Source organism: Arachis ipaensis, chromosome B10, assembly GCF_059453495.1.
Source record: "Arachis ipaensis isolate K30076 ecotype BB chromosome B10, ASM5945349v1, whole genome shotgun sequence".
NCBI lineage: Eukaryota > Viridiplantae > Streptophyta > Magnoliopsida > Fabales > Fabaceae > Arachis > Arachis ipaensis.
In genome coordinates this window covers 123841153-123913241 of record NC_142435.1, presented here as the reverse complement: position 1 = coordinate 123913241, position 72089 = coordinate 123841153, and the positions used below count along the sequence as shown (strand labels likewise).

Genomic DNA, 72089 nt, shown 5'->3' with positions numbered 1-72089 from the left:
TCTAGACTCATCCTTAGCCTTGATTTTGTATCTTTTTTTAGTTGCCCACAGTATCCCCCAACCCGACAGGCCAAGGACTAATTCGTCGCGGATCGGAGCTCCATTTAAGGGTCTGCCGCTGGCCAATGAGTTGCTGCATGCACAAGGCGGGATTCGAACCCCCGACACTTGCTTAAGCGGACGAGTGAGCTGACCACTCGACCAACCCAAGTTGATTCCTTGATTTTGTATCTACTCTTCCTCTAACTCACTTTCTCTGCCTCTTAAGTTCGTCATTATGTCGCTTAGTCTCGCTCTAAAATATTATATTATGTTATTATGTTGGAAGATGTTTTTATATTTTTTTTAAATGTTATTTTTTATAAGGGTAAAAAACGTAAATAAGCCAAGGGAGCTCAGAAATTACGCAAATACGCCAAACTGAAAATTGCTTCATGAATGAGCCAAAGCACTTCTCTATGTAATTCGAACAAGCTTAGTTCGATTTGTACGTGTATATAATTCGAACCGAATCAGTTCGAATTGTTTAGCAAAATTAAGAGTAATTCGAACCAGCTTGGTTCGAACTAAGAACACACATAATTCGAACAAGATGAGTTCGAATTATATAGGATGAGGCTTCTCAAAGTAATTCGAACCAGGTTAGTTCGAATTACATACACAGCACGCGTTTCTAAGTAATTCGAATTTGACTGTTAAAAAATTAATAATTTATTAAAAAAAATTTATTAAAAAAATTAATAATTTAAAAATTAAAAAATATATATATATTTTATTTCATACATAAAAAAAAAGCTAACAAAATATTTAATTACGAGACTTCTTTAAAATATTTGTGATCTATCAATTCGAATTCCATACAATACTCTTTTGTCCATTTTTAATAGCTCATGAATATTTTTTAATAAAATTTTTTAATAAATTTATTTAAATTATACTACAAAAAATATTTTATCCTATGCAAAATAATTTAAAAAGAATGGCTTAAAAAATGTTAGGAGTACTATAAAAATTTGTAATGTTCCAATAACTTAGGTAAATACATGCATGTACTCAAATTTTAAATAAAATACTCTACATAGTCAATAATAATTTAAAAATGAAAGAAAATATTTTATTCCATACAAAATAATTAAAAAATATATTTTATGAGAATAAAATATATTTCATAACATCTTTTAAGCCATTTTTTTAAAAAGAATGGCTTAAAAATGGCTTAAAAGATGTTATAAAATACATGCATGTACTCAAATTTTAAATAAAATACTCTACATAGTCAATAATAATTTAGAAATGAAAAAAATATTTTATTCCATACAAAATAATTAAAAAATATATTTTGTGAGAATAAAATATATTTCATAACATCTTTTAAGCCATTTTTTTAAAAGATGTTATGAAAATGGCTTAAAAGATATATTTTATTCTAATACAAAATATTTCATAACATCTTTTAAGCTATTTTTTTTAAAAAATGGCTTAAAAGATGTTATGAGAATAAAATATATTTCATAACATTTTTAAGCTATTTTTAAAAAATATATATTTCATTCTAATACAAAATAATTTTATGCCATTTTTTAAGCCATTTTTTTAAGCCATTTTTTAAAAATGGGCTTAAAAGATGTTATGAAAATGGCTTAAAAGATATATTTTATTCTAATACAAAATATTTTATAACATCTTTTAAGCCATTTTTAAGCCATTCTTTTTAAAAAAATGGCTTAAAAGATGTTATGAAATATATTTTATTCTCATAAAATATATTTTTTAATTATTCTGTATAGAATAAAATATTTTCTTTCATTTTTAAATTATTATTGACTATGTAGAGTATTTTATTTAAAATTTGAGTACATGCATGTATTTACCTAAGTTATTAGAACATTACAAATTTTTATAGTACTCCTAACATTTTTTAAGCCATTCTTTTTAAATTATTTTGCATAGGATAAAATATTTTTTGTAGTATAATTTAAATAAATTTATTAAAAAAATTTATCAAAAAATATTCATGAGCTATTAAAAATGGACAAAAGAGTATTGTATGGAATTCGAATTGATAGATCACAAATATTTTAAAGAAGTCTTGTAATTAAATATTTTGTTAGTTTTTTTTTAATGTATGAAATAAAAAATATATATTTTTTAATTTTTAAATTATTAATTTTTTTAATAAATTTTTTAATAAAATTTTTTTAATAAATTATTAATTTTTTAACAGTCAAATTCGAATTACTTGGAAACGCGTGCTGTGTATGTAATTCGAACTAACCTGGTTCGAATTACTTTGAGAAGCCTCATCCTATATAATTCGAACTCATCTTGTTCGAATTATGTGTGTTCTTAGTTCGAACCAAGCTGGTTCGAATTACTCTTAATTTTGCTAAACAATTCGAACTGATTCGGTTCGAATTATATACAAGTACAAATCGAACTAAGCTGGTTCGAATTGCATAGAGAAGTGCTTTGGCTCATTCATGAAGCAATTTTCAGTTTGGCGCATTTGCGTAATTTCTGAGCTCTCTTGGCTTATTTACGTTTTTTACCCTTTTTATAATGAATATATTATGAGTTGTGTTGAATTATATTGAATTGATTATTTTATTATAGTTTTTTTGTTTTTTTTTTTAATTTTTAAAGAATATCCATAAATAATCGTGGGTATCTGCAATTAAATAGGGGGACTTGCGACGAAGATGGAGAGCGAATGGGGGATATTTTTTTTTTAAACGGGAGTGAAGGACGGAAAAAGGGGTTTGCCGCCGTGCCCACACGAGTATCTATTACTATATCTAACTAACAACGAAAATTCAATTTGAGTCGATTTGAGATAGGACATGTGAACTTTATCTGCATCGGGTTTTAAGACAATGAACCTAATTCGGATTTAGGATCCTAACAATAGACCTAGGTTAGATCTTACTCACTTGACTTAATATTTTGAGTCATTACTTTAATAAATACTATACTATTAAATATGATTATGTTTAGTATATATAAAAGTTAGATATACTTACAATAGATTTTATAATCAAACTAAAAAAATTCTAATTTTTTTTTAATTTTAAATATTATTTACTCTCTTATTGAAAAAGTGAATAATAATAATAATAATAATAATAATAATAATAATAATAATAATAATAATAATAATAATAATAATAATAATAATAATAATAATAATAATAATAATAATCACTTACATAATTAAAATAGATCATCCTAATATATACATGATACTATATATATATCAAGGATTATTATATGTGATAAATTATTTTTTTTATTTTTTTAAGATAATTTATATGTAAATTAACTAATCTTTATAATATACGATCTATTGCATAATTTTTCTCCTCTTAATATGGATAAATTGATGAATTTAATATATAAAATATAATTTATATTATTTAACATACGAAATAAGTAACTTAAGCCATTATCTAAGACAATAAATATAATAGTACAAATACCTACATATTTATTAGTATTAAAAAATATACAAATAATATAAACATGATTTTTTTTTTGTAGAAAAACAATAATAAAGGTTATTAATTAAGTTAATTACATAATAAAAAATTATGAATAATTTTTTAAATAATAATAAAAAATAAGATCACTATTTTTACATATACAAAATTTATAAAAAAATTTAGATAATATATTAATTCTCAATAAATTATACATTAGCTCTCTTAAAAAAATTAAATGATATATTAGATATTATTATTTGTGTATATATATATATCGATTATTAAGTTATAATTAATTTCTAACTCAATTTTTGGTAATTAAAATTTAAATGATTGAAATTATTAAATGCTGAATATTTTGTAACTAATTAATTTTATTTTTGTTATTAAAATTTTAAAAAAGGTGAGCTGTTAATCAATTCTAAATTTAAATTTGTGTAAGAAAATATTTTGAATTTTTTTCACTAATCAGAATTAATTTCGAAATAAAAAATTATTTTATACAACATATTATAAAATAATGTAGTCATTCATTTTTTCTTTAATGAAAATTATTGTCAAATAAAATGATATAAAAATAGAGAAAAAAATATATTCCAATCTAAGAATAATAATTCATTTTTCAATAGAATAAATTATATATTGAATAACAAAAGTTATTATAGTTTCTTTTTACACAAATTAATATACTCAACTACGATGTTTTGGTAATATTACTAAAAGATATTAATCAATCTAATAGCTTTCGTAATGACATAGGTTTATAAGTTTAGAAGCTTAAAAATCATGTCATAAAATATAAAATTTTAACCAGTAATAACGTTGATCATATTGTTTGACTTCCTGAATGAATATGATACCAATAGATAAAACTGTCACAGTCAAATTTTAACAAATGCAATCTCCATAAGTATTGCAATCATCAATGAGAATTGTTCTACTCTTAAGACAAATACTATTTTCTTTCACTGTATTTTCCAACTCGGCAGGTCGAGAACTAATCCTCCACGAATTGAAGCTCCATTTATTAAGAATCTGCTGCTAACCAATGAGTTGTTACATACACAAGGCGGGATTCGAAACTCTAATACTTACTTAAGTAGACGAATGAGATGACCACTCAATCAATCCAAATCAGTTAAAACAAATACTAATTATTTTAAATATTTTTAACATTAAAAATAATTAAACTTTAATTTTAATTATAACTTTATAAAATATTTATAATAATGATTATTATATATATTTTTTATTTAATTTTTTTTAATAAAAAAATTTATATATTTTTATTAATTATCCCGTACAGTATACGAGAATATACACTAGTTCTTTCAAAAACCAAAAAGTGAGCTTCTGTTCATAAATATTTTTACTGTGATTAATGTTACTTCCACACAAAAATAGAAGTAATGGATCCGTGGCCCTATAAATCATATTGTGTTTGGATTAGATTAAACAGTGTAATTAGATATTTTTTAAAAATTATCCATTATTCAGTTTTTAGAAGAGAAAAATTAAAAAACAAGTAATTTCCTATAAAAAGTAAGTAACTTCCTATAAAAGTGAATATTTAAATTAATTAAATAATATTATTTAAATAAAAAAACTAACTAAAAACTAAAATTTTAAAGGACAAATAGTATTTTTCTAGATTAAATCTGCTTAACAAAACAAATTTTAAACACCTTTTTATATTACTATAGTATATTTGACCCGAGGTTACATCTGGAAATTTTTTAAAACAAACAAAAGGTTCATATAATTATTGAAGAAAAGAAAACACAATTATTTACTCTATGTATTTTTTTATCTTTTAATTTCTTTATTATTGATGATTATAAGTTTAATTTTGATATATTACAGTATAAATATTTTCTATATCACATTTATTTTTTTAAATAATTATTTATACAAATAACATAAAAAACAATTATTTTTATTGATATTATGGTACATAATTAGATGTACAAATAAAATTATTTTATAAATATTAATCAAAATTAAATTCTATTGATATATGCAATTGCATTTTCATAAAAAAAGAAAATTAAAAGTGAACGAATATTAAGAGAAGACACCACATTCTTTTTTCCTTCTTCTTGTTTTAAGATAACCTAGTTAATTCACTCTTTATTTATTAAATATATATTGAAGTAATAAAAATTAAAATTAAAATTAAATAAAATGATAAGTGATTTATAACTTAATTAAGAGATTTTTTAGATTATATATAATGAAACATATTTTAGAAAAGAACGTCATGCACAAATTCTTTTCATATTTCTAAAAAAATGATAACGCCACTCATTTTTTATAATGTCATTCCATACATGATTTTTTGTATCGTATATTTCTAGAATTAGTCAAAAAAAAAAAAAAAAGAGCGATATTACTAAATAGAACTGGCAATATCCATTTCTATATTTTTATTCAACTATATTAGGTATATAAAAAAAATTTATCATCAAATTAACTATTCATATTGAATATGCATTGAGATATAAAATGCACACTAAAAATAAGTTAAATAATATATATATTTATACACAAATATATTATGTCTAATTTGATAACTAAATTTTTGTGGGACATATAATTTTTTTTATTTTTATTATATATACTAATATATCAATAGACACTAACATGTCTATTTATTTATTTTTATTTATTAAATATATGTAAAAGTACTAAAAATAAAATTAATTGAGATGATAATTTATTTATAACTTAATTAAGATGTCTCCAAAATATTGAAAATAGATAAAAAAAAATATATTTTTTATGAATTATATGCTACTATATGTATGCATGCGCTACACAAAAAGAATACATGAAAATATATGAATTCTTTTTTTCGAAAAAATTAAACAAAGATACATATAGCAATTATCAGTATAAATATTTTATAAAGTCACAATTTAATCTAAAATTTATCTATTTTCAATATTAAAAACATTAAAAAGTAAAAACAATTAATTTAAATAAAAAAATTGACCAAAATTGTTGTAATATTAATGTTAAAAGTAAAATAAGAAACTATATGATTGTTTGGTATTGTTCAATAATTTAAATATATCGAAATTCAATAAGTAATAAATTAATTAATATTTTATAATTTTGATTGAGTATAAAAAATCATTTAAAAAAAATGACAAAGCTATTAATTATTTATTTAATGTATAATATCTCCTTAGTCCTTATTAAAATAAAAGTAGTAATGTTAAATAAGAATTATTTGAGAATAAATGTTCTAGACTGGGTCTTAGATCTCAAATACTATAAAAAAATAAAGGTGAATTTTGTAGGCCAAATTGAGCATGAATGTTGTTACGGACTCGTACGATCCAGCCCAAGATAAATCCGGCGGGTCGGGAACACCGCCCCGACCCGAAGCCCGATCCGCCCTCCATGATAGGGAACCCGACGGGTCGGCCCCCCGCGCCTGGCCCAAAACGCATGCAACCATGCCTAATGAACCGTTCGGGGCAGCATCTTTGGGACAACATCCAGTCCCGACCCGAACTTCAGAACAACCTGCTCCTCCCCACGTGGACAGGGACAACTCACACGCCCTGGCCAGTGGGCTAGGTCATTTATGGGCCTGCCCAGAACAGTATATAAGGGGAGAAGTCAGCTCTTCCTCCAAGGTAGACATCACCTTACCTAATTTGACTACCCTTTCGTACGGACACTGACTTGATCGTCGGAGTGTTCTTGCAGGTGGCCATCCCCCTCTCCCGTCTGTACATCCATCGGTTTCACCAGCCTCCAGCTCCGGTCCAGGAACCCGTTCCAAGCTACTTCAGGGTCTCCCTCTCTCAACCCTTCACCCTCATCCGACCCGTCGAGCACCCGAGATCATCAGGTGACGAACATTGGCGCCGTCTGTGGGAACCCTGGAGCAGACATGGAGTGACTCCCCATTTCGGAGGAACTCCGCGAAGGAGGCGGAGTCCGCCTGAGCAGGGCAAGCTCGACAGCCTGTGCCGGCGAACAGCCACGATCCTCCGTTCAGCCGAACCAACAAATCTACACCAAGACCCCCGAAAGACGTCCCTTCGGAGGAACGGGGGCCGACAGCGCCAAGATCATGCAAGAACTCAGGCATAGAGTACAAAACCTTGAGCGAGAGCTGGCAGCGAGGGGCCGATCCCACGGAGACGTCAGCCACTCCCGCGGCGACGCCAGCCGATCCTACACCCGCACTCGCTCCCCCTCTCGAAGACACGAGAGCCGAGAAAGAAGCCTAACAGAGCACGACGAGGCGCGTACACAGGCGATCTCCCGACCTACCCAAAGCAGGTCCGAGAGCCACTGGGAGTCCCAGAGAGGGAAAGCCAAGAAACAGCAGAATCCCATTATCATGGGAGCCGCTCCTTTCCACCGCTCGATCCTCAAGATCCGGCTCCCGAAAAACTTCGACAAGCCGACGGACATGAGGTACGACGGGACTAAGGATCCCTAGGAGCACCTCACAGCCTTTGAAGCAAGAATGAACTTGGAGGGGATAGGCGACGCGATCAGATGCCGAGCATTCCCTGTGACGCTAGCCGGCCCAGCGATTCGATGATTCAACGCCCTCCCACAAGGATCCATCACAGCTTTTACGGACATCTCTAAAAGCTTTTTGGCTCGGTTCACGACACGCATAGCCAAGGCAAAGCACCCAATCAACTTGCTAGGGGTTACCCAAAAATCCGGGGAGCCGACCAGGAAGTTCCTAGACAGATTCAATGATGAGTGTCTGGAGATTGACGGCCTTGCCTGGAGATTGACGGCTTTACGGACTCAGTCGCTAGTCTCTGCCTAACAAACGGCCTGCTAAACGAGGACTTTAGAAAGCACCTCACTACCAAGCCTGTCTGGTCCATGCAAGAAATTCAAAGCGTGGCCAAGGAATACATCAATGATGAGGAAGTGAGTCAGGTTGTAGCAGCCAACAAACGGCAGCTCCCAAACCCCCCAGCTCGGCAGGCCCCCCAGGTCGACAGATACAAAGAAGCTCCCAGAGACAGCACCCTAGGCAAGTAGTCCAAGCAACCCCCACGGGTAGGAAGGTTCACGAACTACACGCCACTCACGGCGCCCATAGTAGAGGTTTACCAACAAATTGCAGACAAAGGAATCCTATCCAGACCCAGACCATTGAAAGAAAGAACAGGAGGCAACAAAAGCCTCTACTGCGATTATCACAACGGTTTTGGCCACAAAACCCAAGACTGCTTCGATATCAAAGATGCTTTAGAGCAGACCATCAAAGATGGAAAGCTGAGCGAATTCTCCCGGCTCATCAGAGAGCCAAGGAGATGGGAACGCGAACGCTCCGAGGAAGATCATAGCCGGACTGTCAAGCCAAGGCAAGAACCCATAGGGGACGCCAACAACCCCCAACTTTCGTGGTCAATGTCGTGGTCGAGCGTGATAGCCCTCCTAAATCTAAGTCAGCGACAAAATAGGATTCCCAGATCCTATCCATCTCGACGGAAGGACCCATCATTAGCAGAGGACCTCCCACGATATCCTTTGGCCCAGAAGACAAATGGTTTCACGATCTCTCCGAGAACCCCCCCCCCCCATGGTGGTTACAGCAATGGTCGGAACAGGGTTAGTCAGACGAATCCTCATCGATACCGGGGCCGACTCCAACATCCTATTCAGAAACGTATTCGACGCCATGGGGCTCAAAGAGTCTGACCTCAAAAATCACCAACACGAGGTCATGGGACTCAGTGATAACTACATAAAACTCGACGGGACGATCTCCCTCCCAATCTGCCTTGGAACCGGCGACGCCAAGAAGTCGGTTATGACAGATTTCGTAGTCCTCAGAGACTCCACAGCATACAACATCATCCTGGGAAGAAAGACCATCAACGAACTCTCAACCGTAATATGCACTAAATTCTTGACAATGAAGTTCATAACGGACAAGGGAACAGTTGGCTTCATAAGGGGAGACCTAGAAGCGGCGGTCGCTTGCGACAATGCCAGTCTCTCCTTAAGAAAAGAATCTAAGAAAGCAGCTGGTGTGTTCTTGGCAGACCTGGATGTCAGAATGGAGGACAAGTCGAGACCAGAACCAGTGGGGGATATGGAAAAGTTTCAGATAGGGAAGTCGGCAGACCAGTTTACCTTTGTAAACAAGAACCTGCCCCAAGAATTCAAGGGCCCCCTCATGGAGGTCGTAAGGGCAAACGGCGACCTCTTCGCATGGACGCCATCAGACATGCCGGGATTAGATCCCGAGGTCATGTCCCACCGACTAGTCGTAAAACCTGACGCTAAACCAGTAGCCCAGCGGTGAAGAAAGATGTCTCAAGAAAGGGCCAACGAAGTCGCCAAGCAAACAGCCGGGTTATTGGAAGCATGATTCATCAAAGAGCTCGAATATTCGACATGGCTGTCCAACGTCATCCTAGTCAAGAAAGCCAGCGGAAGGTGGAGAATGTGCGTCGATTATTCCGACCTGAACAAAGCATGCCCAAAAGACTCTTTTCCCCTCCCCAACATCGACACCTTGGTAGACTCGACGGCAGGATATCGTTTTCTCAGTTTCATGGATGCGTACTCTGGCTATAACCAGATCCCAATGCACCGAACTGACGAGGACAAAATGACATTCATAACGCCAGGAGGTACATATTGCTACAAAGTAATGCCCTTTGGGCTGAAAAATGCAGGAGCCACTTATCAAAGACTAATGAGCAAGGTCTTCCACGACCTCATCGGCAAGACAATAGAAGTGTACGTCGATGACATCGTGGTGAAAACAGCAGAGCCGAACAGGCTAATAGACGACCTCCATGTTGTCTTCAAAGCATTAAGAAAATTCAAAATGAGGCTCAACCCACTTAAATGCGCATTCGCCATGGAAGCAGGAAAATTCTTAGGATTCATGATAACACAAAGAGGGGTAGAGGCCAACCCAGACAAATGCGAAGCCATCCTCAAAATGACAAGTCCTGGGTGCATCAAAGATGTGCAACGACTTACCGGGAAGCTCACGGCTCTATCCCGGTTTCTAGGCGCCTCGGCAGAAAGAGCCATCCCATTCTTCAACCTAATGAAGAAAGGGATCACCTTCGAGTGGACCCCGGCGTGCGAAGAAGCGTTCAGCCACTTCAAAAAGATACTCTCAGAACCTCCCATACTCAGCAAGCCTAGAGAAGGGGAGCCCCTGTACTTATACCTAGCTGTGACCACACAAGCCATGGCGGCAGTCCTTGTCTGAGAAGAGGACAAAACTCAACGCCCAATATACTTCATCAGCAAAGTACTCCAAGGGACTGAGTTGAAGTACACTAAGTTGGAAAAGTTGGCTTACGCCTTACTGACCTCATCCAGAAGACTAAAACAATACTTCCAAGGGCACGTGATCATCCTAAGAACCGACCAAGCTATTCGGTAAGTCCTTCAGAAACCCGACCTCGCGGAAAGAATGATGGCGTGGGCAATAGACCTGTCCCAATACGACTTGCAATACGAACCTAGGCAGGCAATTAAAGCCCAAGCCATGGCGGATTTCCTAGTAGAAGTCACAGGGGAGGCTCCCGACATACCGAACACACGGTGGAAACTCCACGTTGATGGAGCGTCCAACCAAACGTTCGGAGGAGTTGGAATCATTCTCGAAAACTCGATAGGAGTAGCTTATGAACAATCGATCAAGTTTGATTTTCCAGTCTCCAACAACCAGGCAGAGTACGAGGCCCTAATAGGAGGGTTAATGTTAGCCAAAGAGGTCGGAGCATCAAGGGTGGAAGTTAATAGCGACTCACAGATTGTCACCTCTCATATAAACGGCAGCTACCAAGCCAGGGACACACTACTGCAAAAATACTTGGAAAAGGTAAAAGAGCTATGCAAAAGCTTTGAGGAAGTCATAGTTCAGCATGTCCCTAGAGAAAGAAACACCCGAGCCGACCTCCTCTCCAAACTAGCAAGCACCAAACCCGGAGTAGGGAACAGATCCTTAATCCAGGGACTGGAAACCGAACCAGCAATCATCTTATGCGCAACCCAAACTCCCCCTCATAGATAGACCCTATCTTCCGATACCTAGATAACGGAGAAACACCCCTAGACGAGAAGGAAGCACAAGCTACCAAGAAGGAAGCCCCCAAATACGCCATCATACAGGGGCAGTTATACAAGCGAGGGCTCCACCAGCCCCTACTCAAATGCCTACGCCCCGACCAGATAGACTACATCCTAAGCGAAGTCCATGAGGGGTGTTGTGGTCATCAAATTGGGGGAAGGTCACTAGCAAGAAAGATCATCCGAGCGGGATATTACTGGCCCACAATAACGTCGGACGCCCAGGAGTTCGTCAGGAAATTCAAGAAATGCCAAGAAAACGCCAACTTCCACAAAGCCCCACCTGAAGAACTCAGTACGATGATGGCGCCCCGATCTTTCACCCAATGGGGAGTCGACCTCCTTGGGTCATTCCCACTTGGGTCAGGACAAGTAAAATACTTGATAGTAGCCATAGACTACTACACCAACTGGGTAAAAGCCGAACCACTAGCCAGCATATCTTCAGCAAATTGCCAAAAATTCATCTGGAGGCAAGTGGTCACTAGGTTCGGTATTCCGGAAACCGTCATATCGGATAATAAGACACATTTCACCGATAAGAAATTCAAAGAATTCCTAGCGGGACTAGGAATCAAACAAAAATTTTTCTCAATTGAGCACTCCCAAACCAACAGACAGGTAAAGGCAGCCAACAAAGTTATCTCAAAGGGGCTGAAGAAACGACTTGAGGGAAAAAAGGGCTTATGGGCAGATGAGCTAGCCTTAGTCCTATGGTCCTACAGAACCTTCCCACAGTCTTCTACCGGCGAAACCCCCTTCCGACTCACATACGGGGTCGACGCAGTCATCCCAGTCGAAGTCGGGGAGCCGAGTCCAAGGCTACTCCTCGGAGGGGGAAGTGAGGCAGTCGAAAAAGATCTAGTTGATGAAACAAGACAAATGCCACACCTAACAGAGACAGCAATCAAGCAAAGGATAGCCCTAAGGTACAACGACAAAGTACTGAAAAGAAGCCTCGGAGAAGGCGACTTGGTCTTACGACGCAACGACATAGGGCTGCCAACCCCAGGAAAAGGTAAACTGGCCGCCAACTGGGAAGGCCCTTACAGGGTAAAAGAAGTCCTCGGCAAGGGTGCCTACAGGTTGGAGAGGTTAGACAGAAGCGAGATACCAAGAACATGGAATATGGCAAACCTAAAATGATTCTACTCATAAGATTCCACTCACAAGAAGGAGCAACCACACGATCTGACGACCTCGCCCCCTCCCCCACTTTAATTTCCTTTGCATTCCTCTCTCACTCTCATTTCCTTTTATGTATTACATCACTTCTCTACTTTAAAGTTCTATAATGCGTATATAATAAGTTTATCTTTTTGCAAGACCCATGACAAAACGACAAAGCGACGAAAAATAAACGGTCGACCTAGCGGAAACCCGGGACTGATCGCCCCAGGAACCAAATGGACCCAAAGCAAAAACGGCTCAGCAACAAGCAACAAAAACGGCAAATACCACAAAAACGGTAAACCAAAAGGCCGCGACGGCCCGAGTACGCGAAAGCAAATAATAATAAAAGCAAGGCCACGGCGGCCCGAGAAAGCAAATAATAAACAGAAAACTGCTTAATATAGATAATATGCCAAAGTATTTGTTACAACTAAAAGGCACCTTAAACAGGCCCAGAGATAAAGACAAATTACAAAAGATAAGGCAAGAAGCATAAAATCTCAAGACTTGAGGATATCAACAATCTTCCCATCCTCAACAGTCTTGAGAGCTCCAACTTGGGAAAGATCGAGATCGAGAGCCAGTACGACCACCTGAAGCTTAATCCCCTCTTTGGTCAGCTTCACGGCCTCCCGAGCCCCCTTTGCAAGCTCCTTATTCTTCTTCTTTAGAACAACCATCTCCTGACAAGCAGCCTCTGCCGAGCTCTCCACCAACTTCAATTTTTTCTCTAATTCCTTGGCCTTCTTCTCAGCAGCAGCAGTCTCACCACGGAAAGTGTTCAAATCTTTCATCAAGGCGAGGTCCCGATCCACCAGCCTGTTGATTTCCTTAGCATCCTCCTCAGCCTTCTTCTCCTGCTCAGACAGCTTCGTCTTCAAAGACTCCTCCCGAGATCTCGAATCTGTCAGGTCCTTCTGGGAGTTCCGAAGCTTCCCTTCCAAAACATGATAATTTTCCAAGACAGGCTCCACCTTTTTGGCAATGGCAGCAGCTCGGAGAAGACTGCGATAGATCCATCTCGCCTGCCCAGAAAGATCGGCATCCCGAAAACTCTTCGATACCAGGAAGCAGCTGGGATTCAATGAAACCCCCAGTGTTGAAATTCTTTTCCATCAGAAAGGGCCTTCCCCGAATCCCGTTTCCCTTTCTTCGGGTTGTCAACGACTTTCAAGTCGTCGTCGAACCCTAGATCCTCCTCAAAGGAAACCTCCGCCTCCACACTTGGGTTCCCCGAGGCATTCTCATGTGGGGCTTCAACCTTATCCAGCTGATCTTGGTCGGCACCATCAACCCGACCACTACCCTCCCCGGCACCCTCCTGGTCCTGACTCGCCGAGGGAGTTGCCGAGGAGTCCTCGTCACCTTCATCATTCCCTTGGATAAGGTTCATCAAGTCAGCCAAAGTTTTCTTCCCACCAGCCATAGAAACTGCAAACAAAGAGGCAAAATGTGAGCAATAGAAGAACAAAACACTAAAAATACAAAAAGTAAGGAACTCACCAACATACGACCGACCGGCCTCCCGGTCCCCCATAACCATGCGAGGATTAAGATTTTTCTCGGCAAAAATGGCCAACAAAATGTCAGCAATATTGCGATCTTCCAGACTCAACCAGTCATAGGATATCTTTATTAGGTAATCGGATCCCGCCCCGAAACTCCAGTAAGTCGGGATCCGCCTTTCTCCTTCGGCAGTAAGCCAGAAGGGTTGATGACCCTCGATTGGCCTGACTTTAAAGAAAGTAGACTTGAAGCCATGAAATGAGTCCTCAAAAAGACCAAAGATTCTACGACCTTGCTGGGCCCTGAAGGACATATACCCCCTTCTTCGCCTTCCCCTGACGAGAAGGATTCGTAAGAAGGAAAAGATAGAGAAAAACGTTCACAGACGTCAGAAGCTCCAGATACTCACAAACCATCTCGAAGCACTGGATGGCAGCCCAGCTGTTCGGGTGCAGTTGCGACGGAGCAACATCGCAACGATTCAACAAGCCCATGACAAAGGGGGAAAAGGGCAAGCGAACCCCCAAGGTCGTGAACATGGGTTCATAAACCCACAACCAATCAACGACTCGCGGAGCTGCCATGTTCTTCTGGTAAACACGCTCCCGATCAGCAGGAACGTAAACTTGGTAGAACGCTTCCTCGGGACCACCCCCACATAGAAGCCCAGCCTGGCGCAAATCCTGGAGGCTCTCTTTTGTGACCTTAGAAGGGGTGTCCTTCACGTCGGAGGAAACCCAGGCGTAATGATCGATGAAATCGGCTAGCGGCCGCTGAGCGTGGTTAGGGAGAATGAGGCGTTCGGCCATACCTGCAGCGGGGGCACCACTTAGTCAGAACGGAAGGTCGGGAACCCGTAAAGCAGTAAAACAAGATTGCAACCAAAACCACCTCCTAAGATACCCATATGCTAACCTAGAACTTAAGCCAAACTCAGAAAAACCCAGTGGCGCCCCCTCTAAAGGAAGAAGCAGCGAAAGGCAGAAAGAAACACAGGCATGCACAAAAAATGCACAAAGGCACCAAGGGAAACCAGGGAAAAAGAAGAGAGAAGAAAAGCTATAACAACGTACCTGGGGAGTGCAAAATCTGGGAAAGATGAAGGAGAAATCCAAAAGAGCAAAGCAGCAGCAAGAGCGGAGATGAAGATGGAAGCAGCGGCCGTTCGAAAAAATAGAAGAAGAAGAAAAGAAAAGTGGAGAAATGAGGAAGTTGGGAAAATAAAAAAGGAGACAAAGAAGGTAACCGTCAAGGAGAAGCGCCAAAGGGCAAGAGTACATTCGTCATTTTGCGCGAATTTCAAAATCAAAATGATGGGCATTTAATGCCCAGCATAGAAGCCAAGGAGGCAGCGCAAGGGAAAAGCGAGATGACCACGCGTGGAAAACACAAACGGCACCAACGAGCTCCCGAAGAGAGGAACACGTCCCGATTCGGCGAGTAAGTCAAACGCGCCCAGTCACGGGCTTCACACCCCGAAACTGGCGCGTTTGGGGGCACTGTTACGGACTCGTACGATCCAGCACAAGACAAACACGGCGGGTCGGGAACACCGCCCCGACCCGAAGCCCGATCCGCCCTCCATGGTAGGGAACCCAGCGTGTCGGCCCCCGCGCCCGGCCCAAAACGCATGCAACCACGCCTAACGAACCGATCGGAGCGGCATCCTCGGGGCAACACCCGAAGCCCCGACCCGAACTCACCTGCTCCTCCCCACGTGGACAGGGACAGCTCACGCGCCCTGGCCAGTGGGCTAGGTCATTTATGGGCCCGCCCAGCACAGTATATAAGGGGAGAAGTCAGCTCTCCCCCCAAGGTAGACATCACCTTACCTAATTTGGCTACCCTTTCGTACGGACACTGGCTTGATCGTCGGAGTGTTCTTGCAGGTGGCCATCCCCCCTCTCCCGTCCGTGCATCCACCGGTTTCACCAGCCTCCAGCTCCGGTCCAGGAACCCGTTCCAAGCTACTTCAGGGTCTCCCTCTCTCAACCATTTACCCTCATCCGACTCGTCGAGCACCCGAGATCATCAGGTGACGAACAAATGTCTTCTAGGCTGCATCATCTATTCATCTTGCTGCTATTTGTGAAGAAGGTTATGGGCATTTCTAGCAAAACATGCTTAAACAGAACCAAAATGAAAGGAAAAATCTATCCAACTCAGGTAGGGAACAGCATATGTAAAGGTTGTGTTTGGATTATGTTCTTAAAAAAGAAATATAAAGTCAAAGATATCAAGACAGATGGATAAAGACGGATTTGTGAAGTATAAAAAACTACTACAAGAATTTTCTGTTTTCAGCATAAGTAATTATTTCTGCTTCTATCTTCCTAACCAAAGTTTCTATCTCTGCTATATTTGTATTTATGATTAGCAGAGTTAATTAGTAAATCTTTAGTAATCTAGATAACCCAAGACATATCATCCTTTTCTCCAAAGCCATCCACCCAAGTCTGATGTATGTGCATCCAGGTAAACTGATCCTCTGCATCAATCTGCCGAAATATAGGTAGGTAAAAATGAAATTGTAGAATACTAATGAGGTAATTCCAAAAAAGGAAATTAAGAACAAACGTTGACATTGATACCTTCGAATTCACCAAAACCTTTGTTGAACAACACCTCAACTCGTTCCCTGCTTTTGGACAACAGAGGACAAAATAAACTCTCAACAGTTCAAACAATGATGATTATGTATGCAACAAAGAGAAAATGAACAAACGAGAATCATTTTTGTACTAATCAAGCAGCGCAAGTTCCCTAAAGTACAATATGAATATGATTAATGAAAAGTTTAAAAAAGAAAATATAATGACAAACAAAAAGAATTGAAAATTGCCTTGCAACGAAAATGAGGCAAGTTATAAGCAAATGAAAATCAGGATTCATGCAAATCATAAATATTTAATATCAGAAAATGTCACAAGTTTCTGTAGAATAAGGCAATAAGCTGTGCACACTCTCCTATAAGTTGGTCATAACCTTGTGGCTAAATAAGGATGTCTTTACCAACACATGGTTGGTTGGAGTGGAGTGGCATACACTCCTTTCACTTAACTAGTGATTTCAGGTTTGATTTGATGGCATGGAAAATCGGTTCTGGGTGAGCCATGCCAGCTATGGAATCTCAAATGCTCAAATAGGATTGCCTCTAATATGAAGATACTTATGGTTTCACCCAAAAAATAAGGATATCACTCATGTATCACTTAGTTATGGTCATAAATACTGATAAAATTTTGTTGTGCCACCTTCAAATGCTGATTGATTGATAATTAGTATCTAATGATATATAGGAAATATAGTTATATTAACCAGCAGTATAGGAATAAGAACTTTCCAGAAACTTAAGATACAATCGAAAGAAACACAATTACTTCTACAGTTTTTATGAATTACGAAAGAATACATCATGCTTTGACTCTCATTGATTCTGATTTGTTTTAGTTGGGAAACAGGTGCCATTTATCTTTTAACTGTCAAATAGTCTTTCTGGTATCTTACTATATCTAACTTAAGAATACCAAAGAAGATGCAAGCTAGAATAATATAAAGATCATCGGTAACAGAATTTAAGACTAATAAACTAATATATGATATAAATATCACCTGATAACTCCCACTTGTCAAATTTGACTAGCCATGAGCCTGAACTAACCATTGAAGTAGATATACGATCAACCCAAACCCGGAATTCTACTCCCTGCTTGTCACCAAACAAATTTACTATAGTATCTGTTAGCTGGTGTATAGGTTGGTCAACTCCAGAGGGATGGACAAAATTTCCAGTGGAATGCTGCAAAAACCCAAATTTAAGGGAGAGAAAAATATTGGCAACCCTTCAATTATCAAAACTGAAAACTCCTCTAGCTTCAAATTGTAAACACCTCTCATTCAAATTTTTTTAAAAATAAAAAATCAGGAGAGTTTTAATGGCTGCACCCGGGTTTGTAATAGGAAATAGTGTAAAAAGGCAAACATAAACTGAAGCAAAGGAGCAACCAAATAGGGAATCAACTAACCAACAAGAAACTAAGCAAAAAAGTGTGATCACCTCCGCTGTATTTATCTTAAAAGTTAAAACAATTTCTTTCCCTTACTATTATCTAACTACCAATTATTATCAACTAGTATCACATCACTTTTCTTGGCCCTGTGGGAACCTACTATACTGAAGCTGCTTTGGAAGTAGGAATGGACAACTTGGAGAAGCGGATGGATGATGTTGGAAATAGAGTTGGCCACCCAGAGAATATGATCATTGTAACTAGTTGTATAGAATATTAGCACTAATAGGAAAGGTCACTCTGATTTAATTATAACTATTGACTATATCTCCTCCGTATATATCTTCCACTACCAATATCAATAACAAGTCAGTTTTCTATTCTCACTTGTTGACAGGGGAAGGAACCGCTCGCGCACACTTAGTCACCAGCGTGACAAGCACCTGAAGGGGTGGACATGTTTGAATGGTGGCATTCCGAGGAGTGCTACTCAAGCTTGTCATCACCTCCAACATACAAGAAACCACAACTATTGTTCGTGGGATAGTAAGGATAGTACTTGTTTTTCTCATGCAATGGGTCTTCATATTACAGGAGATGAAACCAAATGGAATAGCCAACCACCAAAGAATCATATGACCTCGTGTACACTAAGCCTTTCCTAGTGGTTTTAATACCCTAGCAGTTTTAATTACTCAATATCACTGATCCATGTAATGAAGATTCATCCAAGCCTTACAGTGCTTGTGGCAAACAGTTCTATCATTTCACATTCATCCATTCAAGGGACTAGCTCTGACTGGTTTCAGAATGAATTTAAAACTAATTCAGAGTTTTACTGGAGAACTTACAATGATTGATTTTAAATATTGCACATACTCCTCAGAATTTTCAACCTCTGCACGCCTCCATCTCTCATAAAACAAGTAGAACATCACTACCTCATGGCAAGGCCTAAGAGATTTCCTGTTGTACATAGAGTCCCTAATATCTCTTGGAGACACATTTGGACCTAAAGAGAATTTACTAATTGCTTGGATAATACCATCTGCACATCTCTCAGTTGCATGAATGATTTTAGGACTGCCTGCTGCATTTTCAGCATACCACTGAAGCAACTCTTCCTGTGCATTACTTACCTGAAAATTAAGGGTATTGGTTTTAACAGTAACATCAGAATAAGGAAACAAAGTAGACATAAATATGGTGAGTTTAGTAATTATAATTTCAGCAAACCATGACACCATATACTCCAGGCACAGTGAAGAGTTCAGCATCATTTCCAGAATCACCACAAACAAGAGTGTTGAGTGGTCTTGATCCATCAGCTTTTAACTTTCCCAGTAAAAATTCAAGAGCCTGTCCTTTGCCAGCAGCTTGGGGTAATATATCCAAAGCAATACCATTGCTATATATAATTTTCACATCTAACTGGGAAAGATAAGGAATTACATCAAAAGTAACAACAGCACATCTTTAACATTGTAATAAAACATCAGATGAAAACTACTTATGTGTCTGTTTATGTATACCTCTTTGTCTGTACACACACAGGCAAAAGGCAAGGCCTTTGAATGAAGTTGACAAAGTCTTGCCATTATGGTTGTTTATGAACTATAATCTTACCCCACGTTTTTCAAGACATCTCGAGAGAGTTTGCATGACTTTTGAGGCCTTCGTTTTATCCAAATAAAAGCTAACCTTGTGAGGCCTTTGCTCAGTTTCAGACTGCAATTACTCCAAAAATGTCAAATTCAGCAAGTTGTTAAGTGAATATAATATTCTGCTCTTTTTTCCCCCCTTTAAAAAAAATCATTCATTTAAGGTCATTCTCCTTAGCATGATTCAATAGATAAGAACTGATATGCATGTTAAGCATCTTAATTTCTATCAATAGATTTATATAATAGATACATACTTGAAGAACAAGCTCAGGTAACCTAGCTGTTTCCTCCAACACTATGTCTCGGTTCCACTTATGATTCAGATAATGTTCCCATCTGTCATCTGGTACCATGGATTCACCATATGTAATCTCAGTTCCCACGGACATTATTGTTATGTCAGGGGTCAATAAAGGTTTCTGCTTTCTTAGCTCGCAATATATAGTAGGCGATCTCCCAGTGGAGAAGACTAGAAGAGAATTATGACGATAATAAGCTTCCCATAGTGCATTAAACCTTAGAAGAGCTAGGTTCTCGGGATCATCATGGTCTACCTGCAAGTGCAACAACAGAAACAAGCTTCATCACATTTCACCGAGCATCATCTCTAAGATCACCATAAAAAAATATGATAGCTACCATTGTGAAATCAAGATCTGATACTATCATAAGATTGGCAGAACCATTGAGCTGATCCATTAGTTTTTATTCTTCTTCACTGACGGAATTTCCCCAAGGTTTACCTTGTAAGAATCTTCAACAGTATGCACCTGCACAATTTCCACCATGCTAGTTTCAAAATTATTCAATTCAGGGTCCTAATCTCTCTTCAAAATCCGAAACAGACAAAGCTCTATCATACAATGCTTCCAAATAAAAAGCAGAAAAATAACATTATAACCCAGAAAATAAAAGATCTCTGGTGCAAGTTCAAGACCATAATCTCACAAAAAAGAGCTCACAAGAAGTAAATCCAAGCACAACAAGGGTTGTTAAATGGAACAATCCCTACACGCCTACTTATGCTAACAATCTAGGTCAAGTATAATAGGTACACAGTACTGCAAGTAGCAGAAGCATAGTCCTATAATGCATTACTAGCGAACCCAGTATTAGCTATGATTAGTTTAATAAAGCTAAATAAAAATTGTATCTGCTCATCAATTAAAACATGAATCTTGAAATAATTATTAGTTTATCCCTGGAATTGGATATCCCAAAAACTCATTTTTCAAGCGTGCTGTTAAATTGACAATTTAGCAAATACAGATACTAAACTCTGCCACACTAAAGATGATATCCGGCATTACTTGACAGTTAAAGCTAGAGGCTATAGGCTTTAATTAATCCAAGACATTCGGATTCCGGACAAACTGTTGATATATAAGTTGATAGTGTGAGAAGTGCATATTGAATAAGGACACTGAAGTGTGAGTTGTGCTGATTCAACATGATGGTTAAAACAGTTAGAAAGCTAGAGGATCAGTTAGAGGTTGTTATCTTTAGTGACAGATATTGAAATCTAGTTGGTTAACTTAAAGCAAGTTGCAGAGTTAGCTAGGTTCACTAAGATAAGCTAGATATTTTTATATATAAGTAGAACCTCCATTACAGCAGAACCTCCATTTCACTCAATAAATCTACAGCTCAGAATAGATTTCAACACAAACAGAATTATTTACACCTAGAACTTGCAACAGTAAAAAAAAAAATGAGAGATTTTTTCGGCCATACTGGAAGCACATTAACGTCTATTGAAGCTTCAAGGAATTACCCGTAGACAAATTTGGTTCAATCGAAATTCAGCAACAAATTTGACTCACGTGTGATTGCATTGAGGAATAAATAATAAATAAATAAGATAGCATATGCACATCTAAACTACATGGTTTCCAAATTATACAAACCTAAGGATGGAGAAACGACGTAAGCCAGAATTGCATTTCATGTTCCAAATGATTGCGGAGGTGATGAAAAAGAAAAAGAACGCAACCGGATATATATATATATATAAAAGGCAAGGAGATATTGAACGAGAAACTCACAAACAGTGTGAGTAAATAAAGAAAGAAAGGAATAGGAATTTAAAGAAAATAAAAATAAAATGATTTCGATGTAATAAATTGGAAAGCATAGCTCACCGTTTTCTGCTGAGAGGAAAAGCTGGTTATCACTCAAGAAGGTACTGCAGTTGAGAGGGGGCATTTTCCGTTGGTGCCGTCCAAATTGGTTATCAGTGAATCTAAGCGTAAAGCAAAGATTCCTCACTAACAGTAACACATTGTTTGGATGGGTGAATATGGATGGAAAGAAAATACGAAGAAAGAAAATGAATGGAAATGTGAGTTTTTTATTGTTTGGATGAGGAAGGAAAATAAAGTGGAAAGAAAAAAATTGATGTGGGATTCATAAAAATATTTTTTTTAATAATGAGATGAAAATAGAAGGAAAATGTGTAATAAGTGTAAAATTATCAATTTGTCCTTTGATTAATTAAAAAAATAAAAGATATAAGGATATTAATATAATTTTCTTCTATTATAATTTTCTCTCCTCCCACTTTTTTTTTTTTATCTATTTTCTTTTTATCCAAACAACACGTAAAGCAATCCATTTTTCTTTTTATTTTCATTCCTTTCATTTTCTTTTCTTCCATTTTCTATTATCCATCCAAACAAAGTGTAAAATTCGTACAATTATTTATTTTGATCCTCAAAATTTAAAATTTTTTATAATAATTTTCCATTTAAATTGGGACACCAATTTAATCTTTCGATTTTTTTTAAAAAAATACTACTTATACAATAAAATTTAATTTTTATCAATTTTTAATATTATTTAATTATTTTTTAATTAAAATATATTCCTATTTTTTAGATCGATTAATTTAAATTTTAAAAACTAAAATTTTTTTAATTTCTTACATATTTTATAGTTAGTTATTGTTTTTTTTTTACGTTCCTTCTCTCTTCATAACATGATTTTCTTCTTTCTTCTATTTTGTTGCAATATTTCAATTTGTATCTGCAGAAAAAAAGAATTCAAAGTTCAGTAACCGTAATTTCTTTTTCAATTGTAACACATTTAAAATTATTAAGATACAAAAAATGATTTTAAAACATATCTAAAATCATAAATCTAAAATTTAAATTTAAATATTAAAAAATAATTGTAACACATCTAAAATTATAAAGTGATACACAGAATATTTCTAAAACACATTCAAAATTGTTAGAGATATAACAATTAGTATTACCTTTTCTTATCAGCTTAAACTTTTAAGATGAGTGGTTTCATAATATGGTATCAGAACTCTATGCCCGAAAGGTCAAGATTTCGATCCTTACTGAACTCCCAACTTAACCTTTTGGTATTTGGGATGAGTTGTTTCATAATAAAAATCATTAGCGACGTTGATAAAACCCTTAAGATTTACTTTTAAATTTTTACTAAATTTATATTTTTCGAAGTGTATTTAAATGATAATATGTTAATAATTAAAAATAATAAAACTAAAACAGAAAATTTAAATTTTAAATTTTAGTTTTATTTAGTTTGTATTTTAGAGGTTTTTTTTTTTGTTTTTGGTTAAGGTATTTTAGATGTTGTTAAGTCAAAAAATTAACTAACATAATTGATGATGACAAACATTAGATTATTGGGCTAATTATCCAATTAGTTTTAATTGAATTTGGTCAAGTGTTGCAGGCCAAAAAGAAATAAAGAAGCAGCCCAATAGGATGGAGATCAAACCAGAAATACAAACGGGCTATAACTCACTTAAACCCCAAATTGATTGAGATAGGAATTCAAAATGTGCTGAATGGTAAGTGAATATAATCCAAGTCCAAGTCATCCCTCTCTAGCTGAATTCTCCAAGGAGTAAAGCAAAATGAATCAAACGGGCCAAGCAAATCAAACCTGATCCAAGCCTGATTGTTTCTCTCATTCAAACCCTTCTAATTTGCTCTCACCAAAAGCAACGTACACCTTTTCCTATTCAGTCAGAACTCAGAAAGAGAAAAAGAAAGCTTAGTCTCTAAGTTGTTCACCAAAGAAGCAAGAAAGAGAAGGTTAAGCAAAAGGTTGAAGTCTAATCACCGACATCAAACTATATCAAGAAGTCAGAAGCTAAAAGTGTGTCTTGGGGATCAAGTTGATTTTCAATGGCCAATATCTGGGTTTACCATTGAAGATATCTGTTTCTGCTGTTCTGTGGCTTTCGGTCAACAAGAGAAGGTCAGAACCAAAGTTCCTACTTTGAGGATTAATGGAAAAAAAGTGAGTTGGTGATTTAGTGAAGCACAAAGCTCGAGAGTTGACCTAGGAGAGAGCAACTCAGTAACATGCAAGGAGATACAAAAGAAGTTGGTTCACCATTCAGAAGCCAAGGAGAGATAACCAGTGTTTTGAGGTGTATGTTCTGAAAAGAGTTCTTTAAAGAAGTTCATCTACTTGGACAGTGCTTCCTAGTCAAAGGAGCATTCCGCCAGAATGAAGAACTGAATCAGAGGCTAGCTAATCTGGTTTATCACATAGCAAAGAGGCTATTGAAGCATAAATCTCCTTCATATTTTACAAATTGTAATTTTCTTTTTAATGTTTATCTTTCTGTAATTTCTTGAGGTAAAAGGCTGAATGAGAGAGTCATTGAAAAAGCCTAAGAGTTGAAAAAGGCAGAGAGATACACATGAGTGAAAAGCCTAGAGTTATTTCAGATTTCTTTAGGTTATGTATGTGTCTTGTATCTTGTACCTGTGAGGTACCCCTTTCTTAGTTGGGTGAGCACTAAGAGTGAAGAGTTAGGTATTAGCATAACCAAGTCAAGTTAGGTTAGAACTTGAGTGTGAAAGGATTGTGTCAATCCTATGGAATTGGTGTATATAATACTTTAACTATAGTGGAAATTCCACCACTATTGTGGTGGAGACTGGACATAGGTTGCATTGCACAAGGCAACCGAATCAGGATGCATGTTGGTGTCAGCTTCTCTCTTCCCTGCTCTGTTCTGTTTTTCTGATATTCATGAGACAAAATGAAATTGTCTCATAAATTTTTCGCTGCTAAGTTCAAACAGATTCAGATTGCAAGTTTGTTTTAAAAGGGTTATTTCAGTAACTTAAAAGAATGTCATAGATTCAACTCCCCTTCTCTAAACTTTCTACAACCTTCAATTGGTATCAGGAGCCATGGTCTCAAGAATCAAGCTTCACCAATTGGAGCAAAGGTCCAATGGCGAACAACTTGGGTACAACCACGGTTTCCTACACTCTAACTGAACGCCAGTCAAACAATAGGCCTCCCTTCTTCGACGGAAAGAACTATGCCTATTGGAAAGAGATGATGAGGATCTTTATCCAATCCATTGACTACAACATATGGAAGATCATTGTGAGCGGTCCCAAGATTCCAACAAAAATAAGTGCTGATGGAGTGGTGACTCCAAAAGAAGGAGCTAAATGGAATGAGGATGACAAGAAGAAGATGGAGCTGAATGCTAAAGCCATCAACCTTCTTCACTGTGCTATCAGCTTTAAAGAGTACCGAAAGGTGTCTAGATGTAAGACAGCCAAAGAAATCTGGGAAAAACTCCAGGTTACACACGAAGGCACTAAATAGGTCAAAGAAACGAGGATTGATATGCTGCGAAAAGAATACGAGATGTTTAATATGAAGGATGGAGAAAGCATTGATGAAGTGTTTGAGAGATTCTCAATCATAACCTTGATGCTATGGGTACAAACTACTCAGAACAAACTCTAGTGAGAAAACTCCTTAGGAGCCTCACAAAAGAATGGGAAACCACTGCCACTGTCCTAGTCGAGAGCAATAACCTAAGCCCAATAACCTATGATGAGCTGAGAGGAAAACTCCTTGCCTATGAAACCACACACACAAATCCAGACTCAAAGAAAATGGGAATAGCCCTCAAGTCAAAAATAGAATCAAAAGAGAGTGGGTCTAGTGATGGTATTTCAGATGATGAGCTTATATTTTTTGTTAGGAGACTTAGAAGGATGATGAAGAACAAGGGAAAGTACAAGGGTTCAAGCTCAAAGGAACACAAGATGGACTGGAGTAAGGTGACTTTTCATCATTGCAAGGAGGCTGGATATTTCAAGCAAAACTGTCTGAAGCTTAAGAAGGAGGACAAAGGGAAGAAAGAAAAGAAGAGAGTGCTCATGGCATCTTGGGAGGAGCTTGAAAATGATTCGAATGAAGAAGAAGATTCTGAAGGTGAAGACAAAATTTGCTTCATGGCTGGTAATGATCATCTTGATGAGGTAAATTATTATGACTTGTCCATAGATGATTTATATGCTATAATTGATGATCTTACACTAAATTTCTCAAAACTATTGGATAAGTACAATAAATGCAGATCTGAAAAAGATGTGTTAAAAGTTAAAAATGATTTTTTAAGAGAAAAGGTAAAAGAAACTGAATGTGCTTTGGATATTATTGAAGAAAATAGATTTCTAAAATTTGAACTTGAAAAACTAAAAGGAAAGCACATTGTGGATCCTTCTCAAGAGCTTGTTGCTGAAAATGAAAGACTGAATGAAATGTTTAAAAAGCTGAATGGTGATTTAGCAAAATTTGCACAAAGTTCTAGTAACTTGGACAAATTACTTGCAAGTCAAAGACCATTGTTTGAAAAATCTAGTTTAGGCTCTGTAACCAAGGAAAGTGCAATTTTCAATAATTCCTCTATGAAATTTGTGACTTTGATGACTGTGCATCATGTTATGTTTTTCTATACTTTTTCATATAAAAATCAATTCATAATGCTTAATTATGGGAGTGTTTTGGTGATTAAATTGAATATTACTTTGATTGCTTGAGTTAATAAATTTTGTAGAAAATGATAGAAAAAGAAGCAATAAAAGCACTAATAGAGTAAGCACACTCCCAAGGTGGCAAAAGAGTTGGAAACAAACTCAAAGAAAAGCAAAGAGGATTTGCAATCCTGACCTCTTCACACTTCAACAAGAATAACTCGAGTTACAAAGCTTCAAATGAAATAATCTCAGTGCCATTGGAAAGTAGACTTCCAGAGCTTTCTAACCATATATAATACTCTATAGTGGACACTGATTTGGGGGGACAAATTGCTATTCGTTTAGCTTCACAATTTCAGCATAAAACAAGTCCCTGCACTTCGCCAGACTGACCTTTTCACCTTCAAAAGATCATAACTTGGGCTAGAGAAGTCCAAATGACATGCTTCTAGTGGTGCTGGAAAGCTGAGATCTAGGGCTTTCCAATAATATATAATAGTCTATAGTGGGCATTCATTTTGGGAATGCAACAGACCAATCATTCAGCAAGCAAGGTTTCCCAAACCTTCACAAGCCCAAAATGCCACTTCAATGACACTCCGCATTAGGTCACTTCCAAATACTCCAATTCCTTCATTTATTCTTCAATGTTTCAAACTTCTATGAAGGGAATTAAAAGTTCACAAGCCCAAGTCAAGACACAATTAACAATCAATCAAGGCCACAAGAATCATCTAGAAGTAATTAGGAAATTTGCATTTGATTTTAATTTCATTTAAATTTGTAATTTAGATAGCTTATAAATAGGACCTTAGCTTCATCATTTGACACATACCATGGAGGGGTGGAGGTGACTCCACTCCCCTTTTACTCTCATTCTCTTCTCTTCTTCCATTTTCTTTTATACACACTTTTGTAAATATTTTGCTATGAGTTTCTAATTTCCAACATTTGGGAAAGAGAGCTCTATTGCAATTTAATGGGTTGATTTATTTTCATTCTTCATCTTCAATTTTTCTTTCATTGTTTCTTTAGAGAGAGTCTTTGTGCTTCAAAGATCTAATTACTATCGAGAGAGGGATTAGATCTATTTGAATTCTATGATTAACTTGGGAAAGGAGTCATAGAATTTAGTTTGAGGCTCCTTTCTCACAACTCTCTTGATTGATAATTCTTAGCTTGATATGTGAGATGTAATCACTTTGAATTGAAATCTTGAGGGTTGTGTGGCTCTAAATTAGAGACCATACTTAATCTCTTCTCATGAGTAATTAGATCAAGAGACTGGCAATTGATCAAGTTAAGAGAAATCAAATCACCAAGAGATTGGGGTTTGAATACTTATGATTTGCCAAGAGATCAATGATTGCATGATTGAAGGGAGATGAGAATTGTTGATCTTGAGAATGCAATATCTCTTGATCCCAATGTTAATTTCATTCTTAATTCTTGTTATTTACTTCTTGTCTTTAATTCTTGTCATTCAATTGTTCTCTTTAAATTCTTGTCATTTACTTATGCACATTTATGGCTTTATTTACTTTTGCACATTTATGCCTTCCAAGTGTTTGTAGAAATGCTCCACTTGGTTTTACTTTCTAGTCATTTACTTTCTTGCACTTTACTTTCTTGTACTTTCCATTCCTTACAATTTACATTCTTGTACTTTAATTTTCAGCACTTTAATTTCTTGTCATTTACTTTCCTTGCACTTTATTGCTTTCATTTAATTTCAAGTCATTTACATTTTTTGTTGCTTATCACTTAAACTTGAATCGTCTAACTAGAATAATTAATCAACTATTGCTTGCTTAATCCATTAATCCTCGTGGGATCGACCTCGCTCTAAGTGAGTTTTACTACTTGATACGACCCGGTATACTTGCCGGTAGTTATTACGGAGAATTAATTTTTCCGTATCAGGCTTCTTCATCAAATACTAAATCCATATCCAACAAATCTGGTATTGGATATGTTCCCACACTTGAGGAGAAATTTGATGAAGTTTACACCAGTGAAACCGAGCATTCACCAAGAACTGAACCTACTTCAAACAGGTCAAGTTTGGGATACATTTTGAATAATGAGGTTGCTTTCAAAAAACCACCATTTTACAACAAAACCTCATATTCAAAAAGTCCAAAAGTCTTTAAAATTTCTGGTTGGAATGCCTTTGCAAAGAGGAACAATTATAACAAAAATCAGTTTGTCAAAAGAAATGCACCTCTTCTAAAAACCAGAAAATTTCAGTCCTTTAATCATTTCCTGCAAAATAAATCACCTCAATTTCAGCAAATATGCATCAGATAATCAATGTTTTAATTGCAAGAAATTTGGTCACTCATATCTACAATGCTTCATTGAAAAAAGAATTGTAAGAAACCAAATTTATAATATTGTGTGTGATTTCAATGAACTTGGGCAACCAAGATGGATTAACTTCAAAGGATCTAAATTAATTTGGATACCTAAGGTTACTTGAAGTTTTTATTGCAAATTTGCCTAGCATCCAAGAACAAAAGGGATATGTGGTACTTGGATAGCGGATGCTCAAGGCATATGACTGGAAGGTCAACTTTCTTCATCAAACTAAACAAGTATGATGGAGGTTTTGTGACTTTTGGAGATGATGGTAAAGGTAAAATAGTGGCTGTTAGAAAAGTAGGTAATAATCACTCCACTTTCATTGATGATGTCTTTTTGGTGAATGGCTTGAGGCACAACCTTTTGAGTATAAGTCAACTTTGTGATCTAGGATATTTAGTGACTTTCAAAAGACTTGAATGTTGTGTGGTAAATGAAAATACTAATGAATTACTTTTTGTTGCTAAGCGTTGCAATAATGTGTATGGACTTACCCTTGATGAACTAAAGGATCAAAATGTAGCTTGTTTTCATTCTAAAGAATATGAAAAGTGGCTATGGCACAAGAGAATGGGTCATGCAAGCATGTTTCAAATAAACAAACTTGTAAAGAAAGGTTTAGTAAGAAGTCTTCCTTTGACAAGGTTTGACAAAGACATCACTTGTGATGCTTGCCAAATGGGAAAACAAACAAAAAGTTCATTTAAGTCAAAGGAAGGCATCTCTACAAAAAGGCCATTTGAATTGCTACATATTGATTTATTTGGTCCAACAAGAACTCAAAGCCTAGGTGGTAAACATTATGATTTAGTGATTGTGGATGACTATACTAGCTTTGGTTGGGTTTTATTTCTTGCACACAAAAATGAAGCCTTTTCGGCCTTTGAAGCTTTTAGCAAGAAAATTCAAAATGAAAAGGATTTAAAGATCTCTTCTATAAGAAGTGATCATGGAACTGAATTTGAAAACTATTTGTTTGAATCCTTTTGTGAGAAATTTGGAATATCTCACAACTTCTCTTGTCCAAGAACACCACAACAAAATGGTGTTGTGGAAAAAAGAAATAGAAGCATTCAAGAAATGATAAGAGCTATGTTTTGTGAGAGCAATGTTCCAAAATTCCTTTGGGCTGAAGCGGTTAACACGGCTTGCCACATTTTGAATATAACCATCATAAGAAAAATTTTGAAGAAAACTCCTTATGAACTTTGGAAAGGTTACCCACCAAACTTGGACTACTTGCACATCTTTGGATGCAAATGCTTTGTTCTTAATAACAAAGATAATTTGGAAAAATTTGATCCAAAGGCGTATGAGTGTTTGTTTGTAGGATATTTCACAACTAGTAAAGCATATAGGGTTTATCATCAAGATGCTAGGATAATTGAGGAGTCCATACATGTTACATTTTGTGATACTAATTTGGTTCAAAATATTTTGAAAGACTGTGATGTAGGAATCAAGCTCAAAAGGATGATGAAACTGCACAAAATCATGAAGATGGAAATTCTGGACAAGCTGAACCAAAAACTGCAGTTGCTGAAAATTTAAGAGACAATTCTATTTTGTCTCATAAATCTGAAGGAGATCCTGAAACCACCAGTTCCCTTAATCCATTGGTGACTGAATCTGCCTTCAAGTCCACCAGACCTCGTGAATGGAGATTCTTGAAGAATTATCCTGAGAAATTTGTCATTGGGGATGTCTCTCATGGGGTTAAAACTCAGTCTTCAACTAAAAAGGCAAGTGAAGAGTCAAACGTTGCTCTTCTCTCTCAAATGGAGCCCGAGAATGTCAAGGAAGCCCTTGATGACCCTTCTTGGGTAAAGGTAATGGAGGATGAGCTTCATGAGTTTGAGAATAACCAAGTTTGGATATTGGTTCCAAGACCGAATGGAAAGAAAGTGACTGGCACCAAGTGGATATTTCAGAACAAGCTAGGAGAGGATGGTAGCATTGCAAGAAACAAAGCAAGGCTAATGGCACAAGGATATGACCAAGAAGAAGGAATAGACTTTGATGAATCTTTGTCCCTGTTGCCCGAATGGAAGCCATAAGATTTCTGTTAGTCTATGCTGCCTTTTGTGGTTTTAAATTATATCAAATAGATGTGAAATGTGCATTCTTAAATGGTGTGATAGATAGAGAAGTGTATGTGGAGCAGCCACCGGGTTTTGAAAATAAAGAATTTTCCAACCATGTTTTCAAATTATCAAAAGCTCTCTATGGTTTGAGACAAGCTCCTAGAGCTTGGTATGAGAGACTTAACACTTTTGTTTTGAAAAATGATCTTCAAAGAGGCACCACAGACACAACTCTATTTATCAAGAACTCTAACGATTCTTTCATTCTAGTTCAAATATATGTTGATGACATTATTTTTGGATCAGCCAATGAATCCCTTTGTATTGAATTTGGAGAATCATGACAAGTGAATTTGACATGAGTATGATGGGTGAACTTAATTTTTTTCTTGGGCTACAAATTAAACAAACTAAAAATGGTATTTTCATTCATCAAGAAAAGTATGCCAAGGAACTAGTTAAGAAATTTGGTATGAAAAATGTCAAACCCATAGGAACTCCCAGCACCCCAATTCAAAATTAGACAAGGGAGAAACTAAGAAAGATGTAGATGAGACTAGGTATAGAGGAATGATTGGTTCTCTTATGTACTTAACTTCCTTTAGACCTGATATTGTGCAAAGTGTTGGAATGTGTTCTTGATTCCAATCAAAACCAAAAGAGTTTCATCTTTCTGCAGTAAAGAGGATCATTAGATATGTTCATGGCACATCTAATTTTGGTCTTTGGTATCCTAAGATTGATGATTTTTCTACAGTTGGTTATTGTGATGCAGATTTTGCCGGTGATAGAGTTGATAGAAGGAGCACATCAGGCTTATGTTGCTTCCTTGGAAAGTCCTTGAATGTTTGGTCTAGTAAGAAGCAGCCAACAATGGCTTTATCCACTGCTGAGGCTGAGTATATAGCTGCATCTTCTTGTTGTTCTCAGCTCATGTAGTTAAAAACACAGCTAGCTGATTACAAATTAAATGCTGAAAATATTCCCTTGTTGTGTGATAATATGAGTGCCATTAATATTTCTAAAGTTCCAGTTTTGCACTCTATGACTAAACATATTGAAGTAAAATTTCACTCAATAAGAGAACATGTCCAAAAGAGAGATATTAGCATTCAATTTGTTAAATTAGATGAGCAATTAGCTAATATTTTCACTAAACCACTAGCTGAGGACAGATTTTGCATGTTTAGGACTAGTCTAGGGATTTTAAGCCATGATTCATTGTTTGAAAATTGATGATGTGTTTGTTGGAGTTTTTGTCTTATAAACAGGTATGAGACAATTCTGGACAGTGAAGAACTTTCTCTTCAATCAGCGTTCACAGGTCTTGTTGCAAGGATAGAGTCATCTGGGCCAACCTCAAAATCAGAACATGGGTGACTATATGTTTCCTTAATTCACACCACCTCTGGACCCAATATGGGTGCTACATATTTTTGTTTTTTTTTGTTGGCTCGTGTGTTCAGTTTATTTTTTTGTCATTAAGTCCAAAAGGATTCCAAATTTTTAAAATTAATTCCATTTTATTTTTTAAATAAAATCAAATCTTTCTTTTTATGATGTCAAGTCCCTTCAAGTCAAATCAGAGGTGATGCAGTTGTATGGTTTAAGAAATTTTCTTTTTGGTACGGTTACCAATACTTCTTTTTCTCCCTCCATAACTCCTCCAACCTTTCGGTTTCTCCCTACTACCTTTACTGCTTCTCTTCCTTCAAAAGTTTGAAACCAACCAAATGAGGAAGAAAACCATATCTCAAAAGCCTCCTCGTGAGAAAATATACAAGCTTCCTGCAAAACAAAAATCCTCAACTCGCTCTCAGGACCGAACCTTCACTCCATCTCCTTCTCCTCCTACCTCACCTCCTCGGTCTGATCCCATGGCAGGCACTAAGAACCCATCAAGGTTTCCTTCTTCAGCCAAGTAGACGCTACCACCAAAGGAACCTCCATCCAAACCTGGTTCGTCGAAGCCGAGTTTATCGAAAGGGAAACACCCAGTCGCGACTGAACCCTCCTCTGAGCCCACTCAACCTAAGACAAGGTCTGTTCCCTTGCGTTCTCAAAGAGGTAAACCTCGACTCCCTCTTAAATCAGTTAGAGAACTAGACATTGATCCCTTTGCACATAAATCCCATTTCATGACATCTCACTCCAACTATAATCCTTATAGATTTAAGTCTGCCATGAATAATGACTTTTATGAATGAGTTATTAAGTACCGTACCTTGTGTCCCTCTTTTCTTGTTGATTTGACAAACCTGAAAAAGAAAGGCTTTCTATTTGTTGAAAATTTGAAATTTTTAGACTGAAATCACATTTTTAACATCAAAAAGCCTGTTTACCCTCTTTTGGTCAAAGAGTTTTATGCTAACATGACATATCATGAGGGCAGTGTGAATTCTTATGTCAAGGGTTGAGATATTGTTTTAAATAATGAAACAATCAGTGATTCATTGAAATATACTGATGTTGGAACTTGTGCTTATACTTCTGTTAAGTGGGATGACGGAGTTGGTATTTCTTTCAATGATGCTTTGGCTCATATTTGTGAACATGTTTACTTGATTGATGGCATTACACCCACTCATAAAGCCCTAGGATATGAGCGTGTTCAGTTGCACCGAATTGTCAACCACATCATACTTCCTCAAAGTGGTTCATATCAAAGGGTATCCTATACTGAAACTCTTGTTTTGTATGCCCTGCTCACTAAAACAGAAATTTTTTTTGCTTATTTGATGGTTAGATACATGTTTGACTCTGTTAGAAGTGAGAAAGACAAAGCCCTTTCTTATGGCATGTTTCTAACTTGTATTTTTGAGCATTTTGGTGTTGACTTGTCTAATGAGAATTATGAAAATAGACATTCATATCTAAAGGGAGGTGGTGCAGTGAAACATCAAAAAGGACCTACTCGATCTGAGATAGTGGTTCTAGATGATGAAGATGATGAGTTCATTCCTAAGAAATCTCCTCTTCCTTCCACTGAGGGCACTTCCATCTCCACTGGACAAAAATCTGCTCTGTTCAATGTTGTTCAAGATGTAATCCAGGAGTTTGTCTCCCAATCCAATCACATGATTGCCATGAGTAAGGAACAAAGGAAGCTAGCAAGCAAGCATGAGAATTTCCTCCGAAAATCAAAGGATAGAGTGGCTGTATTTATGAAGTTCATTGATAATCTTCAACAAGATGAAGAGCATGCCACTGATGCTGATGAGGAAGCTGATTCGAAGGGAACGGGTTCAAATGCCTAGATTTGTCTCATGAAATTGCTGCTGTCTGCTTGTTTTTGTCTCATGAAAAATGTTTCTTTTGTTACTTTTGAACTACTTTTGTTATTTCGGATGACTGTAATACCTTAACAACTACTGCATTTACTTTAAATTAATTTGGTGTTTTAGACTGTGCATTAACACTCTCTTGCAGGTTTTAAGGTGCGAATTTTACTTGATGTTGACTTTGCTCCACCCTTGATGACAAAAGGGGGAGTAATAGCATGAGTAGTGAATTTTTTGGGTGAATTTAATTGCTGCTACTGAATTTTTTGTGATTTTTTATTGCTGGTGCCATAATGGTTTTGGCATGAAATTTGATTTGCAATTTTTGCTACTGCTGTGATTTTTTTTTTTTGCATGAAAATTAGAACTTGCTGTATATGATATGTTGCTAGTTTGCCCTTGTTAATATTGATGCTTTTTTTTTTTGTGCTGACATGATATGTTCAGTATTGGGCTGGATTTGTGGTGCTGATTGTTTAAACTTCCTTAGTCAAGATGAATTTGTGTAGCTCTTTATTGTGCTCTCTATAAGTATAATGTAAACAGGAACAAAAAGAAGAGCATAAATCTAGGGGGAGCTACTCTTGAAAAAGAAAGGGGGAGCAACCCATAAGCAAGAAACATCATTCAAAAGGGAAGTTTCTCAACTCTACTAAAATTCAATTCCTTTTGGTTAATGTTTAATTATGTTTGTCATCAAGGGAGAGATTGTTGAGTTAAGAAATTAACTAACATAATTGATGATGACAAACATTAGATTATTGGGCTAATTACCCAATTAGTTTTAATTGAATTTGGTTAAGTGTGGCAGGCCAAAAAAAAAGAAAGAAGCAGCCCAATAGGATGGAGATCAAACCAGAAACACAAACGGGCTATAACTCACTTAAAGCCCAAATTGATTGAGCAAGAAATTCAAAATGAGATGAATGGTAAGTGAATATAATCCAAGCCCAAGTCATCCCTCTCTAGCTGAATTCTCCAAGGAGTAAAGCAAAATGAATCAGACGGGCCAAGCAAATCAAACCTGATCTAAGTCTGATTATTTCTCTCATTCAAACCCTTCCAATTTGCTCTCACCAAAAGCAACGTACACCTTTTCCTATTCAGTCAGAACTCAAAAAGAAAAAAAGAAAGCTTAGTCCCTAAGTTGTTCACCAAAGAAGCAAGAAAGAGAAGGTTAAGGAAAATGTTAAAGTCTAATCACCCACATCAAACTGTATCAAGAAGCCAGAAGCTAAAAGTGTGTCTTAGGGATCAAGTTGTTTTTCAATGGCCAAGAGCTGGGTTTACCATTGAAGATATCTGTTTCTTCTGTTCTGTGGCTTTCGGTCAACAAGAGAAGGTCAGAACCAAAGTTCCTACTTTGAGGATTAATGGGAAAAAGTGAGTTGGTGATTTGGTGAAGCACAAAGCTCGAGAGTTGACCTAGGAGAGAGCAACTCAGTAACATGCAAGGAGATACAAAAGAAGTTGGTTCACCATTCAGAAGCCAAGGAGAGATAACCAATATTTTGAGGTGTATGTTCTGAGAAGGGTTCTCTGAAGAAGTTCATCTACTTGGACAGTGCTTCCTAGTCAAAGGAGCATTCTGCCAGAATGAAGAACTGAATCAGAGGCTAACTAATCTGGTTTATCACATAGCAAAGAGGCTATTGAAGCATCAATCTCCTTCATATTTTAAAGATTTTAATTTTCTTTTTAATGTTTATCTTTCTATAATTTTTTGAGGTAAAAGGCTGAATGAGAGAGTCATTGAAAAAGCCTAAGAGTTGAAAAAGGCAGAGAGATACACATGAGTGAAAAGCCTAGAGTTATTTCAGATTTCTTTAGGTTGTGTATGTGTCTTGTATCTTGTACCTGTGAGGTACCCCTTTCTTAGTTGGGTGAGCACTAAGAGTGAAGAGTTAGGTATTAGCATAACCAAGTCAAGTTAGGTTAGAACTTGAGTGTGAAAGGATTGTGTCAATCCTGTGAAATTGGTGTATGTAATACTTTAACTATAGTGGAAATTCCACCACTATTGTGGTGGAGATTGGACATAGGTTGCATTGCATAAGGCAACCGAACCAGGAGACATGTTGGTGTCAGCTTCTCTCTTCCCTGCTCTGTTCTGTTTTTCTGATATTCATGAGACAAAATGAAATTGTCTCATAAATTTTTCGCTGCTGTGTTCAAACAGATTCAGATTGCAACTTTGTTTTAAAAGGGTTATTTCAGTAACTTAAAAGAAGGTCATAGATTCAACTCCCCTTCTCTAAGCCTTCTACAACCTTTAGATGTATATTCAATTTTAAAAAGACACTAAATTTATTTAGATGCGTTTGTTTTACTTTTTTTTAAATTATTATAATAAAAGGCTGAATATTATACAATTTTTAAAGAATACCTAGTTGAATTGATCTTTTTTTTATGATGAGTCAGCAAATAGAATATTAAAGTGACAAAATATTATCACCCTAGACACTCTAACGAATAAGTGACATGATAATATTTGATTTTGAACCCCCATTTGCTCTCTGAAGTTTTAACCCATTTCTTCTTTTTGTCCTGTCTTTCTCTTCTTGTTTACCTTTTTTTTTCTTGTCTTTCACCCGACTCATTCCTTTTTTATGACCTCTCATTTCCACCCTCGGTCCATTGCATCCCTCACTCACCAATCACCATCAGTTTGTTGGCGTCGTCGCTCCCTCACTCAATTACGTCGCTTTCTCTTTGCCTCCCAACTCATCCTCTGCTTCTCTAGCCTCCGTGGCTCTGAACAAGTGAACCCTCCTCACCCTCACCTCTTATCCTCGAACTTCGCTACCTCCACTTTACCATCTTTCATCTTTTTTTAGAGTCTCCATCAATCTTTCCCAAAGCCTCTTTTTGTCAATAATGACTTGGTAGAGTAGATTTTTTTAAAGCCACAAATACTAAAATAATGAATGGCTGTAATTCTTTGGGTTGCATTATAAATAGAGCTTGCATAAGCTCTCATTTGCATCAACACAATAGTTTTGGGGTGAGATGGTTCCTATACAGTATAGCTTGGGGGTGATTACAGTAATTTTAATGTGTTTTTGAATTCCTAAATTCAACCCAATTCTGTTACCTGGATAGAGAGGATGAGATAGAAACTAGAATTATATCAAAACTATTACTTTAAATAGGTTGGATTAGAAGTTTGTACATTGTAGATCAAATCTATAAAATTTTATATCAATCTAAAATTATTAGACGTACTCTTTTATAGATCAAAATTGATAGTAATATATAATAGTTTCAACTAAAATATTTGGTAATGTATGATGCACGAATTTTGACATGGACACGGGACACGTCGACACGCGAATTTTAAAATTTTATATGACACGAGGACACACATACATATAAAATATAAAGTATTCTTTAGATAAATCATAATAATATTTTATTGATATTAAAATTTAAATTAAATTTTTTAATTATTTTTAATGTCTTAATTTAATTATATCAAGTATTTAAAATATTTTTTTGTTTTCATAAATAATAATATATACTATATCTAAATTTATTTTAAGAATATATGTTAAGAATAAGATTGGACGCGCTGACAAGTGATGGTATTTAGGTGTGTCCAGAGATGAATTTTTTATTTTTTATTAAGATACGGTTAGACACAGTAAACACGTGTATCAGACGAGTGTAGGTGAGTGTCGTGTTCGAAATGTGTCCGACACGCGGACACAGCAACTTAGCGAAGAACCCATGCTTTATATAGTTGGTAACCAAAGAAAATTAAGCAAAAACAGTCATAACTTGCCTTATTTAAACTTTTTTTTGTCTAAATAGAGGCTTTGTAATACCCTACCACACTAAGCTTTACGCTTAAGTCGTAAAACAGAGGTGGTGTGGTATTACGACCTCTAAATAAAATGAGTATATATATAATAGCAGAAGAATTATAATATGCTAGGAGCCTTGAAGAATAGAGAAAATAAAAATCGCGAAATAAAAGTGCAACGCTCAAGGTACGAGTTAACTTACGTGCTAAGAAAACTATAATTATTAAACATAAGATAACAGAAGTAGGAATAGAGTGCCAAAGATACAAAATAACAAGTTCCTAACTCAGCCCGCGAAGCCAAGACTGGCCGGAGAATATTTACACACACACACAGATATATATATATATATATATATATATATATATATATATATATATATATATATATATACATATTCAAAACCCAAAAGTTCATATACACAGTCTTGCCTCTCCATAAACCTCTAAGAGGATCCAAAAAGAACAAGTTACGTGGAGAGAAAACTAAGTACATATATATACATCACTGTACAGCAAAACTACCCAGTAACCACTCCGTTTCAAGAGTCCAGACGCCTAACGAGATGCCTCTCGATCTGCATCTGAAAAACAATAACATAGTATGGAATGAGATCGGAGGTTGATGACATGTCATTATGTCATGTTTTTCTATGCTTTTTCATACAAGAAATTGATAATTAGTGCTTAAATATTGAATGCTTTTGTGCCTAAATGGTATATTTCTTTGATCTTTTGATTTTATAAACTTTGTAGGAAATAATATAAGAAGAATCATACTCCCATGGTGGCAAGAGAGTTGGAAACAAACTCAAAGAGGCTTCTGAGTTAAGCAAAGAGGATTTGCAACCTTGACCTCTTCACATTCCAACAAGAATAACTTAAGCTACAAAACTTCAAATGAGGTGATTTTAGTAGCATTGAAAAGTAGACATCTAGAGCTTTCCAAGAATATATGGTACTACATGGTGGACACTAAATCTGAGGAAGAAAACTTGCCTCGAAAGTGCATAGATGAACATGGTATCAACCTGCAGTAAGGCCAGATGACCTCTTCACATTCCAAAGGGGATAACTTGAACTATAGAGCTTGTAATGATACACTCTTAATTGCATTAGAAAGTAGACATCCAGAGCTTTCCAACGATATATAATAGTATGGGGTGAACTTCAAGGATGGGCCTCAGAAGCTGGTGCTAAGTTTGGCATCCAAACAGTGCCAATAGCGCTATATTTTGCCAATGAACGCTACGCTCTTTCTATGAGCGCTACGTTTTCTTAATAAGCGCTACGCTTTGAGCGCCAGCGGCCTCCAAATAGTACAACCATGCCTTCTTCAAAGGACCATAACTTGAGCTACAGATGTCCAATTGATGCGCTTCCAGTTGCGTTGGAAAGTTGACATTCAGAGCTTTCCAAAGATATATAGCAATCTATATTTGGCATGAAATTGAAGCACAAGTGAAAGACATCTTTAAGGCCCAAAAATCAACCAAACATGTGCTGGCCAAGGATCGAAGGGGGAGCGCTCAATCAAAAGCAAAGCGCTGCACAAGGGGAGCTTGAGGAGTGAGCACTACGTTCACTCTTTTTCACTTTTTCGGGCTTCCAAGCCAAGGAAGCAAGGCAAGGACACACCAAGGAGCACTAAGAGTGCTCAAATGTTGCAACGGAGCGCCCAAGAGGAGTGCTGGCCAAAGGGAAGCTAGGCAACGTTCAACAAGTTAACGTAGCATTCACTAATGCAACGCTATAGGAGGCAAGATGCATACCAACAATGCACGTGAAGAAGCATGCTTGGAGCAAGTGAACGTAGCGTTCACTTTCCTAACGAAGCGCTTCACTGGAGCCTCACTAAACACACCTTAACCCACCTGATCCAAATTCATCCAAGGCCAAATCCAAATCAATCCACTCTTCTTCAAGCCCAAAGCAAGTAAAACTCATGGACATCACTCAAAGGCACAAGACACAGAGAAGCTAGATTAGGAATTTCATTTTGTAATTTGTTTTGAATTTCAATTTCATTTTCATTTTTGTAAAGCCTATATAAAGGCATCAATTCCATTTCATTAGGAAGGCTGGCTCTGCTAGAGAGCAATAGGAGTAGGAGTAGAATAGAAAGCTTTCTTTGAAACACTTTTAATTTTCTGCACTCTTTACATTTCAAAAATCAATTCAGCTTTATGCAAATTTCATTTCCTGAAATTCTGTTCTTCTGCACTTTCACAATTTTGTTTCCTTTGAGCTTGATTTACTCTTCTACATTCTGCAACCTACATTTGAAATTATTGATATCCAAATTTACTTTTCCTGCAAATCTACAATTCTGTTTTTCTGCAATTTCACTTTTCTGTTCACACTGAGCTTGATTTACATTTCCTGCATAATTTAATTCCTCTGCAATTACTCTAAGCTTTGATCTACTGCTTCTTTTACTTTCCAGCACCCAGCCCCCTTTACATTTTGCTGCAATTTATTTTTTCTTGCTCTTTAAGCTTTTGTCCAGTCTACATTCTGCTTATTTATATTTGCTGCAATTTACATTTTTTGTTCTTTAAGCTTCTGTCAATTTAACTCCTGCAAGTGAGATCTGCTGAAATTTTACTTTTCTTGTCATTTAAGCTTCAGCTAATTTACATTCGGTTCTTTACTTTCACTGCAATTTACCTTCTGCAACTTTAAATTCTCTGCACTTTACATTCTGTTATCAAAATTTCACTCAATTCACCAATGTTAGCTTAACTAAACTAATCACCCACTAAAGTTGCTTGATCCATCAATCTCTGTGGGATCGACCTCACTCTAAGTGAGTTATTACTACTTGATGCGACGCGGTACACTTGCCGGTGAGTTTTGGTGTGGAATCTGATTTCCACCCATCAGAGGTTCTCAGTATGGTAAAGGTGCCACACACATAATATATAAGGTCCTGGGAATGCCAGAGGCAATCCTAAAATGCCGACACTCAGATTATAGAGCTTAAAGTATTAAACTGAAGCCATAAAATGTGGTTTTCTAGGAATATTTAAACCTAACTTAACTTAACCTTAAATCTAAGTCCCATACTGTCATTCCTCCATACTTCCAACTCTATCATGCATTTTCACAGACAAATAGACAGATAAAGGCAAACACAAGAAGGTTACAAATATTGCAGGTAACAAATACACATTTAACATGGCAAGTACATATAGGCACACCCAATTAAAGCACAAACAAGTAATTCAAGTAATATGCATATGATGCATGCCTGTCCTATGGCTGATGAGGCTCATCTGTCGGTTATCCAGCCAACCCGACAAGTCTGAATTGTACTTAGACTATCCCCCGACGTGCATCCCCAAGAGTCTATGCATAGCTTTATCTCAAATAATCAATATTACTCAATGGGGGTAACATTCCCGGGAATTTATATAGTGCCCAGTTACACTTACGTCATAGGGTCAACAGAGTATCGAGTTTTCAACCTGGTACACGTGGTGGCAAGACACAGTACTTAATCCAGGGAACCTCGTATCTCAGATCATTAAATTATTCAAGCCATATAAATAATTCAATTATAATTCATCAACATCCACATCATTCTCAATCGCATCTTATTCATCATCATACATCAATCATATTCAATCCTTATCTTTCATTATCACACCTCCCATTCCGTCCCTCAATAGTTCCAATTCAAAATATAATTCATTCTTTTCTAAATGAATCAAACTTAAAATATACTCATTTTCTTAATAACTCAAAATCAAACCATATAACCTTTGAATCTAAATTTTTTAAATAATCATCTAAACAAAATCTCTAATTTTTATAAAATTTCAGCAGCATCTCCTCTAAAACTCAGACTTTGCCACCCTGTTCGGGTCCAAACCTGCATTCTTTTCAATTCAACATACCCTTCCTCATTATCATAATAATCACCACAATAAATCTACCTCAGATCAACAATTAAACTTATACAATATTCAAATCTAACAACCAAAATTCAACTAAGAATCATAGTTCACAAATCTTAGGCTTTTAACACAAAATACCTCATTATCACAACAACCTCCACAATAGTTATACCTCAAATCAATAATTCACCAAATCACCAGTTAATCAACAAGCACCAAACCAACCATGTTCATCAACAGGATACTAAGTATTAAATATACACATGCAATCCAACTTATCCTATGGTCATCTAGCCTAAGTTTTCACAAAGCATTATATATTAAATGCAAGAAACCTAAATCATACCTTGGCCAATTCCCAAGTATTATCCAAGACAATTTTCCTAAAAAGAACATAGCCCTCAAAACCTCAACTAAACAGCTTCTTCCAAGTTCTGGTATTCACAATTTCAAGCTCCAATTATTTATTCACAGCCTAATACACATTTATAAAACATATATATCCAATTTAATACTCAAAGCTCAAATTCAATGAAAATAAAATAGAATTATCGTATCCTCACCTTACCCAAGCTTCACATAAGCAAGAGTGAATGTTTTTCTCAAGCTAATTAGATCCTAAAACATCAAAGAACAAAGAAATTCAATATCTCCACTAATTTTCCAAAAATTGGGGAAAAAGAGGCTGAGATGAAATAACGGATTACCTATAAAATTGTTCCGGTAGAAACATAGAGCTCGACGCGGTGAACGTGTGGCCGCAAACGATGCGGCGATCGGAGCTCGAACGGAAGAGTTACGACGAACCGAAGTTACCGTAAGAGTTCGGCGTTCCCTTTTCTCCCTAAAGCCTTCAGCGTCGTTCAGCTGAAAATAAGGAAAAGAAGGGCATTGGGCCCTTTTAAAAGGCTGGCCCGGTTGGGCCCACAACTCGGTTTGGGTCCGGTTCGGCCCGTTCGGTCTAATTTTAGACCGTTTTTTTTTTTCGAAATTGGTGTCAAAATTCTCGTTTCGATGAGTTCTATCCTAATTTGATATAATATTCACGTTTTTAATCTTCCTTATTAAAAACTAATTTATTGACTAATTATCTACTAATTTAACCGGAGTTTACAGGCTTTAGCATCAATATTTTAATGCTTTTTTAGTTTTTTTTTTTTTTTTTGCTTTTTTGTATTGGTTTAGTGTATTTATCAGTGAAGGTTTGGTTAGCTTTTTTCACTAGCTAATTAAATTAATAATGTTAACATAACTTTTTGTTAAAAGAGCGAAAATACTGACCCTTCATCATTGGAACTTCCAAAGATAATGAATATCTGCATACTTCATCCCCCTCTCTCGTTCGGGATAGAAGGTAAAACTGATTTTAAATATTTGTGTAGTTTTAGATGATTATATTCTTATATATAAGTTTTATTTCTCGTCTTATTTTTTCATATTTTTTTATGCTTTTCATCATTTGTTTTATCTATCAAATTGTAATGATGTTAGTTGTTAGGAGTCATCATTTGGTGAATTTTCATTGTGGTCGTTCTCTAATTTTAGAATTTTCTATTTTTGATTCTAGTTTGTTTATATCAACTGAAGTAAATAATATTACAGAAGTTAGATAGACGATTGATATTTGAAAAGGGACATCAGCAGCTGGATTACTAAAATGATGGGAGAAAAAAAAGGATTAGGAAGTTTAAAGAAAAGGGAGATTGTGTCAGAGAAAGAGGAGTGCAGCAAAAAAGACGAAAACGGAGAGAAAATTAAAGGAAAAAAAAATGGGCTAGATAGAAAAAGAAGTAGAAAATGAAAAATCAGAGGAGAAGGACTGAAAGTGAGTGAACAAGAGGAGAAGGATAAGAAAGTTAGAGTTTCAAGAACCAAATGGAGTCTAAAATCAAATGTTGTCATGTCACCTACTTGTTGGAGTGTTCAGTGTGACAAAATTTTGTCATATGAGCACTCTATTTGCTGGCTCATTGCTGAAAAGGGTCGAAAGACCAAATTAGTAATGAGATTTAAATCTAGAAAATTATTATAATAAATTTTAAATTTTAAAAATTAAAATAAATAATCACGTAAATATCAGAAATTAAAATGAGAATTTTCTCATAAATAATAACAACAAATCATCGTCAAAATAATTTCTCAGAGAATAATAAATATTATTTTAACCACAAAAAGTGATTTTAACAATCAATAATTTTTTTAGCATTGATTATCGATATAAGCAATTACAATGTTATACAACAAATAATAAGAGAAATACTTATTGTTTTGATTTATTTAAAGATCAATTTTATCATGTCTACGAGTTGTAACTTAAATTTTGTCTACCGTATCGATATAAGCATTCACCTTATCTAAAAGGGACACCACATTCTTTGTTCCTTCATTTTTTGTTACGGTAGTAATTTAGTGTATCAATAGTAATGTTCTAAAAACCGGAACAGGTTAGTTAGTTCGACCAGTCTAATCGTAAACCGGTAGTAATTATAGTCCGATTTGCTCCCTAAAATTGTTTTTCTAAAAACCAGAGGAGAACTGTCGAATCGGCTGGTTGAATTGGACAGGAAACCGACCGGTTTAAAAGAAACGACCGTTTCTACTCTAAGCATTCCACTTGCATTAGTGTTCTTCTGGTAAATTTTAACTGTTAGTGTGAACTTGTTAATTTGCTAATTGTTCTTGTGTTGTTGTTCTGTTGTTCTTCTGTTATTTTTATTTTTTTGTTGTGATTTTCTGTTCTTGAACTTGTTAAGTTGATAATTTGCTAAATTGTTGGACTGCTGTTGTTTTAATTTGCTAAATTGTTAGGTTTTTATGATTTAATTTGTTGGATTTTCTATTTAGGTCTTGTTATTGTTTATTTGCTAAATTGTTGTTGTGTATTTATTATTGTTTTTGAGATTCTTGCTGGATATTGGTGATCATTGATTTATTATATGCCTCATGTTTTCATTGTTTCCTTCTTCTGAAGGGAAAAAAAATTCTGTTTTCATTATTTTGTTGATTATTTGTTTTGTTTCAGAAATAAATTTTTTGTGATCAATGCTCAAACTCTAAATGCTTTTTGTTGGTTTTGCAGTGTTTGTTTTGTTTGATAAATTAATATTTTGTGATCAATTCTCATACTCTGAATGTTGTTCTGTTTTGTTTTAAGGCTGTGTTTAGAAGAGGTGATTGATTTTTTAGTATTGTTTTGTTTTTGTTTTAAAGCTGTGTGTTGTGGTCAAATTTCATTTTGTAGGAAATTCTTTGAGGTATATAAGAATTAAGAAAGAAGACTATTTTAACGATATTATTTTGTTGATTCTGGTATGCTACAAGCTTGAATATAAAATTGAAGAGAGAAACCCTTTATTATTTTATGGGGTAAGTACGATTTTGGTCCCTTAAGTTTAGTGCCAGAATCGAATTCGTCCCTCTTGTTATTTTGCCATTAAAGTCGTCCTTAATGTTTTTTTTCATATTAAAATCGTCCTTTTCAATAAAATTTTTTGTTTTATTCCTAAACTACCCCTATCATATTTTAATAATAAAAATGATAAAATTAAAAAAAAAAGAAAATGCGTAAAAACGCGTTGGGGGTGGGAGAAGAAAAGGGTTACGAAACGAAGGGGAAAGGGAGGGGAGGGGAGGGGAAGAGGGGGAGGGAGACGGCGCCGGGGAGCCTCTGTCATCGCCGCCGTGACCTCGTCGTCGCCTCCTCCTCCTCCAGAACTCTGATGATGATGACGATGAAGGGGGAAGGGAAGCCGCCGTCCCGCCGCCGCCTTGCCGCCCTCCGGCACCGCACCGCACCACCATCACCTTCTTCTTCTTCTTTGTTGATTTGTTGCTTTTTATTTTTGCTTGTGTTAAATTTGTGTTGGATTTGTTGATTTTCTGCTTTGTTTCTGCTTCTCTGGTGATGGTGGAGGTGGAGGGTGGGGGGAAGGGGAGATGGGGAAGGGGTGGGGCCGCGTGGTGGGAGTGTGGGTGCGGGGAAGGGAAAACGGGGCGGGGGGGTGACGCGGGGTGGGAGTGGGGGTGCTGGGAAGGGAAGACGGCGAGGGGGGTGACACGGGGTGGGGAAGGGAAAACGGGGAGGGGGGGAGGGAACGCGGGGCGGGGCCGGGGGTGGGGGTGGGGGTGGGGGTGCAGGGAGGCAGGGAGGGGGAGGGGGAGGGGAAGGGGGAAAGCAGGGAGGGGGACGGCGGCGGCGTTGGTGGTGGTGCTGGTGGTGGAGGTTGTGGCGGTGGTGTTGGTGTTGGTGTTGGTGTTGGTGGTGGTGGTGGTATGTTGGTAGTGGTGAGGGTATTTTTGTCAAAAAAAAAAATAAAAAGGACGATTTTAATACGAAAAAAAACATTAAGGACGACTTTAATGGCAAAATAACAAGAGGGACGAATTCGATTCTTGCACTAAACTTAAGGGACCAAAATCGTACTTACCCCTTATTTTATCATTGGCCTATTTTTGGCATTGCATATCATTGTAGTTTGTTTATTCATAGAACTAGTTGTTTATGATCCCCTTTTGAAGTAAAAAAATGCAGTAGAAGAGTGTTTAGAACCAATTACTTTATTTATTGAATTTTTTTAGAATTAGATGTTTATTATAAAACGATTTTTTCGGTTGAACCACAATTGAACCGATTGAACCAATAAATTAGTAAACAACAGTTTGATGATCGGTCCCATTTTTTGAACCTTGATCAATAGCGCTTGTATTGATTTAATTTTTTTAAAAATATAAATTTAAAAATATAAAATAAAACATGTTGTTAAATTTTTAAACCAAAAAAGTTATACTAAAAAAATTAAATTGATGGTTAAGGAATAACTAAAAATAATAAATTCTAATAGTTTTTTAACCTTTTTTTATTTATTAAATGCATAAAAATAATAAAAATAAAATTAATTGAAATGGTAAACAATTTATAATTTATTTAGAAAATTATCAAATATTAGAAATAACAAAAAAAATATTTTTTTATAAATTATATATCATAAAAATTATATAAAGTATAGATTATATAGGTTTTTATTTAAAGAAATATATAAAATATATCTATTCTTAAATATGCTATAGTAAAAAGATTTTAAAAATATAGTTCTACCATTTACATGAGACACTTCCAAAATAGATTTTTGAGCTAATTCACGTAAAGCGCCCGTAAAATGGCAAAAATATATTTTTAAAAAACTTTCATGAGGTATATATATTTAAATAAAAAAACCCAGATTATATATAGTATAGATATTCTTTTTTTACAGATGTAGTATTGACATTATTACAATCCAAAAAAGAGAAAAAAAAACAAGTAGACTAGTCAAGTACTATGGATGTGTCGATATTCAGTCATGTTAACATGTGGACGACAATGGCTTAAGATTCTTGCAAGCAACTCCAACATCCACCCTTCATAAAACAGTAACACATAATAACTCTCTATTTTTCTTCGATGATGTTCGATCCCATTCTTCATTTCCCTTGAAACTTCATCCCTTAATTGACCTACTTCACAACAATCATCACTCACTAGTAGCCATGGCCTTGCTGAATCCATCTCTTCCCCACACCCAAGCCTTTCTTCCTCTCCGTCTTTCTGCTACACCATCCAAGCAAACTTCACCACTACTATGGACTACTCTCTCTTCCTATCCATTCAAACCATTGTCAAGGAGGATGAAGCATGCAAGGTGTGAAGCTGTGGCAGACATCAAAGCTGAGCCCTTGGTTGAAGGGGAAGGAGAAGAAGAAGAAGAAGATCACAAGGTTCTTATGGGGCCTTCTTCAGAGGAAGAGAGAAGGGGTGAGAGGGTTGTTGCTGACTATGATTGGACTCAAGAGTGGTACCCTTTGTACCTCACCAACAATGTCCCTGATGATGCACCTCTTGGTCTCAGTGTCTTTGACAAGCAGCTCGTCTTGTTCAAGGACCCCAATGGCGTCTTCCACTGTTTCGAAGATCGTTGTCCACACAGGTAATATAGGTTTAGATTTGAATGTTTTAATCCTGAATTCAGTTTAAAATGTGTTGGTGTCATTTGGTGAAAGTAATTATTTCAACTTTTAGTGTTAATTGTCTTGCATTCTTAGTAGAATTGGCAAAATGAAGACTTGAAATTTATGTGCTAATTGAGATTAGGAAACCTGCAAACTTGGCATCCTATGAAATTCTGAATCCTTATTTATCCAAATGCTTGAACTTAATCTTTTCCATGATTCAGGTTAGCAAAACTATCTGAAGGTCAGTTGATTGATGGAAAGCTTGAGTGTCTATACCATGGATGGCAGTTCAAAGGCGACGGAAAATGTGTAAAGATACCTCAGGTTGGTTGTGAACATACATTGATCCCCAGCAAAAAAATTTAAATATCCAATTTTTTTGCTTTTTGACATTATGTTGATCAATTTTTCTCCCGTTTGTTCTTTTCAATAGCTTCCAGCTGATGCTAAAATCCCAAGATCAGCTTGTCTTAAATCATATGAGGTGAAAGAATCCCAAGGAGTTGTTTGGGTATGGATGTCACCTAAGACACCTCCAAATGTCAATAAGCTACCTTGGTTTGAGAACTTTGCTAGACCAGGGTTTCAAGATGTTTCAACAATTCATGAACTCCCATATGATCATTCTATTCTCTTGGAAAACCTGATGGATCCTGCTCACATTCCAATCTCACATGACAGAACAGACTGGACTGCGAAAAGAGAGGACGCACAGCCACTGCATTTTGAGGTAACCGAGCGAACTGATAGAGGGTTTGCTGGTTGGTGGGGAAAAGAGCAAGAGGGCTCACTGCCGAACTTCTTACGGTTCGAGGCTCCTTGTGTGCTCCAAAACAACAGGGAAATGGTTGATAAAGATGGTCAGAAACACTACTTCACTGGCTTATTCCTCTGTAGACCAACAGGGCAAGGGAAATCCATGCTGATTGTGAGATTTGGAGGAACAAAAAGATCCCCATTAGCGAAATTGTTCCCTAAATGGTACTTCCATCAGAACGCTTGCAAGGTGTTTGAGCAGGACATGGGATTCCTGTCATCCCAAAATGAAGTTCTATTGAAAGAGAAAGTTCCAACAAAAGAACTATATCTGAACCTAAAATCATCAGACACTTGGGTAGCCGAATACCGGAAGTGGATGGACAAAGTAGGGCATGGGATGCCGTATCATTTCGGTCACAGCACCATTTCGTTGCCCAAAGAGCCTGCTGTAGTTGAACATGCACCAGCAGGACTCATAGCAGGACAATCAGCATCAAATCCAGCAAAGGGTGGCACCGGAACAATGCATGCCCCGAACTTGGCCAATAGATACTTCAGGCATGTGATTCATTGCAAAGGTTGTAGCACGGTGGTCAAGGCTTTCGAAGCTTGGAAGAACGCCCTTTCGGCTGTAGCCATTGCATTCGCCGCATTGTCGATTCTGGTATCTGGGAGGCAGTGGAAAACCCTTCTTTTGGGATCCGCAGCACTGTGCAGTGCTGGAGCCTATGCATGCTCTTCAGCCATTGCATTGAATACAACAAACTTTATCAGGACACACAGGAGATTGTAAGCTGAGCAAGTTGTTAGAATTTATAGTTTCCATACAAAGTATATGTTAAATCAGAATCCCATGTATCAATAATTTGAAAGCTTCTCTGTATTGCAATTTGCCAAAAAAAAGAAAGACACTTAGTACATGTAAACAATTCATTCATTTATTCATTCATACAGTAACATGGTCTAAATACAAGCAAAAAATAACTGGGTATAATGTAGAAACTAGAAAGCCAAGTAATCTGCTATAAAAAAAAAAAACAACAATAATGTAATTGAATATACATCACAAGTTGAAACCTAGCTATATATAAAACTATACACTCTTGAATTTGAGTGGCTATTGTGAAGAAGGGGGGTGTTCCAACCACTTAGCACGAAAACCTGTTCCCTGACAATCAGAGCAGCACATTGATCCCTGAAATAGTAGTACACAACACAATAAATCTTAGTAGTTAAAATAACTAATTTATCTTACAACTACTATTATAAATCATTAAAGTTTCAGAAACTGAGATGATGATTATTAACGGGAAGGAAGGTGGTAGCGACCTTGGCAGAACAAATGATACAGCTGGTGTTTTTGGAAGGAACTTCACAAAGCATGTTATCGCCAATAATAAAGAAACCAGTACCACTACACCATTTACATTCGATATGCCCTTTTGAGTTGCAAGATGAACACGCAATTGGTTTTGGTTGCTGCAAAGTGCAAACACACCATTATTGAAGTTAGAAGGTAAATTACAAGAAATATATTATTGTACAATATAATTTGCGTAATTTTAAAAGTATTTAATACATATTCCAAAATTGATTTTTATACAAACTTTAACTGTTGTATTGTTTAATTTTGATATACTAGTAGAATTTACAGCAAAATTAACTATTTTTTGTATTAAATTAATCATTTAAATAATTATTTAAAAGAATAGATATAATTGATCGTTTTACACTGCCTAAGTTGTATCAATTAAAGAACTCATTATTTTATACGTTAATAATATAGGAGTAATATACCTCCAAAATTTATGACAATGAGTAATAGCTCAAATGGCATAGTCTCCCTATACTCAATTAAGAAGTTGCGAGTTTGAGTCTCGTATCTTTAGTAAAAAAAAAAAAAAATATATATATATATATACCTCCAAAATTTGAGAGAGTACTGGCAGAATAGAGTACCTGAGAGATTAACCAGGCGCGTTCCATGCGCTTTGCGAAATCGGAGGAAGAATCAGCCGTGGACGCGCGCACTCTTAACGGCCCACAACTACTTCTCTTATAGTAGTATTTGATTGAAGGTGATATGACAATTTTACCCTGTAATTGCAACGTTTCGGAAACCACCGCAGACCCACCGCGACACCTAGCACCCGTGGCCATTCTCTTCTTTCAAAAGCACCTGCAGGGGCCTAATTGGGTTTTCTAGTCTTCACCTGATTTGTTTTATTTATGGGTAAAAAATCGGGGGTCTTTACCTAGAAAATGGATCTTAGGCTAGGCTGGGCGCATTATTTCTTGTTTGGAAGTACACCCTCTGCTAAACTACCAAAAGTCAAATCTGCACTTGATTTACTTGGATTGGTCGGTGATGGTTTAGTCGGGAGCTTAAATAAATATCAAGTTCAAATTTTATCTTTTATTTTTTACTAAAGATAGGATACTCGAACCCGCAACCTCTTAATTGAATATGAGGAGACTATGTCATTTGAGTTATAACTCTTAATTGAAAAGGATTAGATTAATTTTCAAATTTTATCTTGCATATGCATAATGTAATATATGGATTTAAATTTTTATATTCTGAAATATTAAAAAGATAATTAGAAAAATAAATTAAGACTTTTAGTAATTATTTTTTAAAATAATATTTTTTTAATATATTTATGAATTTAATTTTAATGTATTTTCAGTATAAAATTATTTTATGCGTGTATTCAATTACTTAATGTATGTTACACCACATGAATAGTCATCCAAAAAAATAGATATAATTGCACGATAATGTAAAACACTTTACATTGTCAGTGCATCATAATTAAACTCATATATTTATTTTTATTATTAAAAATTTATTTAATATTTTAAAAAAATTTCATTGAATTTTTTTTAATAATTTAATGACATCCAATTATCCACATTTGACCGCTATTTTATAAGTTTCATATTTATTTTATTGTGCACATCAATTAAACTATACTTTATGATTTTATTTTACATGTTTTGAAATAATGCCACCATATTATAAGGATTAGATTAATTTTCACAGTCTAATACGAATCTTCTTATTATTTTGTTCGTTATTTGAATACTATTCATAAAGATAGTTACTTAAAGTGAAACACTACATAAAAACACTACATAAAGATAGTTATTATGTTTGTAATTCGAATCAATCTGTTTCAAATTAAGTGTCAAAATGGTGGACTAGTTCGAATCAGCCTAATTCGAATCAATATGATTCGAATTACTCCTTGGATCCACTCATGCATAATTTGAATTGAATCCATTCGAATTACTTTAATAGGGACTAATTCGAATTTAATTGATTCTAATTATTCTTGCTTTAGCTAATTCAAACTAACCTCATTCGAATTACATTAAAATATACTTTTGGGTGATTCATGTTATATTTTTTGCTTTAGTAGAATCATGTAATTTTCTCTTTTATTTGGTTTAATATGGCATTTTGTCCTATCTTATCTTAAAAGTTAAAAATTAAAGTTAAATAATATTAAATTTTTTATTAAGTAAAAAGATTAAATATTTTAAGTCTAAATGATATTAGTTCTTTTTCTAAGGAGAAATTCCATGAAAGGGTTGTCATATTAAATTTCATGTTCTTATATTGAAAACATGTACCATTTATTATATTATATATAATCATTTTACCATATAATAAAAGGTGAAAATCTATATCTTTCTTTTGTTACGTTTTTTTTTCTCTCTAAATTAGTTTGTATATTATCAACTTATTTCTATTATTTATATAATATATTTTTTAATAGTTATCCATTAATAAATGTTGAATTAACGATTCTGTTTATCGTATTTTAATGTGTTTATTTCAATTAGACTCAATAAATTACCAAAATCTAAACCTATTATCTTGAACTTCTTTCTTAATCATATGGTTAGAATCGTTTAACGGAAGATTTTTAGGCTATAAAATTTTCAAAGTAAAAGAAAAATATAATAAAATAAATTAGAGAACCTAAAAAATAAAATAGTTTTTAAAATGGAATATATATATATATATATATATAAAAGAAAAATAATAAATTAAAACTTACATGACCTAAGACATAAAAAAATAAAGAGAAAAAATAATCATGAAAGTTGAAATAACAAAAAATATATAACACAGTTCTTATCTTGACACATTTAAATGTTATAGTCAATCTACTAATTAATAAAAAAATATTATCCAATATAAAATAAATTAAAAATAAAAAAGAGATTAACAAAATTAATTAACAAAGTTCTTATTTTAAGTTACCAGATTATTTAAAAAATTAATTAACAAAGTTCTTATTTTACTATATTTATTGTGTTATATGTCAATCTAATAATTAATAAAAAATAATATTTTTTAATATAAAATATATTAAAAATAAAGAAAAAAAAATTAACAAAATATACATAAAAATTTTTCACTCTACCATTGGTAGGTATAAATTTTTTTTTTACATCTTTTATATGCCAATCATATGACAGACAAATAATATTAAATTTATTAATATTTTTGCAATAATTTAAAAAGTTAATAAATGTCAATTCTAGTACTCTTTATAATTAAATGTCAAATTCAATACTCTATATAATTAATAATTTAGATAGTTTAAAAAATTAACATATGAATATTTTTAACAAACCTTTGATAGGTGTGAACTTTCTTGCACCCTTTATACATGCCAATTAAATAACTTAGTCAATATGTAAGATAAATGATACTGTGGTAGACAAAATTAATAATTTCATTTTATTTTAAAAAAAATATTTATGTACTCAAATTTTAAATATAATACTCTACGTAATCAATAATTTAAAAAATTAAACAAATATTATTACAAAGCAATCTAAAAACAATAAGTTAACAAAATATTTATGAAACTTCTTCATTCCATCATTGATAGGTAAAGACATGTAAATAAAAATAAGAACACATATCAGATAAAAAAAATATTTTTTTTCTACATTAAATTGATAAGATAAAAAAAACGATTGATAAGAAAAAAAAGACACAACTATCTTTTACGTAAAAGGTTAGGAATTGTTAGAAAGAGGAAAGAGAGCAATAGAGAAAAGGTTTGTGAGTATTCAAGTTGTTTATTCAAATTGTCTATTTAAGTTGTGTAGAATGATACAATATAGAAGGGTATTTATAGGGGTTAAGAAAATCCTAATAATAAAGACGTAATATTTTATAATAAATACTCAGATATACTAAATAATGCTAATTGATCCTAATTATATTCTAACAGGAATAAATTAAAAAGATAGAAGAATGACTAAAAATATAAATTAAATAAGTAAACGGAAGAGAAAGAAAAATGTAAGTGAAAGTTATGCGTGAAACTGAATAAAATTTGCAATTGCAGTGGATGAAGGCAATGGAAGACGATGGAAGCGATGCAATTAAGGGTGTTGGAAAAAAGAGAAGGCCGATAGTAAATATTGTTTAGATGCCATTATTTTGATAAAAAAAGTTTTCAATAAAAAAAGATTTTTTTTATTTTTTAATGTGTTTGGCAAATTTTTAGTAGTAAAAATAAAAGCACTAGAAAAAAAAGACATTTTTTAAGAAGCTGTAATTTACATCTTTCTTTAAAAGATCTTTTTTCCTTAAAAAAAATGTTTTTCATATAATAAGGCCTTGTTTGGGTGAGTTTCTAAAAAAAATTTTATTCGAGTTATCTTTTTTTAAAAGATCTTATAGAAAAGTAAAAGTAATTTTATGTTTGGGTATCTCATGCAAAAAGATCTTTTTATCTATCACTGGGTATAACAATATAAAAGTACTTTTTTGTTTATTTATTACATGAAAAACATCTTTTTTTTTAAGAAAAAAAGATTTTTTTAAAAAAATATAAATTACAGTTTCTCAAAAAAGATGTTTTTTTTTCTAGTATTTTTACTTTTATTACTAGAAATTTGCCAAACACGCTAAAAAAAATCTTTTATCATTGAAAAAATATCTTTTTTTATCAAAATAATAGCGCCCAAACAAGTACTAAATAAACAAAAAAGTACTTTTATATTATTATACCCAAATATAATTGATAGATAAAAAGATCTTTTAACATGAGATATCCAAACATAAAATTACTTTTACTTTTTCATAGGATCTTTTAAAAAAAGATAATTCAAAAAAAAATCTTTTCTTAGAAGCTCACCCAAACAAGCTCTAAGGCTGCGTTTGTTTTTAGAGACATGATAGAATATGACATTGAGACAGAGATAATAGGACCGAGACACTAAAATTTATTGTTTGTGTATTGTGTTTGGATACGATGTACAAGACACTAATATAATGTTGGATACACATGGACAAAACTAAAATATTATATGAAATGACTAAAATAATCGTATGATTCTAAATTTTCTACATCAAGTACAAACTAATTTAATAGAGAATGAGAGTATGTAGGAGTACAGACAAACTTGAAAAAATGTTTGAAGAGACCAAAACTTTTAATAAAAAAAAATATAATAATATTTATATTAAAATAAAAATTATAAATATATTTATTTTATTTTTAAATTTATTATTAATATGTAGAAATACATATGGTTAAGATTAATAAAAAAATAGATCTGAATTTGATTAATAAAAAATTTTATTTAGGTTAATAAGCCAGATTAATTTTAAATAAAAAATTAATTTTTAAAAAAATCCGTTTTTACACGAAAAAAATTTCAAGACTAATTATAGAAAAAATAAGAAGGGATAATAGTGGAATAATAAAAAATATCTATGAACAAAAAGAAAAACAAAATTTATAAAAAAGTCCGTGTCTACTCTTTCAAATCCTGTGTCCATCATTGTTGTCCTTCGTAAAATAGTGGACACAAAAATATAAAAAACTGTTTCGGAGACAATGTGTAATGTGTTCCGTATCCATATCTCTACTTCCAAACACATTTTAAACATGTACTGTACTGTCTCCGAAAACAAACGCTACCTAAGAGAAACTTTTGATAGATTTTTCTAAAAAATTACAAATAAAACTTTAATAGAATAATTAGAGTGAAACCAAACTACCAGGGAGAGTACAACGTACTCAAAATAAAAGAATATAAACTAAAACAAATATAGAATTAAACAAAACATGAAGATGGTGAAGAATGTGAAGACATAGACAAAGGATATAAACTAAAACTAACATAAAATTAAACAAAACATGAAGATGGTGAAAAACATTCTGCATATTTTTGTTGGGAGATGTATTATCATGGTTATAGGAGTAACAGAATTATTTTTATTTTAGTGGGGTGTTATTGAATTTTTTAAAATAAATTTTATGACTATTTTGACCTTATAATTTGTTTTATGAAATAGTTTGTTAGAAGGTAAATATAGTTCAAAAAAATTGGAAACCAAATTTATGGTCAACTAACTTTGTATATTGTTATAGAGACGTATTAATATATAAATAAAAGTATTAATCGACTTTAATAAACATAGACTTTAATAATACTTATCAAACAATATAAAAAAAATATTGATAAATTTTAATAAATATAGAATATATTTATAGGTAAATAAATAAATAATTTTTTTACATATAATTTAAAATGACAAATATAATATCTTTTTTTAAATAAATTAAATATAACTTGTATAACTGCATAAAAAATATAAATTTTTTATTCATTATCAATTATTACATCATAAATTTTTTATAATATTAAAAAAAATTTATATTAAAATATTATTTTTAATTAAAAAATATAAAATATAAAACAATTAACTTTATTACAATTACTATTATTGGTATTATGAATGTATTGTCTATTTTTAAATTTTTAATTTGTTAATTATTTATTTTAATTATTTATTATGAAATTCATAATCTTATTCATTATTAGGACAATTCACCTAAATAAATTGTTTCACCTTTGAAATTAAGCAAATGTATCGTTTCCAAAACGAAGACGCAAATGCATTGTTTTATATATCTATGGAAATCGCTACTCGCAATACCAGTTTACACAAACACAGAATCCGCCTGTGGATTACGTTGAGTTGTGTGTAAACCACTAGAAGCAGCAGCGCTTTAGGTTGAGTATGAAAACAAATAGTAAAACTAATCTTTATTTAAAAAATAATTACAAAACAAATAATTAATGGTATATACCATTTAAATAATATCATAAATAAAAAAATTTAATTTATCATTTCACAATATAATTTAAAAAATATAAATATGCATGTAATAAATTTTTTATTTGTATTTATTATTAAAAGTGAGACCAAATTACAAATAAAAAAATACAATACTCAAAGTATTAAATTATATAAATTAAGACTAATTTTTTTTATTCTCATCTATTTTAAAATTTATAAATAATAAAATAATTTATTTTTAGCCAAAATTTCACTGAATCATATATTTTTCTCTTTAAAAATAACTTCATTCTCTTTTATTTATATCAACCATCGGAGAATTTGGAACATGGGTTGTGTTCTTTGCTACTGATTTGCATTTGAGGTTCTAGCTAAATGAATTTTTTTTTATTTGTGCAGCTTTATTGTCTTATGCCAAAAAATAAAAATTATTTGTATTTTATAGTTGATTGATTGGATAAATAATAGTGATAGCATCATAATTTTGATGAATAAAATAAAAAATATAAATATGCATGTAATAATTTTTTATTTGTATTTATTATTAAAATGAGACTAAATAGCAAATCAAAGAGTGAGTATTCAAAGAGTACTAAAATATATAAACTAAGACTAATTTTTTATTTTATTTTCATCTCTTTTAAAACTCATGAATTATAAAATAATTTATTTTTAGTAAAAAATTCACTAAAAATAGTAAATCAAATAAAAAAATTTCACTATTTTTTACTAAAATGGAGTGAACATAGAAATTATATCAACTTTCTTATCAATTCATCTCACGACAGGTGATTATTGATTTGTTGAATTCTTCAATTTTTTTTAATAAATACATGTCAGAACTAAAAAATAGCAAGACGTATAAAATGATCCACAATAGTAGTGAATGTTTGTAAGTGGAGCAGTTATTGATTATTGATTTTTTTTAATTAAAAAACAAAAATATATTATTACTATTTTATCTATAAATTTGATTTGTAAAATAAATTATTTGAGAATAAATAGTGTCTATAAAAATTGGACACTAAACTTAGATATTGACCTTTTATATTGGTATAGATAAGGAGATGTACTAAAAACATGAGCGAAGCAAGAGAAATGGGTACTTCTTTAAAGAGAAATTATATTATTTATGTAAAATACTACCTTTATTCCAAATGACCAATCTCTACTTTAAAGAAGTGATAAATTAATAAATGAATAAAAATATAAAATTTAATTTAAAATAACGTGAATTATTAGAAATACTTTTAAAATATTTTTTTTAGTTCTTTTACATATGTTTCATAAAAGTTATAATTTTTTTTCACTTTTAATACATTTGTTGTATCTTTATTAAAATAAAAATTAAAAAAATTTCTATTAATACTAATCAAAATAAATATGTTAAATGAAGTTTTCCGTCGTTCTTTGCATCTTATAATATTTAAAAATAAAAAAATAAAAAAATAGTTCTATTAATACTCATAAAATTATTATTTTAACATCTGATAGATTAATTAAATAAATTAGCTTATATAATTAATTAGATATAACTGATTTAGTTTAATAATTAAAAAAAAACTAAAACATCTTAAAAAATAGGTCATGTTACCTCTATGATTAAGTTCAAAATTACAACTTAATTATATATAGTTGACCATTGATGATAATTGATATATAGTTGATTGATAATAAATAATAGATAATAGATAAAAAAAAAATAAAATAATAGAGATCTTTTTTTAGAAAATCTAGTTATTATAGGAGCAAATCAAGATAAATTGATATCAATTCTCATCTTATAAACTAATCACAATCAAGTAATGATTAATTGATAATAAATAAGGTGATTTATCATTTATTTTATTCAATAACAAAATTATATAAATAGGTGACATTCACATGCCAACAAAGAACTAAATTAAACGTGAGCCTTCTGAGTTTCAAAAGGTACTAGTTTCTCCTTATTATCTCCATTCAATTCCCTTCTGCACCCTTCATGTAAATTTAATATTTTTTTTTTCTTTCTCTTTTTGTATGTGAAATATAGTTACATTTTACTATAAATTGGAGGAGTTACAAATATTGATCCACATTCTAGCTACATATTCAGGTATATTTCTATTTTCAATATGAACTGAATTAAGGTATAGAGTTATACCCATTATTAGACTATTATTAGTTATAGTCTTATAGATAGCTTTAAAGTGTTTTTAATATGTGTGCAAATGCATCAAAGTGTTTTTAGCTCTATAAATACTCGTTAGTAAAAGACTTTTTTTCTTGTATACACTAAAAAAAATTAACTAATTATCTCAATTCTCTAATTCGATGTTATTTGTATTTATGTCTTGTTTTTTTTTTATTTGTGAATTATAGTGAATATATACTTTTTAGTTAATTTAAAACAAATCACAAACACTTTTTGAAATTTAATGTATATCAGAAAATACATAAATAAACATGGAATAATTTGGAGTGCTTTGTTTTTATTTTATAAGTTTATGTTTCCAATACGATTGATGTGTTTTTCAAGATATGTTAAATTTCAATTGCGATTTATTTCTAATTAAACATGCACTCATTGTGATTTATTAATAAGAAAACATAAATAGTACAGTATTATTTTTGTCTTTAAGGTGGGATAAGTTCTAAAGCTGTTCCATTTAAATTGTTATGTTTAAGTTCTTAACATTTTAAAAAATTGACTTAATATTATTTTTCTGTTAGAAATTTGTTAACAGAATTAATGGTAGAACAAAATTGAAATGATTTTAAAACATTAAGAACTTAAATAAGACGAAAACGTCAGAAACAAAAGCGATATATAAAAATAAATTCTAATAAAATAATAAAATGAAAATGATAGTGCATTCAATTTTCTTTGTGGAATGTAGACACTTCTTTTATTTGCTATACTGGCTACACAAATATGCGTATGCTTTTAGTTGCTTTGGCACTTTTGGGGTTTTCGATATATTTCCATGTGATATATTGTGTGGTCATGCTGCACCACTAGTATGATTTTAGCGAAAATAGTACAAAAAAATTATAAAAAAAATAATAAAAATATTTAAATTTTAAAGTATATAATTAAATTTTAATTATTAATTAATACGTAAAATATTAATTTATAAGTATTTTCTTCTATTTTAATATTTTAGTAATGTTGTATAACATGTTTATTATTAATACATCGTTAAATTTCATTTTATTATTTTTTATATGATATACAAAGAAATTATAGTTTAATAGTTAAAAAATTGATATTATTGAAGGATAAATTTAAAATTTATTTTTATGTATCGTTTTTGTTTCCAATATTTTTGTCTTATTTAAGTCTATAATGTTTTAAAATTGTCTCAATTTTGTTCCGCTGTCAATTCTATTAATAGATCAACAGAAGTATAACATTGAGTCAATTTTAAAACGTTAGTAACTTAAATAGGACGATTTAAACGTTAGGGACAACTTTAAAACTTATCTCAAACGTTGGAGACAAAAACAATACTTTACTCAAAATATAAATATTAATAATATTATTAGGAAGATAGAGATAATTAGTCAATTTGTTAATATATAAATAAAAAGGCCGTAAAGTTTTATGATTTTAAAGTTTTTGCTTTATTATTAATTATTTTTTAATATGTTATATGAATATGATTTTAAAGTGGAAGTCAATATATGTTTATTCTTCTCACTTCAAAAATTTTAATTATATAATATATATTTAGTAACTATTGTAATTAATTCCAAATAAGAAGTCAATCTTTTTAATCCTTTATCAATAATATATAGCCACCTTGATATTTTAATATTGTACTTAATGATTATAATAACTGTAAATACCTTATTTTATTTAAAATGATGATATCATTAAAAATTTTAAAATAAACTCAAATTGTAATAATAAATAGGTAAATAAAATCAGATGAGAAATCATAGTAAAACAAGCCCAAAATGTAAAGATTCGTTCATAAATAATAACACCTTTTTCAAATCAAGATATCTAATAGAAGATATTATTCCTTGGAAATCATTAGAATATCAAATTTTGGTGATGATTAGAATCTCAGAATTAAATAAAAAAAAAACCATATATATAAGAATGAATGAATGAACCAACTATAAATTGTTACAAATTTAATGCTGCTGTCCCTTTTTTTTTTTTGCGGTTCTTTCCACCTAAAATAGCTATTTTTTTAAACTTGGATTGCTCTCTTCATGGTTCTTGTATTCTTTTTCTTTTCTCTATCTTTTTTTTTAATTAGACTTTAGGCACTGCTTATATTTATTCATTTGTTATTCACCTTGTTTGATTTTTTTTTGTTAAAGAAAATAACTAATATAATTGTTTTGATGTTATTTAAATACGTTGCAACTTGCAACAATAATTAATAATAAATATAATTAAATGAATGACTTACTCTAAGAATGTTTGTATGTATAAATTGAAATAGATGGGTCGTGGAAGAATACCAATGGAGCTGATTGAGAAGGAAAAAGCTCGGAAGGCAACATTCCTAAAGAGAAAGAATGGATTAATAAAGAAAGTGTACGAATTCTCGACACTTTGTGGTGTTGATGTTTGTGTAATCATCTATGGCCCCAGCTTTGATGGCGGAAAATCCACCGAAGCTGAAACATGGCCCCAAGATCCTAAGGAGGTACAGCGAATCATTCAAAAGTACCATAACACAACGATTGATAGACGTCCTAGGATCTATGATGTTCAAGAGTATTATAGAGATAGGGTTAAGAAGATTGAAGGTGAGATTTCTAAGGTGCACAAGGAGAAGCTTAAGATCATGTATCCTACTTGGGATGACTCATTCAATGATCTTAGGGAGGACCAATTGAGAATGTTTCTTAGCATTTTGGATTCTAAGATTCTTGCTTGCAATCAAAGAATCAACATGCTAAAGCAAGATCCTAAGGGAAAAACAATGGTACAATCAAAACCCAGTTTTGAGGATGTTAGCCACTTTAATTTCATGCCAAACATGTCTCAAGCACAGTTTCTTCCTCATCTTCCCATGACACCCATTATTGATGATACCCCCCAATTACCATTCTACCCTTTGCAAGTAGGGCAAAGTTCATCACAATCTTCCCCTCTTCTTTTTGACCAAAATAGTGGGACTGTGGATTGGGAGCAACAAGTTGGTGCTTGTAGCACTCATGACAAAGGGAATATACAATCAATGCAGCCATATAGTTTTGCTCTATCACAATATCAAGATATGCCTCACGAGTTTCAAGTTATTAATGGACTCTATGATGCAAATATGCTTCATCATCAAGTTCAAATGTTCAACTACATGCATGAAAGGAAGTAGGCCTTAATGTTTCAAGTATTGGTGTTTCGTTTTATCCTCTTTTCTCTTATATTTGATCAAGTTTTTTTACCTTTTATTTAAGTTAAATAAAAGGTTCACATACTCTATAGCACTTTGTCTTTGAGTTACTTTTGGAATGTAATTTAGCATTTTCCCATACTTTCATCATATATAGTATACAGATGTTATTTCATAAAGAGATAAAGATATTCTCATTTTGTGGAATTGTTATTCGACACCTAGCCCTTCTTTTCAAACTTGTGATGGAGTCACATGTGAGATAGTAAAGCCTTCTTATAAGGAATACACGGTTTTATATATTTTAGGGCAATGTACTTAAATAAATTAAATGAGGAAAACTTTACTTGATTGCAACAAATGGAACTTCGTTACGTGCATGTCTTATTTTAATATTATGTAATTCGTGAGAGCTAATCATGGTTTCTTATTTACATATAAACCGTGACAGCTTGCAACGGTTTATGAAGAAGAAACTTTAAAGGTAAATCGTGGTTTAGGAAGGAAACAATGTGACCTTAAACCCCTATAACCAGCTGAAGGGTTTTTTAAACTCATAAACTCTTGTAGGCTGCCACAGTTTATAAGGAGAGGAATTATATATATATATGAGCGAAATTGAAGCTGCTCAAAGGATTATTATTACACAATGGCAAGGAAGAAGAGAGTTTTCTTGTCTTAGTGTATTGCTCTGGGAAAATGAAAAAAAGCAAAAAATATGGTGTGAAGTTCACTGACAGAGAACCATTGAGTGTATTCACGGTTTATGCTTTGAGTAATATAAAATTATGTGACAAACGAATAATATTAAATTAATTAATTTTTTTGCAATATAATTTAAAAAATTAATAAATATCAAATCAAGTACTCTATATAATTAAATATCAAATTCAATAGTCTACATAATTAATAGTTTAGATAGTTTAGGAAATTAATATACTAATGTTTTTAAACGAATTTTCTTGCGACTTATATATATGCCAATCAAATAAATTGGCCAATATTCAAAACAAATAATATTGTAATAGACAAAATTAATAATTTAATTTAGTTTCAAAGTAAATATTTATGTACTCAAATATCAAATATAATACTCTACATAATCAATATTTTAGAAAAATAATACTATGTCTTTAATTTACTTATCTAATCTATATGAATTCTCAGTAATTTCTCTGTCTTTTTAATTTATTCTAAACCTTTTACGTATAAAAATAGTACTATGTCTCTTTTTTTATCCATTTAATATAAAAAATTTTTTTTTTATCTTATCAATTTGATGTAGAAAGAAAACGATTTTTTTATTTGATATATATTTTTATTTTTTGATATGTCTTTACCTATTAACGATTGAATGAAAAAAGTCCCATAAATATTTTGTTAATTTATTTTTTCTTTTTAAATTGCTTTATAATATTTTTTCTTATTTTTTAAAATATTGATTATGTAGAGTATTATATTTGATATTTGAGTACATAAATATTTACTTTGAAACTAAATTAAATTATTAATTTTGTCTACTACAATATTATTTGTTTTGAATATTGGCCAATTTATTTGATTGGCATATATATAAGACGCAAGAAAGTTTCTTTAAAAACATTAGTATATTATTTTTCTAAACTATCTAAACTATTAATTATGTAGACTATTATTGAATTTGATATTTAATTATATACTGTACTTGATTTGACATTTATTAATTTTTTAAATTATATTACAAAAAATTAATTAATTTAATATTATTCGTTTGTCACATAATTTTATATTACTCAAAGCATAAACCGTGAATACACTCAATGGTTCTCCGTCAGTGAACTTCACACCATATTTTTTGCTTCTTTTAATTTTTCCAGAGCAATACACTAAGACAAGAACACTCTCTTCTTCACTTGCTATTGTGTGATAATGATCTCTTGAGCAGCTTCAATCTCGCTCATATATATATATATATAATTCCTCTCCTCATAAACCGTGGCAGTCTACAACGGTTTATGAGTTTAAAAAATCATTCATAAACCGTGGCTGGCTATACAGGTTTAAGGTCACATTATATTTTTTCTAAACCGTGGTGATCTACCACGGTTTACCTTTAAAATTTCTTCTTCATAAACCGTTGTAAGCTGTCACGGTTTATATGTAAATAGAAAACTGTGGTTAGTTCCCACGAATTACATAATATTAAAACAAGACATGCACGTAATGAGGTTTCATTTGTTGCAATCAAATAAAGATTTCCCTCATTTAATTTATTTAAGTACATTGCCCTATATTTTAATATTGTCACAAAATTATTCACCATTTAAATAACCATATTAAGTTAAAATTTGTAATCAATAATTTTTATTCTGATATATTAAAAAAATATCTATTCACAACTGATTTAATATATAATAATTAATAATTTTTTAATGTATATATTTTGAGTTTATTGAAATAATTATTTTGTAATAAATTAGACTATTTATATTGTGTAATATAATTGAAATATTAACTAATGAAATATATCTATTGAATAAAATATTTATTATCACAAAAAAATAGAAAAAGGTCATACCGTAAAGTGAAATGAATATTTTATTAAAAACACATTTAGTTAAAGGTATGATAGTTGAATTTGAATCCTTTAAATTTTGAATTTTTATTTTAGGGGATCAAGTATAATTTTTTTTTTTTTACTCTTGAATGATTTTTTTCTTTTATATTTTTTCTTGGTCTTACCTATCAAATAAATAGTGAGAGATCATATTTTATTCTCTAAAATAAAATTCAAAATTTAGAGCATTCAAATCTATCACACTTAGGTGAAACATATCAACAAAATATCAAATTGTCCATTTTATTTTCTGATCACAGTATAATAAGTATACTATATTTAGTTATAGTCCAATTCTCTTTTAATTTATATTGAAGATGGTCCAAAGCATTTAGAAGGATGAGATATTTTCGGCATTATTTGCAATCCAATCCCATGTTTTGTTACTTCTCTGTGCGAGAAAAAATTTAAAAAATAAAATTAATTAATTAATTTATATCTCTAAAATAAATTAAATTAACTGTAAAAGTATGAGATTTTATGATTTAAGAGGTAATTATATAGTTTAAAGTTTGAGAGTATAATGAAGGTTGTAGAAAGCTTAGAGAAGGGGGTTGAATTTATGACCTTCTTTTATTTTAATGAAATAACCCTTTAAAGTAAATTTTCAATTCTGATTTTGTTTGAATTCAGCAACTGAAAATTTATGAGACAATTTTGTTTTGTCTCATGAATATCAGAAAACAGAACAAAGAAGGGAAGAGAGAAGCTGACACCATCATGTATCCTGGTTCGGTTGTTTTGTGCAATGTGACCTACGTCCAGTCTCCACCACAACAGTGGTGGAATTTTCACTATAGTTAAAGTATTACATACACCAATTCTACAGGATTGACACAATTCTTTCTCACTCAAGTTCTAATCTAACTTGACTTGGTTATGCTAATACCTAACTCTTCACTCTTAGTGCTCACCCAACTAAGAAAGGAGTACATCACTAGTACAAGATACAAGACACAGAATCAACCTAAAGAAATTTGAAATCACTCTAGGCTTTTCACTCAAGTGTATCACTCTGCCTCTTTTCACTCTTAGGCTTTTACTTGAGTTCTCTCATTCTGCCTTTTACCTCAAGAAATTACAGAAGGATAAACATTAAAAAGAAAATTACAATCTGTGATAAAACATGAAGGAGATTGATGCTTCAACAGCCTCTTTGCTATGTGATAAACCAGATTTGCTTGCCTGATTTAGTTCCTCATTCTGGCGGAATGCTCCTTTGACTAGGAAGCACTGTCCAAGTTGAAGAACTTCTTCAGAGAACTCTTCTCAGAACATAAAACTCAAAATACTGGTTATCTCTCCTTGTCTTCTAAATGATGATCAATCTTCTTTTGTATCTCCGATCCTTACATGTTGTTGAGTTGCTCTCTCCTAGGTCAATCCTCGAGATGTGTGCTTCACAAACTCACTTTTTCACTTTCTTCCATTATTCCTCAAATTAGAAACTTTGGTTCTGATCTTCTTTCTTGACCGAAAGCCTCAGGAAAGCAAAGAAAAATCTTTTCAATGGTAAACCCAGATATGAGTCATTGAAATACTACTTGGTCCCCAAGACATAACTATGACCATAGATTTGCAGCAGAGTTTAGCAGAGATTACTTTCTTCATTTATCCCAATTTGGAGTGGCAGAGAGTTGGAGAAGAGGAGAAGAGAGCACGATGCATGCAAGAGGGAATAAATTACCTTTAACTTCTGCCTTAGCTTGATGTGATTTGATTTTAGTGATTAGACCTATGCCTTTCTTGCTTAATCCTTCTCTTTCTTTCTTTTTTGGTGAACAGCTTAAAAACTAAGCTTTCTCTCTCTCTTTCTCTGAGTTCTGACCGAATAGAAAAAAGTGAACGTTGTTTTACTAAAAGCAAATTGGAGGGATTGGCTTGAGAAATGAATTCGGGCTTGGATTGGTTATTATTCATTTAGCCCGTTTGATTTCTTTGACTCATCTGATTTTATTGCTTTGATTCCTTTGGGCTGTTATTGTTTTGTAGCCCACCAACTTTAGTTTTATTTTCTATCCAATTGGGCTGCTACTTTATTTTTTCTTTGGCCTGCAACACTTAATTTATCAAATTCAATTAAACACTAATTAAATATTTAACTCACTAAAAATAATGTTTGTCATCATCAAATTAATTTAATTAATTTTTTAACTCAAACATATAGGATTTGGATTTAAGTTTAGGGTTATAATTATTATGATTTTGTAAGGTTTAAGTTTTAAACTTTTAGATTTAGAGTATATTATCATTTATTTGATTTTTTGGTTTTTTTTTTTTGGTTTTTAACAAGTTAATTTCACAGAGTGCTGTACTCTTTATGTGTTTTTTTTAAAGTGTATTAATATTTGTTTGTATTGATATACTAACATTTGACGTATTGAGTCCAAATTTATTTCATTTATATTGTACATATTAACATATATAAAGAGAAGTCATAATAGTAGATTGATCAGTACACTTGATAAATCTCAAATTAATGAGTTAATAGAATTTAAAATTATATACTCATATATTTTTTATAGTGAACGAGTGTAAAATTTTGTCGCTTGTACTCAGTATTATTTTTATTTTATATTAGTTATTTTTTTATTTTTATTTTTATTTTTGTTGTAAACTAAGTGTCGTTTTTTAATTTCAAAAAGTCATTAATTAATTTTTATATAGTATGCCCATTATTATTAAATAGAAAGAAAAAGTTAAAAAAATTAAAGAATTAATATAAAAAATATTATTAAAAATATTTTAATATGTTTTTATTATTTATATTTTTAATAAAATTTAATAATTATCTTAATATTTATTTATGTATAACTTGTTGAATTTAATAAATAATAATAATAATTTTAATAATGACAAACATAATTTTAGTGAGTTGATAGTCTAAAAGCTTTTTTATTGTTTTTACTTAATGTTTTGGACAATATTTTTATATTAAAAGAATATTTCGCCAAGATGGAGAGTTACATATGAGAGTGTCAAATTCGGTTCTTCCTATAGTTTTAGAATTGTTCAACATCATCTCCTTCATAGTTTATCATTGAATATTTTATTTTTAAGTTTTATCTTTTTTTATTTCAATTCAGTAAAAAAAAAGACATTTAAGTGAGACATTAAGAAAAAGTCATAAAAAAAAAGCAAAGAAAAAAGCCAAAGTTTATGTCTAATTTTTTTATTGTATTTCTGTTTTAAATTTTGTATCTGAGATGTATCTCTTGTTAAGTTGGGTGAGAATTTAGTGTATTGTGAGTCTAGATAGTGAACCTAACCAAATTAAAATTGGTTAGAAATTTGATTTGTCCCTGATAAGATTATATTATTGAGTCCTTGAGAATTGGTGTTTATAGTATTTAAAAAGATAGTAAAAATTTTACTACTGTTGTGGTGGAGACTAGATACAAACTACATGGTACAAGATAGTTGAATCAGGATACATGGTTGTGTCTTTTTCTCCTTCTTATTTTGTTTTTGTTTTTGTTCTTTAGAAGATAAAATGAAGTTATCTCATACATAATCAATCTTACATATTGAAGATAAAAAAGCTAAGTTTCATTTTTTTTATTTGAAAATTAATTGATCAATTTTAAAAAAAAAAATATTATTGATTCAACCCCTTATTTTCTATGTCTTAAAGAATCTTTTATAACCGAAAAGAAATAGTTAAATTAAAATAAAAGAAATATTTTAACAGATATTCTTAATTATTACTATATAAAAAAAATTAAATAATCTTTTAATTTTTAAATATTACACTTAGTGTAGACTATAAACATCTATTGAATCATTTTTAAAATTTTTTATTTGAACTCCACTTTATTATACTAAAACAGTAAAACTTTTATTTTATAGGTATATTATATAATGTTAAATGTTCTAGACAGTGACGGATCCAAAAATCTTATAAAGAAGGACTGAAAATAAAAAATTAAAAGTGCCATATTAAAACTGAAAGTTTTAATAAAAAAATAATTATATAATTTAATATTATTTTAAACTAAAATTAATTTAAAAAAATTTATTTATATCAAAATTTTTTTCATAAAATTCTAATTTTTATCCTTATTATAAAAGATATAACATAAATAATATAAATTTTTTTCTCTAATACTTTTAATATATGTATTTAAAGTAAATTAATAAATATAATATATTCTGATTTTAATATCATAAAAAATAAAATTTAATCTAATTTATTTTTATGTATATAATTTTTTATTATATTTAATTAGGAATTATTATAAAAACTGTCTTTTTATATGATAATAGATGAAAAAATTACAAAAGAAAAAATTAAAAGAACAAAAAAAATTTAAAATATATAAATTGGATTTAAACTCATATTTTAGAGTATAAAATGCTTCTTGCAACCATTAAACTAAAAGTATACTATTAAAAATTTTAGATATCATATATATTAAATATATTTTAAGTTTCGAAAATTCAAGAGAGCCATACCTATACTGTCCCTAAATTTGCCTCTAGTCCTAGATTTTATAGAATTAAAAATTTAAATACCATCTATTTAATGAAATTCTTATGTTTAATTTTTAAATAAGTTCATAATTTTATTTTATTTTTTTATCAAAGATAAGAGATTCGAACTCGCAACTTCTTAATTAAATATGGAGAGATTATACCATTTGAGTTATTACTCATTGGCTAAGTTTATCATCTCATTGTATATAGTAACTCTTTGTATTTTATAATAATAATAATAACAATAATAATAATAATAATTTATGGCCATGACTGTGGGAATCAGATCTCGCATCATTCTTTTACTGGATTTATACATTAAAATAATATTTTAGATGAAAAGAATAAAAAAAGTAATCCACATGATATGAACAACAATTCATGCTAAGAAAAAATCACATGTTACTATAGTTGCTGGTGGATTAGGACAAGTAGGAAAATATATAAAGCGGCTTCACAAGCATTCAGACAACCTGATCACGATTCCTATTATTTGCTACAGGTGTCGTTTAATTATGTAAATCTGTACATCTGTATGAAATTGTATCTATACATTAGAGTGATCCTATATATTTTTGTTTTTGTCAAAAGAACAATGATATGAGTAAAGAATGTGAAAGATGTTTTATTTTGTTATGGAAATATTTCTCCTAAAAAATTAATAGGAGATGCAATATAAATGATTGTATTTCTAATACTCTTTTTTAAGAAAATAAGAGTTTTTTTTGGATTTGTTTGATCTTTTGCATAAATTTTTTTTTATTCTTTTATTTGTCTTGTGTTATTTTTTTCACTTTTAGTATTTATTAAAGACTAATGATATATTTGGCAAATACGTTGAAAAGGAAAAAGCATGTTTTAGCTTCTTAAAAGCTTCAATTTTTTATTTGGTTAATTTTTTTTTTCATGAACACAGAAGTGATTTTGCATTTAAAACCACGTTTACAAGAAACAAAAATTCTTAGTTTATGGGTTTTACTAATGAGATTTTAGCCATTAAGACTTAACATTTATTTTCTTTTTACCAACTTTATCCTTATGTTATTGTATTATTTATAGAATTTTTATTATTTTTTTATATGAACTTTTTTCTATTATTTTTTATTTTTATTTTTATTAATTTTTTGTTTGACATTATACACTTTTTATAATTATGATTTTTGTATATTATATTTATTATTTTTTTATAATATGATTTATTTATCTTATTAGGTAAAAGATAAAGTAAATTAAACAAAAAAAATTAATTATAAATAATAATAATAAAAAATTATAACATACTAAAAAAATATTAAAAATATACTATATAAAAAATATATTAGAAAAAAGTATAAAAAAATAAACATACATAAAAAAATAATATTATAATTTAATATTATGTCATTTTTAATAATTATCTATTTAAAAATGATTTTAACTAATATTATTTAAACAATATTTATTTTATTAAAATCAATTTTAGTATAGAATTATCAAACATAAATTATATTGACACAAACTTATTTATACTCAAAATCAATTTTATAAAATCACTTTTATTCAAACTCCAATTTGACAAACTACAATCAAAATATACACTAAATTTCAGACATTTCAAACATAAAATTTTAATATGATGTCAAAAAATTATTCTTCTAAAAAATTTAAACTAATAAAAAAAGATAATATAATTAATTACTTCTCTAAAACACTTTTTATTATGAGATGATCAACCACCATGCATTAAATTAATAGAATAGATTGTCTCCTTACAAGCAAACGATTTAGTGAGCACATAAGCTCTACTAATAACATTTGTGCTATTCATACCAACTCGAACGACTAGTCACCGAAAGAATCAAGATTTTATGGGATTTTACATTCCGGTAAGGGCGCCAAAAGGGAACCAACCCAGCCTCCTCATTGAGCATAAGGATCGGAATTACAAATTCACAATAGATGAATAGAATGATATGACGAGTTCAATTCTTATACAAATATAATTTGATTAAAGTTCAATGCGTAAATCGCACTCGATTGTTAGAATTTATGACAAAAGTATTTTTAAAATATTTTAAAATATGATAAAAATATTTAATATTAAATATATTTTTTTAAATGTTTTAGAGTAATACAAATATGATTAAAAAAGTCAGACAGATTTATCTTATAAAATTAATGATTTTATATTAAATAATTTTTTTGTAATTTTTTATTAACGACCAAAAAACTTTTGAAAAAAAGATAGAAATTTTTTATCCGTTATTTTATGTATTTTTTAAATAGTTTTTCAAATATTTTTATAAAATTATAGATCAAATGCATAAACAATTTTTTAAATATAAAAGTTGCTTCTTATTTATAAAAAATAATATTCTTTATTTTTTATCGTATTTTATAATATTTAAAAAATATTTTTGTCTATTACTAAAAGTAAGAGTTATTTTTTTTAACATTTTAAAAAGGGCAATTTACCCAAATAAATAAATTGAGTGAATTCTTTACTTAAATACACAAAATAGAAATTTGTTACGTGCATGTGCATTTTTACTATTATGTAAACCGTGGTAGCCAACCACGGTTTCTAATTTCTACGTAAACCATTGCTACCAGAGACGGATTATGGTTGGAACACATTAGGCATAAACTGTGGTAGCCTCCCACGGTTTACGAAGAG

General features: G+C 32.5%; 4 protein-coding genes and 1 pseudogene across 6 annotated transcripts; 2 read left to right on the top strand and 3 right to left on the bottom strand.

Moving 5' to 3' along the window:
• Window positions 1-13249: 13249 nt before the first annotated feature.
• Window positions 13250-14292, bottom strand: LOC148581586 (uncharacterized; annotated as a pseudogene).
• A 2223-nt stretch (window positions 14293-16515) lies between these two features.
• LOC107623437 (sucrose-phosphatase 1) lies at window positions 16516-22228 on the bottom strand. 3 transcript variants are annotated; one of them, XM_016325689.3, is made up of 9 exons: window positions 22071-22228; window positions 20569-20699; window positions 20184-20483; window positions 19892-19993; window positions 19502-19696; window positions 19117-19404; window positions 17868-18054; window positions 16847-16893; window positions 16516-16753 (listed from the first exon to the last, which is right to left on the bottom strand). In XM_016325689.3, the coding sequence occupies exons 2-9, from the start codon at window positions 20626-20628 to the stop codon at window positions 16661-16663; spliced, it is 1272 nt and encodes a 423-aa protein (XP_016181175.1). In that variant the 5' UTR covers window positions 20629-20699; window positions 22071-22228; the 3' UTR covers window positions 16516-16660. The 3 variants fall into 3 exon arrangements, with proteins under 3 accessions (XP_016181175.1, XP_020968759.1, XP_088366238.1); XM_021113100.2 differs by having other exon boundaries at window positions 17868-17961; XM_088510112.1 differs by lacking the exon at window positions 22071-22228 and adding an exon at window positions 21837-22014.
• A 25242-nt stretch (window positions 22229-47470) lies between these two features.
• On the top strand, window positions 47471-49801 carry TIC55-II (translocon at the inner envelope membrane of chloroplasts 55-II). Its single transcript, XM_016325409.3, has 3 exons — window positions 47471-48110; window positions 48357-48459; window positions 48569-49801. Exons 1-3 carry the CDS (start codon window positions 47674-47676, stop codon window positions 49685-49687), a joined length of 1659 nt encoding a protein of 552 aa, XP_016180895.1. The 5' UTR covers window positions 47471-47673; the 3' UTR covers window positions 49688-49801.
• Window positions 49802-49810: 9 nt separating this feature from the next.
• On the bottom strand, window positions 49811-51254 carry LOC107623224 (uncharacterized). Its single transcript, XM_088510102.1, has 3 exons — window positions 50854-51254; window positions 50224-50373; window positions 49811-50089 (listed from the first exon to the last, which is right to left on the bottom strand). The coding sequence occupies exons 1-3, from the start codon at window positions 51052-51054 to the stop codon at window positions 50012-50014; spliced, it is 429 nt and encodes a 142-aa protein (XP_088366228.1). The 5' UTR covers window positions 51055-51254; the 3' UTR covers window positions 49811-50011.
• A 10210-nt stretch (window positions 51255-61464) lies between these two features.
• On the top strand, window positions 61465-62343 carry LOC107620908 (MADS-box transcription factor family protein). The gene has a single exon (XM_016322998.3). The coding sequence runs from the start codon at window positions 61465-61467 to the stop codon at window positions 62341-62343; it is 879 nt and encodes a 292-aa protein (XP_016178484.1).
• Window positions 62344-72089: the final 9746 nt, after the last annotated feature.

Excerpts from the sequence above, each read along its gene's own strand:
- LOC107623437 (XM_016325689.3), bottom strand. The coding sequence starts at position 20,628 with ATGGATCAGCTCAATGGTTCTGCCAATCTTATGATAGTATCAGATCTT. Across the intron at positions 19,994-20,183 it reads TACCTGAGCTTGTTCTTCAA|TCTGAAACTGAGCAAAGGCC; the intron begins GTATGTATCTAT and ends GAGTAATTGCAG. Across the intron at positions 16,754-16,846 it reads AGGTTTTGGTGAATTCGAAG|ATTGATGCAGAGGATCAGTT; the intron begins GTATCAATGTCA and ends ATATTTCGGCAG.
- TIC55-II (XM_016325409.3), top strand. The coding sequence starts at position 47,674 with ATGGCCTTGCTGAATCCATCTCTTCCCCACACCCAAGCCTTTCTTCCT. Across the intron at positions 48,111-48,356 it reads GAAGATCGTTGTCCACACAG|GTTAGCAAAACTATCTGAAG; the intron begins GTAATATAGGTT and ends TCCATGATTCAG. Across the intron at positions 48,460-48,568 it reads AATGTGTAAAGATACCTCAG|CTTCCAGCTGATGCTAAAAT; the intron begins GTTGGTTGTGAA and ends TCTTTTCAATAG.
- LOC107623224 (XM_088510102.1), bottom strand. The coding sequence starts at position 51,054 with ATGGCCACGGGTGCTAGGTGTCGCGGTGGGTCTGCGGTGGTTTCCGAA. Across the intron at positions 50,374-50,853 it reads GCGCCTGGTTAATCTCTCAG|CAACCAAAACCAATTGCGTG; the intron begins GTACTCTATTCT and ends TGCACTTTGCAG. Across the intron at positions 50,090-50,223 it reads GTATCATTTGTTCTGCCAAG|GGATCAATGTGCTGCTCTGA; the intron begins GTCGCTACCACC and ends CTACTATTTCAG.
- LOC107620908 (XM_016322998.3), top strand. The coding sequence starts at position 61,465 with ATGGGTCGTGGAAGAATACCAATGGAGCTGATTGAGAAGGAAAAAGCT.